The 72,089-nt window shown below is 40.6% G+C and overlaps 1 protein-coding gene and 1 pseudogene across 1 annotated transcript; one reads left to right on the forward strand and one right to left on the reverse strand.

The window, feature by feature from the left end:
* The first annotated feature begins 25,189 nt into the window (after positions 1-25,189).
* Positions 25,190-25,893, forward strand: LOC149255097 (signaling peptide TAXIMIN 2 pseudogene; annotated as a pseudogene).
* A 13,545-nt stretch (positions 25,894-39,438) lies between these two features.
* LOC149255098 (putative FBD-associated F-box protein At5g56410) lies at positions 39,439-40,775 on the reverse strand. Its single transcript, XM_089457170.1, has 2 exons — positions 39,879-40,775; positions 39,439-39,780 (listed from the first exon to the last, which is right to left on the reverse strand). The coding sequence occupies exons 1-2, from the start codon at positions 40,659-40,661 to the stop codon at positions 39,490-39,492; spliced, it is 1,074 nt and encodes a 357-aa protein (XP_089313296.1). The 5' UTR covers positions 40,662-40,775; the 3' UTR covers positions 39,439-39,489.
* Positions 40,776-72,089: the final 31,314 nt, after the last annotated feature.

The following is a 72,089-nucleotide window of genomic DNA, read 5'->3' on the forward strand; positions in this document are numbered from 1 at the left end:
TCGTCGACAGGTTCTCAAAGATGGCCATTATGATGGCCTGCAAGAAGAATATCACAGCAGAAGCCACTGCTAAACTCTTCTTTGAACGAGTGTGGGTGCACTTTGGGATCCCACAGTCTATCATCTCAATCGGGACACGGTAGTCGGTTTCTCAGCACATTTTGGTCCAGTCTCTGGTCAATGCTGGACACCAAACTCACGAAGTCCACAGCCTTCCACCCTCAAACTGATGGCCAGAGAGGTTGTCAACAGGATGATTGTGCACATTCTGCGCATGTATAACTCAAAAGATCCACGCACATGGGACGAGAGCCTCCCCTATGTTCAGCACAGCTACAACCGAGCTCTTCACAGCTCCACTGGCCATAGCCCTTTCAGGTGGGTTTAGGATTCCAGCCACTATGCCCCATCGATGTGGCCATGCCACTTGCAGCTACTCACATGAATTCAGCCATGTCCAGTCCGAAACAGATAAGGCCACCAGCTTCATTGAGCGCATCCAACATATTCGCCAGCAGGTCCATGACATTCTTGAGAAATCAAATGCCAAGTACAAGCAGCGACATGATCAACACCGGGTGCCACACAAGTTTCAGGTGGCGACAAAGTCTGGTTGCATTTGCAAAAGGAACGCCTTACTGGAGCCTATCGGAAATTGAGACACTTCGATATGGTCCTTACACCATTACTAAGGCTATGGGAGACAATGCATTTGAGCTCAGCATTCCCCCATTCCTTGGCCTGCACCCAGTGTTCAATGTGGACCGCCTTCGGCCATACTTTCCACCATTGCTAGACACATCCGACATTGCAGAACAGCTCAAACCCACAGAATTAAATCCCGATTGCATGGAACAAGCTGCAACTGATCGGATCATGGACACACAGATCAAGAACACTCGCCAACAGCATATCCAACTGTATCGAGTTGTCAAAGCAGGCCAACTCCTTCAGCAGGGCAAGTGGCTCACCAGGGAACAAGTTCAGCAGAGGTTTCCTCATCTCATGGAGGAGCTCAACGCAATGGGGACCATTGCTTCCTAAGGGGGGAGGAATGATCCAGGTGGATATTGGTGGCCACCTGCCAGGTCCACCTGGACCCCCACCATTGTCTTTCTCAGCATTTTCAGTTTCCTTAATTGTAGCACAGTTTACTATTTTTAGCAGTTTTTCGGGTCCTGAACTTCCGGAGCCGTTTTGAGGCCCTAAACGACGTTTTTTTGGAATTCTGGGGCGACCGAGCTCTATTGTTGCCTCCCAAAGTGGTAGTACTCGGATAGATCTTTCTAACGAGCTATCGTACGCGTCAAACGGAGATCGTATGCCAAAGTTACGACCCCGGGAAATTGATGTACCAATTTACCCAAACGGGGCCCACAATTTGGCGTTTCATCTTCTAGGGTTAGGTTTCGGTATGTGAAGGGTTTTCCATTGTTTCTCAACAATAAATAGGCCTTCGAGCCTCATTGTAATACAGTTCAGAACAGTTCAGAGGCATGTAGCCATCACATCTCTTCTCAGAGATAAGCTACCATCGCCCTAGCTAGTTTATTGCCATTTCTGTTTGTAAGCATATGTCAGTATTTTCCATTAATGAAATGAAGTATTATTTCCGCTGCATCTTTGTGTATATGGTTATCTCTGTAATTTGTTGCGTTCCTGTTAAATCTGGATCAGTGGTATCAGAGCGGTCTGCTTTTTCTCTGTTTTTCTTTGCATGTCCCCAACAAGGTCGGGATATAAGGAGTTAGGGCTTGAACTGGTTGAACCTTTGCAAGACCAGCCTCGCAAATCCCGACGGCCTCCCATGGCGGACGAGAAGAAAGACGAGGGGGCAGGAGATCCCATCAAAATCTTGCTCGAAGAAGCGCTCGAGCGACAACGGAACGCGATGATGGACAGCTTTGCGCAGATCCTTCAGCGGCTACCCAGAAGCGGCGCATCGGCTTCCAGCAGCTCCTCTGGAAACGCCACACCCTTTAAGGTACAAGTTAATTTTGAAATCCCCATATTCGAGGGTCAGATAGACGCCGATGCCGTAGATAAATGGTTAAATCTGCTAGAGGGTTATTTTTCTGTTCATGAATTTTCGAGTCGGAAAAGATTGTTTTTGCTCTTCTCAAAGCAGCCCCCCACGTCAAGGACTGGTGGGAAACCTACTGCGAGCAGAAGGATGAAAGTACTGGCTCACTATTTTCAGCCGCACCCACCTGGGATTCGTTCCGGGATGCCATCAAGGAGCAGTACTACCCTGTCGGAAGCTATGAGGATGAATACATAAAGTGGACCACGCTGCGGCAGGGAAGGGACCAAGATGTGCCGGAGTTCACCAATCTTTTCCATACCCTTCGCACAAAGTTGGGTATCAAGGATTCGGAGCAACATTTGATACTCAAATACCGTGGCTGCCTGCACAAGTACATCCAGGAAGAAATACAGTTCCTAAACATCCCCTCGCTCGGCGCAGCATACCGGTATGCCGTCAAAGTCGAGCAGAAGTTTAAACAAAAGAAGCGAGACTTTGGATCTGCGAATCCAAAGCAGGGGAAAGGTGCCCCTAAACCACAGAACAAAGGACAAAGCCAAGGCGGGACAGCCCAAGACAACCAGCTGAAGCTGCAAGCAAAGAGCAACGCCGCGAAGCCGAGAAAGGACACTGGAAAATGGTGCGAGTTCCATAAGAGCTCCACTCACAACACAAGTGAGTGTCGGGCCAAACAGTCACTGGTGGCTGAGCTAAAGGTTTCAGAATCAGATGCATGTTCCGACTCTGAGTCAGAACCCGATAAGGGGTATGAAAAAGGGAAGCAGATCATTGATGCGGATCCCAGCGCCACTGTTGCTACCGCAAAGATCCAGAAAAATGAACCCGAAGATCCAGAGGAGGAGGAGCGTCTCTTCCACTCCCAGATGTGGGTCAAGGGCTCCCCGATACAGTTCATTGTTGATAGCGGGAGTCAAAAGAACCTCATTTCGGCAGAGGTCGTGAAGCGGTTGGGCTTACCGACCACAGCACATCCACAACCATACACCATTGGGTGGCTTTACCAAGGGCGAGATCTTCGCGTGAGCCAGCAGTGTCGCCTTCCATACAACATCAAGCCCTTCACGGATGAGGTATTGTGTGACATTGCTCCCCTTGAAGTTTGTGATGTATTACTAGGACAACCATACTTGTGGAAGCGACATGCTGTGTATGAATCAAGGCCCCGTGCTGTTATTATTACATTGGGAAATAAGTTGTTCAGGATACCAGAGGTACCACCACCTGCCGCCATCTCTTTGATTACTGCAAAACAATGCAGTAAGATCATTTCCAAAACCAGGAAATTTGTTTTCCTGATGATACGCCCTCAAGGGAAGAAGAAGACAGTGGCCGCGGCCTCCAAACGAGGTCCCTCTGCACGGCAGCTACAAATGGACAAGATTGTGGAGGAGTACAAAGACATCTTCACCTCCCCGGCAGGGGTTCCTCTGCACTGTCAAGTCAAGCACTCCATTGATCTGACCCCAGGTGCGCCGCTACCCAATGGACCAATTTATCGGCGCTCCGTTCTGGAGAACAATGAAATCAAGAGGCAGATTCAGGAGCTCCTACAGAAAGGTCACATCCGTCCGAGTTCTTCGCCCTGTGGGAGCCCGATAGTGTTGGTACAGAAGAAGGATGGGACGTGGAGACTCTGTATTGACTATCGGGCGCTGAACAAGATCACTGTCCGTAATAGGTACCCGATCCCGCGGATTGATGACCTCCTAGACCAACTAAAGGGGGCGAAATATTTCAGCAAGATCGATCTGAAGTCAGGATATCACCAGGTACCAATTGAACCCTCAGATGTGTGGAAGACTGCCTTCAAATCCAAGGAGGGCCTCTTCGAATGGTTGGTCATGCCTTTCGGATTGACGAATGCTCCTGCAACCTTTATGAGGCTAATGGATGACATCTTGCGGCCATTCACCAACTCCTTTGTAGTAGTATACTTGGATGACATTCTGATCTTCAGCCAGAGTTGGGAAGAGCACCTCCACCACATCCGACAGGTTCTCCAAACACTGCGGCAACACAAGCTATGTGCCAATTTGGAGAAATGCACTTTTGGCATGACCGAGGTCCAGTATCTGGGATACATCATTGATGAACAGGGGGTGCATGTCGATCCAGCCAAGGTCCAAGTCATTCGGGATTGGCCCTCTCCAACCACTCTAACAGAGCTCCGCAGCTTTCTAGGTCTTGCCAACTTCTACCGCAGGTTTGTGTTGGGATTTTCTCATATTTCTTGGCCCTTGAGTCAAGTCACCAAGGGCGGGGCGAAAGCAAAATTCTTTTGGTCTGAATCTCAACAGAAGGCATTCAGGGAGTTGAAGGATCGCCTCTGCACGGCACCAGTGCTCGCGTTACCAGATTTACAACAACCATTTGAGGTCGAGACAGATGCCTCTGACTATGCTATTGGGGCAGTCCTTACTCAACATGGACATCCAGTGGCATATCACAGTGAAACACTTTCAGACACAGTCCGGAAGTACCCCACTTATGATAAAGAGATGTATTCCATTGTACAGGCCTGCCGACAATGGAAGCATTACATTTTGGGGAAGGAAACGGTCATCCACACAGACCACCGACCTCTGCAATTCATACAGACCCAAGGGAAATTGCAGAATGATCGCCATCAGAAGTGGTCTACATACCTGCAACAGTTTCACTTGAATATCAAGTATAAAAAGGGCAGCACCAATAATGTTGCAGATTGCCTCAGTCGACCACCGATCATGGCGCTAACCACCGTGCTCAACTCTTGCGGGCACGAGACTTCTGATTGGCCACTTCTCTACAAAAGCGACCCAGAATTCGGCCACACATACCAGACACTCTTGGAGGGTCGGCAGGTTGCAGATTTTCACCTCCAGGATGCCCTATTATGCCACCTCGGTCACCTTTGTGTTCCTTCAAGCGAGCGTGCCAAGATGATTTGGGAAGCACACTACAGTCGGGCTGCTGGGCATTTCGGGGTCGAGAAAACAGTGGCAGTACTGCAAAACTATTTCTATTGGCCGAATCTTCGACAGGATGTTGGGAAGTACATCCGATCATGTACTGCCTGTGCCATTGCCAAACCGACCATTAAGAAGCAAGGCCTCTATACCCCGTTGCCTACCCCTAGTCGACCTTGGGAATCCATCTCCATGGATTACATGTCAGGCCTTCCTTCCACTAAGCATGGAAATGACTGTGTTTTTGTGGTCGTCGACAGGTTCTCAAAGATGGCCATTATGATGGCCTGCAAGAAGAATATCACAGCAGAAGCCACTGCTAAACTCTTCTTTGAACGAGTGTGGGTGCACTTTGGGATCCCACAGTCTATCATCTCAGATCGGGACAGTCGGTTTCTCAGCACATTTTGGTCCAGTCTCTGGTCAATGCTGGACACCAAACTCACGAAGTCCACAGCCTTCCATCCTCAAACTGATGGCCAGACAGAGGTTGTCAACAGGATGATTGTGCACATTCTGCGCATGTATAACTCAAAGCATCCACGCACATGGGACGAGAGCCTCCCCTATGTTCAGCACAGCTACAACCGAGCTCTTCACAGCTCCACTGGCCATAGCCCTTTTCAGGTGGGTTTAGGATTCCAGCCACTATGCCCCATTGATGTGGCCATGCCACTTGCAGCTACTCACATGAATTCAGCTCATGTCCAGTCCGAAACAGATAAGGCCACCAGCTTCATTGAGCGCATCCAACATATTCGCCAGCAGGTCCATGACATTCTTGAGAAATCAAATGCCAAGTACAAGCAGCGACATGATCAACACGGGTGCCACACAAGTTTCAGGTGGGCGACAAAGTCTGGTTGCATTTGCAAAAGGAACGCCTTACTGGAGCCTATCGGAAATTGAGACCACTTCGATATGGTCCTTACACCATTACTAAGGCTATGGGAGACAATGCATTTGAGCTCAGCATTCCCCCATTCCTTGGCCTGCACCCAGTGTTCAATGTGGACCGCCTTCGGCCATACTTTCCACCATTGCTAGACACATCCGACATTGCAGAACAGCTCAAACCCACAGAATTAAATCCAGATTGCATGGAACAAGCTGCAACTGATCGGATCATGGACACACAGATCAAGAACACTCGCCAACAGCATATCCAACTGTATCGAGTTGTCAAAGCAGGCCAACTCCTTCAGCAGGGCAAGTGGCTCACCAGGGAACAAGTTCAGCAGAGGTTTCCTCATCTCATGGAGGAGCTCAACGCAATGGGGACCATTGCTTCCTAAGGGGGGAGGAATGATCCAGGTGGATATTGGTGGCCACCTGCCAGGTCCACCTGGACCCCCACCATTGTCTTTCTCAGCATTTTCAGTTTCCTTAATTGTAGCACAGTTTACTATTTTTAGCAGTTTTTCGGGTCCTGAACTTCCGGAGCCGTTTTGAGGCCCTAAACGACGTTTTTTTGGAATTCTGGGGCGACCGAGCTCTATTGTTGCCTCCCAAAGTGGTAGTACTCGGATAGATCTTTCTAACGAGCTATCGTACGCGTCAAACGGAGATCGTATGCCAAAGTTACGACCCCGGGAAATTGATGTACCAATTTACCCAAACGGGGCCCACAATTTGGCGTTTCATCTTCTAGGGTTAGGTTTCGGTATGTGAAGGGTTTTCCATTGTTTCTCAACAATAAATAGGCCTTCGAGCCTCATTGTAATACAGTTCAGAACAGTTCAGAGGCATGTAGCCATCACATCTCTTCTCAGAGATAAGCTACCATCGCCCTAGCTAGTTTATTGCCATTTCTGTTTGTAAGCATATGTCAGTATTTTCCATTAATGAAATGAAGTATTATTTCCGCTGCATCTTTGTGTATATGGTTATCTCTGTAATTTGTTGCGTTCCTGTTTAAATCTGGATCAGTGGTATCAGAGCGGTCTGCTTTTTCTCTGTTTTTCTTTGCATGTCCCCAACAAGGTCGGGATATAAGGAGTTAGGGCTTGAACTGGTTGAACCTTTGCAAGACCAGCCTCGCAAATCCCGACGGCCTCCCATGGCGGACGAGAAGAAAGACGAGGGGGCAGGAGATCCCATCAAAATCTTGCTCGAAGAAGCGCTCGAGCGACAACGGAACGCGATGATGGACAGCTTTGCGCAGATCCTTCAGCGGCTACCCAGAAGCGGCGCATCGGCTTCCAGCAGCTCCTCTGGAAACGCCACACCCTTTAAGGTACAAGTTAATTTTGAAATCCCCATATTCGAGGGTCAGATAGACGCCGATGCCGTAGATAAATGGTTAAATCTGCTAGAGGGTTATTTTTCTGTTCATGAATTTTCGAGTCGGGAAAAGATTGTTTTTGCTCTTCTCAAAGCAGCCCCCCACGTCAAGGACTGGTGGGAAACCTACTGCGAGCAGAAGGATGAAAGTACTGGCTCACTATTTTCAGCCGCACCCACCTGGGATTCGTTCCGGGATGCCATCAAGGAGCAGTACTACCCTGTCGGAAGCTATGAGGATGAATACATAAAGTGGACCACGCTGCGGCAGGGAAGGGACCAAGATGTGCCGGAGTTCACCAATCTTTTCCATACCCTTCGCACAAAGTTGGGTATCAAGGATTCGGAGCAACATTTGATACTCAAATACCGTGGCTGCCTGCACAAGTACATCCAGGAAGAAATACAGTTCCTAAACATCCCCTCGCTCGGCGCAGCATACCGGTATGCCGTCAAAGTCGAGCAGAAGTTTAAACAAAAGAAGCGAGACTTTGGATCTGCGAATCCAAAGCAGGGGAAAGGTGCCCCTAAACCACAGAACAAAGGACAAAGCCAAGGCGGGACAGCCCAAGACAACCAGCTGAAGCTGCAAGCAAAGAGCAACGCCGCGAAGCCGAGAAAGGACACTGGAAAATGGTGCGAGTTCCATAAGAGCTCCACTCACAACACAAGTGAGTGTCGGGCCAAACAGTCACTGGTGGCTGAGCTAAAGGTTTCAGAATCAGATGCATGTTCCGACTCTGAGTCAGAACCCGATAAGGGGTATGAAAAAGGGAAGCAGATCATTGATGCGGATCCCAGCGCCACTGTTGCTACCGCAAAGATCCAGAAAAATGAACCCGAAGATCCAGAGGAGGAGGAGCGTCTCTTCCACTCCCAGATGTGGGTCAAGGGCTCCCCGATACAGTTCATTGTTGATAGCGGGAGTCAAAAGAACCTCATTTCGGCAGAGGTCGTGAAGCGGTTGGGCTTACCGACCACAGCACATCCACAACCATACACCATTGGGTGGCTTTACCAAGGGCGAGATCTTCGCGTGAGCCAGCAGTGTCGCCTTCCATACAACATCAAGCCCTTCACGGATGAGGTATTGTGTGACATTGCTCCCCTTGAAGTTTGTGATGTATTACTAGGACAACCATACTTGTGGAAGCGACATGCTGTGTATGAATCAAGGCCCCGTGCTGTTATTATTACATTGGGAAATAAGTTGTTCAGGATACCAGAGGTAGCACCACCTGCCGCCATCTCTTTGATTACTGCAAAACAATGCAGTAAGATCATTTCCAAAACCAGGAAATTTGTTTTCCTGATGATACGCCCTCAAGGGAAGAAGAAGACAGTGGCCGCGGCCTCCAAACGAGGTCCCTCTGCACGGCAGCTACAAATGGACAAGATTGTGGAGGAGTACAAAGACATCTTCACCTCCCCGGCAGGGGTTCCTCTGCACTGTCAAGTCAAGCACTCCATTGATCTGACCCCAGGTGCGCCGCTACCCAATGGACCAATTTATCGGCGCTCCGTTCTGGAGAACAATGAAATCAAGAGGCAGATTCAGGAGCTCCTACAGAAAGGTCACATCCGTCCGAGTTCTTCGCCCTGTGGGAGCCCGATAGTGTTGGTACAGAAGAAGGATGGGACGTGGAGACTCTGTATTGACTATCGGGCGCTGAACAAGATCACTGTCCGTAATAGGTACCCGATCCCGCGGATTGATGACCTCCTAGACCAACTAAAGGGGGCGAAATATTTCAGCAAGATCGATCTGAAGTCAGGATATCACCAGGTACCAATTGAACCCTCAGATGTGTGGAAGACTGCCTTCAAATCCAAGGAGGGCCTCTTCGAATGGTTGGTCATGCCTTTCGGATTGACGAATGCTCCTGCAACCTTTATGAGGCTAATGGATGACATCTTGCGGCCATTCACCAACTCCTTTGTAGTAGTATACTTGGATGACATTCTGATCTTCAGCCAGAGTTGGGAAGAGCACCTCCACCACATCCGACAGGTTCTCCAAACACTGCGGCAACACAAGCTATGTGCCAATTTGGAGAAATGCACTTTTGGCATGACCGAGGTCCAGTATCTGGGATACATCATTGATGAACAGGGGGTGCATGTCGATCCAGCCAAGGTCCAAGTCATTCGGGATTGGCCCTCTCCAACCACTCTAACAGAGCTCCGCAGCTTTCTAGGTCTTGCCAACTTCTACCGCAGGTTTGTGTTGGGATTTTCTCATATTTCTTGGCCCTTGAGTCAAGTCACCAAGGGCGGGGCGAAAGCAAAATTCTTTTGGTCTGAATCTCAACAGAAGGCATTCAGGGAGTTGAAGGATCGCCTCTGCACGGCACCAGTGCTCGCGTTACCAGATTTACAACAACCATTTGAGGTCGAGACAGATGCCTCTGACTATGCTATTGGGGCAGTCCTTACTCAACATGGACATCCAGTGGCATATCACAGTGAAACACTTTCAGACACAGTCCGGAAGTACCCCACTTATGATAAAGAGATGTATTCCATTGTACAGGCCTGCCGACAATGGAAGCATTACATTTTGGGGAAGGAAACGGTCATCCACACAGACCACCGACCTCTGCAATTCATACAGACCCAAGGGAAATTGCAGAATGATCGCCATCAGAAGTGGTCTACATACCTGCAACAGTTTCACTTGAATATCAAGTATAAAAAGGGCAGCACCAATAATGTTGCAGATTGCCTCAGTCGACCACCGATCATGGCGCTAACCACCGTGCTCAACTCTTGCGGGCACGAGACTTCTGATTGGCCACTTCTCTACAAAAGCGACCCAGAATTCGGCCACACATACCAGACACTCTTGGAGGGTCGGCAGGTTGCAGATTTTCACCTCCAGGATGCCCTATTATGCCACCTCGGTCACCTTTGTGTTCCTTCAAGCGAGCGTGCCAAGATGATTTGGGAAGCACACTACAGTCGGGCTGCTGGGCATTTCGGGGTCGAGAAAACAGTGGCAGTACTGCAAAACTATTTCTATTGGCCGAATCTTCGACAGGATGTTGGGAAGTACATCCGATCATGTACTGCCTGTGCCATTGCCAAACCGACCATTAAGAAGCAAGGCCTCTATACCCCGTTGCCTACCCCTAGTCGACCTTGGGAATCCATCTCCATGGATTACATGTCAGGCCTTCCTTCCACTAAGCATGGAAATGACTGTGTTTTTGTGGTCGTCGACAGGTTCTCAAAGATGGCCATTATGATGGCCTGCAAGAAGAATATCACAGCAGAAGCCACTGCTAAACTCTTCTTTGAACGAGTGTGGGTGCACTTTGGGATCCCACAGTCTATCATCTCAGATCGGGACAGTCGGTTTCTCAGCACATTTTGGTCCAGTCTCTGGTCAATGCTGGACACCAAACTCACGAAGTCCACAGCCTTCCATCCTCAAACTGATGGCCAGACAGAGGTTGTCAACAGGATGATTGTGCACATTCTGCGCATGTATAACTCAAAGCATCCACGCACATGGGACGAGAGCCTCCCCTATGTTCAGCACAGCTACAACCGAGCTCTTCACAGCTCCACTGGCCATAGCCCTTTTCAGGTGGGTTTAGGATTCCAGCCACTATGCCCCATTGATGTGGCCATGCCACTTGCAGCTACTCACATGAATTCAGCTCATGTCCAGTCCGAAACAGATAAGGCCACCAGCTTCATTGAGCGCATCCAACATATTCGCCAGCAGGTCCATGACATTCTTGAGAAATCAAATGCCAAGTACAAGCAGCGACATGATCAACACCGGGTGCCACACAAGTTTCAGGTGGGCGACAAAGTCTGGTTGCATTTGCAAAAGGAACGCCTTACTGGAGCCTATCGGAAATTGAGACCACTTCGATATGGTCCTTACACCATTACTAAGGCTATGGGAGACAATGCATTTGAGCTCAGCATTCCCCCATTCCTTGGCCTGCACCCAGTGTTCAATGTGGACCGCCTTCGGCCATACTTTCCACCATTGCTAGACACATCCGACATTGCAGAACAGCTCAAACCCACAGAATTAAATCCAGATTGCATGGAACAAGCTGCAACTGATCGGATCATGGACACACAGATCAAGAACACTCGCCAACAGCATATCCAACTGTATCGAGTTGTCAAAGCAGGCCAACTCCTTCAGCAGGGCAAGTGGCTCACCAGGGAACAAGTTCAGCAGAGGTTTCCTCATCTCATGGAGGAGCTCAACGCAATGGGGACCATTGCTTCCTAAGGGGGGAGGAATGATCCAGGTGGATATTGGTGGCCACCTGCCAGGTCCACCTGGACCCCCACCATTGTCTTTCTCAGCATTTTCAGTTTCCTTAATTGTAGCACAGTTTACTATTTTTAGCAGTTTTTCGGGTCCTGAACTTCCGGAGCCGTTTTGAGGCCCTAAACGACGTTTTTTTGGAATTCTGGGGCGACCGAGCCCTATTGTTGCCTCCCAAAGTGGTAGTACTCGGATAGATCTTTCTAACGAGCTATCGTACGCGTCAAACGGAGATCGTATGCCAAAGTTACGACCCCGGGAAATTGATGTACCAATTTACCCAAACGGGGCCCACAATTTGGCGTTTCATCTTCTAGGGTTAGGTTTCGGTATGTGAAGGGTTTTCCATTGTTTCTCAACAATAAATAGGCCTTCGAGCCTCATTGTAATACAGTTCAGAGGCATGTAGCCATCACATCTCTTCTCAGAGATAAGCTACCATCGCCCTAGCTAGTTTATTGCCATTTCTGTTTGTAAGCATATGTCAGTATTTTCCATTAATGAAATGAAGTATTATTTCCGCTGCATCTTTGTGTATATGGTTATCTCTGTAATTTGTTGCGTTCCTGTTTAAATCTGGATCAGTGGTATCAGAGCGGTCTGCTTTTTCTCTGTTTTTCTTTGCATGTCCCCAACAAGGTCGGGATATAAGGAGTTAGGGCTTGAACTGGTTGAACCTTTGCAAGACCAGCCTCGCAAATCCCGACGGCCTCCCATGGCGGACGAGAAGAAAGACGAGGGGGCAGGAGATCCCATCAAAATCTTGCTCGAAGAAGCGCTCGAGCGACAACGGAACGCGATGATGGACAGCTTTGCGCAGATCCTTCAGCGGCTACCCAGAAGCGGCGCATCGGCTTCCAGCAGCTCCTCTGGAAACGCCACACCCTTTAAGGTACAAGTTAATTTTGAAATCCCCATATTCGAGGGTCAGATAGACGCCGATGCCGTAGATAAATGGTTAAATCTGCTAGAGGGTTATTTTTCTGTTCATGAATTTTCGAGTCGGGAAAAGATTGTTTTTGCTCTTCTCAAAGCAGCCCCCCACGTCAAGGACTGGTGGGAAACCTACTGCGAGCAGAAGGATGAAAGTACTGGCTCACTATTTTCAGCCGCACCCACCTGGGATTCGTTCCGGGATGCCATCAAGGAGCAGTACTACCCTGTCGGAAGCTATGAGGATGAATACATAAAGTGGACCACGCTGCGGCAGGGAAGGGACCAAGATGTGCCGGAGTTCACCAATCTTTTCCATACCCTTCGCACAAAGTTGGGTATCAAGGATTCGGAGCAACATTTGATACTCAAATACCGTGGCTGCCTGCACAAGTACATCCAGGAAGAAATACAGTTCCTAAACATCCCCTCGCTCGGCGCAGCATACCGGTATGCCGTCAAAGTCGAGCAGAAGTTTAAACAAAAGAAGCGAGACTTTGGATCTGCGAATCCAAAGCAGGGGAAAGGTGCCCCTAAACCACAGAACAAAGGACAAAGCCAAGGCGGGACAGCCCAAGACAACCAGCTGAAGCTGCAAGCAAAGAGCAACGCCGCGAAGCCGAGAAAGGACACTGGAAAATGGTGCGAGTTCCATAAGAGCTCCACTCACAACACAAGTGAGTGTCGGGCCAAACAGTCACTGGTGGCTGAGCTAAAGGTTTCAGAATCAGATGCATGTTCCGACTCTGAGTCAGAACCCGATAAGGGGTATGAAAAAGGGAAGCAGATCATTGATGCGGATCCCAGCGCCACTGTTGCTACCGCAAAGATCCAGAAAAATGAACCCGAAGATCCAGAGGAGGAGGAGCGTCTCTTCCACTCCCAGATGTGGGTCAAGGGCTCCCCGATACAGTTCATTGTTGATAGCGGGAGTCAAAAGAACCTCATTTCGGCAGAGGTCGTGAAGCGGTTGGGCTTACCGACCACAGCACATCCACAACCATACACCATTGGGTGGCTTTACCAAGGGCGAGATCTTCGCGTGAGCCAGCAGTGTCGCCTTCCATACAACATCAAGCCCTTCACGGATGAGGTATTGTGTGACATTGCTCCCCTTGAAGTTTGTGATGTATTACTAGGACAACCATACTTGTGGAAGCGACATGCTGTGTATGAATCAAGGCCCCGTGCTGTTATTATTACATTGGGAAATAAGTTGTTCAGGATACCAGAGGTACCACCACCTGCCGCCATCTCTTTGATTACTGCAAAACAATGCAGTAAGATCATTTCCAAAACCAGGAAATTTGTTTTCCTGATGATACGCCCTCAAGGGAAGAAGAAGACAGTGGCCGCGGCCTCCAAACGAGGTCCCTCTGCACGGCAGCTACAAATGGACAAGATTGTGGAGGAGTACAAAGACATCTTCACCTCCCCGGCAGGGGTTCCTCTGCACTGTCAAGTCAAGCACTCCATTGATCTGACCCCAGGTGCGCCGCTACCCAATGGACCAATTTATCGGCGCTCCGTTCTGGAGAACAATGAAATCAAGAGGCAGATTCAGGAGCTCCTACAGAAAGGTCACATCCGTCCGAGTTCTTCGCCCTGTGGGAGCCCGATAGTGTTGGTACAGAAGAAGGATGGGACGTGGAGACTCTGTATTGACTATCGGGCGCTGAACAAGATCACTGTCCGTAATAGGTACCCGATCCCGCGGATTGATGACCTCCTAGACCAACTAAAGGGGGCGAAATATTTCAGCAAGATCGATCTGAAGTCAGGATATCACCAGGTACCAATTGAACCCTCAGATGTGTGGAAGACTGCCTTCAAATCCAAGGAGGGCCTCTTCGAATGGTTGGTCATGCCTTTCGGATTGACGAATGCTCCTGCAACCTTTATGAGGCTAATGGATGACATCTTGCGGCCATTCACCAACTCCTTTGTAGTAGTATACTTGGATGACATTCTGATCTTCAGCCAGAGTTGGGAAGAGCACCTCCACCACATCCGACAGGTTCTCCAAACACTGCGGCAACACAAGCTATGTGCCAATTTGGAGAAATGCACTTTTGGCATGACCGAGGTCCAGTATCTGGGATACATCATTGATGAACAGGGGGTGCATGTCGATCCAGCCAAGGTCCAAGTCATTCGGGATTGGCCCTCTCCAACCACTCTAACAGAGCTCCGCAGCTTTCTAGGTCTTGCCAACTTCTACCGCAGGTTTGTGTTGGGATTTTCTCATATTTCTTGGCCCTTGAGTCAAGTCACCAAGGGCGGGGCGAAAGCAAAATTCTTTTGGTCTGAATCTCAACAGAAGGCATTCAGGGAGTTGAAGGATCGCCTCTGCACGGCACCAGTGCTCGCGTTACCAGATTTACAACAACCATTTGAGGTCGAGACAGATGCCTCTGACTATGCTATTGGGGCAGTCCTTACTCAACATGGACATCCAGTGGCATATCACAGTGAAACACTTTCAGACACAGTCCGGAAGTACCCCACTTATGATAAAGAGATGTATTCCATTGTACAGGCCTGCCGACAATGGAAGCATTACATTTTGGGGAAGGAAACGGTCATCCACACAGACCACCGACCTCTGCAATTCATACAGACCCAAGGGAAATTGCAGAATGATCGCCATCAGAAGTGGTCTACATACCTGCAACAGTTTCACTTGAATATCAAGTATAAAAAGGGCAGCACCAATAATGTTGCAGATTGCCTCAGTCGACCACCGATCATGGCGCTAACCACCGTGCTCAACTCTTGCGGGCACGAGACTTCTGATTGGCCACTTCTCTACAAAAGCGACCCAGAATTCGGCCACACATACCAGACACTCTTGGAGGGTCGGCAGGTTGCAGATTTTCACCTCCAGGATGCCCTATTATGCCACCTCGGTCACCTTTGTGTTCCTTCAAGCGAGCGTGCCAAGATGATTTGGGAAGCACACTACAGTCGGGCTGCTGGGCATTTCGGGGTCGAGAAAACAGTGGCAGTACTGCAAAACTATTTCTATTGGCCGAATCTTCGACAGGATGTTGGGAAGTACATCCGATCATGTACTGCCTGTGCCATTGCCAAACCGACCATTAAGAAGCAAGGCCTCTATACCCCGTTGCCTACCCCTAGTCGACCTTGGGAATCCATCTCCATGGATTACATGTCAGGCCTTCCTTCCACTAAGCATGGAAATGACTGTGTTTTTGTGGTCGTCGACAGGTTCTCAAAGATGGCCATTATGATGGCCTGCAAGAAGAATATCACAGCAAAAGCCACTGCTAAACTCTTCTTTGAACGAGTGTGGGTGCACTTTGGGATCCCACAGTCTATCATCTCAGATCGGGACAGTCGGTTTCTCAGCACATTTTGGTCCAGTCTCTGGTCAATGCTGGACACCAAACTCACGAAGTCCACAGCCTTCCACCCTCAAACTGATGGCCAGACAGAGGTTGTCAACAGGATGATTGTGCACATTCTGCGCATGTATAACTCAAAGCATCCACGCACATGGGACGAGAGCCTCCCCTATGTTCAGCACAGCTACAACCGAGCTCTTCACAGCTCCACTGGCCATAGCCCTTTTCAGGTGGGTTTAGGATTCCAGCCACTATGCCCCATCGATGTGGCCATGCCACTTGCAGCTACTCACATGAATTCAGCTCATGTCCAGTCCGAAACAGATAAGGCCACCAGCTTCATTGAGCGCATCCAACATATTCGCCAGCAGGTCCATGACATTCTTGAGAAATCAAATGCCAAGTACAAGCAGCGACATGATCAACACCGGGTGCCACACAAGTTTCAGGTGGGCGACAAAGTCTGGTTGCATTTGCAAAAGGAACGCCTTACTGGAGCCTATCGGAAATTGAGACCACTTCGATATGGTCCTTACACCATTACTAAGGCTATGGGAGACAATGCATTTGAGCTCAGCATTCCCCCATTCCTTGGCCTGCACCCAGTGTTCAATGTGGACCGCCTTCGGCCATACTTTCCACCATTGCTAGACACATCCGACATTGCAGAACAGCTCAAACCCACAGAATTAAATCCCGATTGCATGGAACAAGCTGCAACTGATCGGATCATGGACACACAGATCAAGAACACTCGCCAACAGCATATCCAACTGTATCGAGTTGTCAAAGCAGGCCAACTCCTTCAGCAGGGCAAGTGGCTCACCAGGGAACAAGTTCAGCAGAGGTTTCCTCATCTCATGGAGGAGCTCAACGCAATGGGGACCATTGCTTCCTAAGGGGGGAGGAATGATCCAGGTGGATATTGGTGGCCACCTGCCAGGTCCACCTGGACCCCCACCATTGTCTTTCTCAGCATTTTCAGTTTCCTTAATTGTAGCACAGTTTACTATTTTTAGCAGTTTTTCGGGTCCTGAACTTCCGGAGCCGTTTTGAGGCCCTAAACGACGTTTTTTTTGGAATTCTGGGGCAACCGAGCCCTATTGTTGCCTCCCAAAGTGGTAGTACTCGGATAGATCTTTCTAACGAGCTATCGTACGCGTCAAACGGAGATCGTATGCCAAAGTTACGACCCCGGGAAATTGATGTACCAATTTACCCAAACGGGGCCCACAATTTGGCGTTTCATCTTCTAGGGTTAGGTTTCGGTATGTGAAGGGTTTTCCATTGTTTCTCAACAATAAATAGGCCTTCGAGCCTCATTGTAATACAGTTCAGAACAGTTCAGAGGCATGTAGCCATCACATCTCTTCTCAGAGATAAGCTACCATCGCCCTAGCTAGTTTATTGCCATTTCTGTTTGTAAGCATATGTCAGTATTTTCCATTAATGAAATGAAGTATTATTTCCGCTGCATCTTTGTGTATATGGTTATCTCTGTAATTTGTTGCGTTCCTAGTTAAATCTGGATCAATGGGCTTAAGTACTTATGCATTATAAATTATTGGGCCGAGGGTCCAGTCCCTCCAAAAGTTAGAGAAATGCTCTGAGCCCCTCTAATTTGATAGATACCTTGGCACTTATTATTTTGATAGATAAATTATTTTGACTTTGCTTGCTTGATGCGCCTTCCATGTGATACATGCCTTTGCCTTGTGATGAAAGTAAAAGATTTACACATTTAGACATATCATTCACCACATATTATTCTGCAACCATCATTTACCTACCCTACCTACTTTACCCTATCATTTTCACTTCTTTATTAGGGTGCACTTACACTGGCAAACCCTTATCAAACCTTTTTTTCTTTTACATGGTAATACCTATCTAAGTGTACAATTATTACATCTAAAGGCTCAGATTAAACTGTTGAGCTCCTTTTTTTACTCTACCTACCTACTTATCTGCCAAGATTACATTGTTTGGTCAGATCTTTATTCTCTATTTTTACAACATGAAATTGAAAAATGAAATAGCCAAGCTTAAATTGTTTGAATAATCATGAATTGTGGCATAGGTGACAAGCTGCACACAATTGTTTATTATACAAAAGTGAAAGAGTAGTGACATTTAGACTTGCACACTTTCCTGGTCTTTTATTTTTTATGGGGTTCATTTTCTTTTGTTTTTTTACCATCTTTTTATTTCTTTTCACCTTTTGATTTTTCTTTTAGGTTATACCCTCTTTACATTTTTAAAATGTTTTGATTTTCTACAAATATGGAAAACCTTTGCAACAAGTAAAGGTATGAACATATTACATAGCTCATCAAGTCAATAATGATATATGACACCTATTGGTATTGGGGCATAACAAATTCCATGGAAATGACCTCACATTTCATTCTAGAATTGGAATAGATTGCAACAAACTAGCTAGGTGCTTACACTCAACTTTCATTTGCTGATAGTCCAAACATTTCACAACAAACTCAGCCACCTATTTCTTCAAGTTCGGCCAATGATAGGAAACTTCTTAACAACTGTAAAAGTCTTCTGATATCCCAGGTGGCCTGAATATGGCTTGAGATGAAACTCCCTCAAGATAAGATTCTTGAGATCACTGCTATCTGGCACATAAATCTTGTTCCTAAATCTCACTAAGCCATCTTCCATGAGATGATACTCCTCATCCCTATCACCTTCACCATGTTGCTGCAATCTCTACTTTAGCTATTGATACCTCTAATCATGTTTCCCTCCTACAAATCTATCCCATAAGAGCTCACAGATGGAATATGATTCACCTACACTCTCCTACTAAGAGCATATGCAACTCCATTCTCCTTACCCTTGATTTACCTAATCTCATATTCAAACTCATTGAGGGTTGCCAAACATTTAGCTTGCTTGAAATTCATATTGGGTTGGTCAAACAAGTACCTCAACCCACTATGATCACTCATCAAGACAAACCTCCTACCAAGAAAATAATGTCTCCACATCTTCAATGCATGAATTATAACTTCCAACTCAATATCATGAGTCACATAGTTCTGCTTGTGGTCATTCAACTTCTTTAACTCATAGCAAACTCGTGTCCTTCTTGCATCAGGAATCCACCAAGTCCATCCTTGCAAGAATTTGTACAAACCACAAACTCCTTATCAAAATCTTCAATCTTCAAGATTGGAGCATTTGTAAGCAAATGCTTCAACTACTTAGAACTAGTTGCACACTCTTCAGTCCATTAAAACTTATTCCCTTTCCTATCCAAAGATGTAATAGGATAGCCATTCCATGAGAAGTTCTTGATAAAATGCCTATAATAACCTGCTAATCTCATGAATGATCTGACCTCATCCACATTCCTAGGAGTTGGCCACTCCATGATAGCTTTGATCTTTTATGGGTCCATTCATATCCCTTCCTTGAAAACAACATGTCCCAAGTAGAGAATCTAAGACTGAGGGAAACTACACTTGTTGAGCTTGGCATACAACTCATGCTCTCTCAACAATATCAACACTGTTGGTAGGTGCTCTATATGTTATTCCTCGTTCTTGGAATATATCAATATATCATCAATAAACACTATCACAAACTTGTCCAGGTAAGGACGCAACACATTGTCCATCAAACATATGAAAGTGGTTGGAGCATTAGTAAGACCAAACAAAACCACCACAAACTCATAATTCCCATAAGGAATGCAGTGTTGTAGATTCCTTATTATTTTACATGCACCTGACGATATCTTGACCTCAAATCAATCTTTGAAAATATTGTTGCTCCCTTACAATGAACAAAAAATTCATCAATCTACAACAATGGATACATGTTCTTGATGGTCACCTTATTTAGTTTCTTATAATCTCTGCACAATCTGAGAGTACCATCCTTCTTCACAAACAACATTGGTGCACCCGAAGGCGACACACTTTTCCTTATGTATAATTTATCAAACATTTCCTTAAGCTACAACTTCAATTCCACCAACTCTGGATGAGTGCTCCCCTTGTAAATTAGAATATATAACAATTCAACATTCCAGGCGATCTGGTAAAACACTGCAAATTTTTTGGCCAATTTGGGTTGTAGAACACAAAATTTTATTTTGGATGAGGTATGGCCTTTGTCTGTCCAGGTTGACAACATGGAACAACTACAAGATTTGTTAGATTCTGGTTAGTTAGTCCCTGATGGGGGTGCGTACACTGTAGGAAACAGAACTCTATTGGAAATTATGTCCCCACTACACCTGTCATCTTCTTAGCGTGGTGTGGCATCAAACCGATGTTAAATCTTGGAGTGGGTAGCTGTTATCGCATCGTTATAAATGCAGAGGTAATGCACTAGGGTGGAAAAGGAATTTGCATAATGGGAATGGAGGTGAGGGTAATTTATCATCCTCATTCACATGTGTTCATTTGATACCAACTCCTTCGGTTTTATGCTGGCATGTAGTGGAGATCTGTCCTGTTTGTGTGAGTATAGTATTTTGGTAACTCTCATCCAGACTAAAGGATTTGTTGAGTCAATGCTTTTTATTGTATATTTGTACGTGACAAAGGTTGGGCTCGTCTTTGAGTTGGTGGCCATCCGTTCAAATTCACCCTTTCTGGATAACAATCCTCAAGGTATTTCTTACCTTGGCACAATTCTTGCTTTTAAGTGTTGGTATCCTAGTTACATCTCTTTGTGGTTTTGAAATTAAGGGAAATATAATTCTGGTTATGGAGTCGTGGTGCATATTTAAGGTTTTACACAAACTTCTCTTGATTTCGTTACTGGTAATTATAGGCTTGTGACTGGGGATATCAATTTGTTAATTATGGTCACAAGAGTTTGGTATAGTCCGATTTTTACCCTATTCTTGGTGTCATTTCCTTTGAGCGCAAGTAATCAAAGTGTTGTCAAGGGTAGTATGATTATCTGGAATGATCGAAAATTATTTTTTGTGTGGATCTGGTCTGTTAATTGTCTTATGTCATTAAAGTGAAATGCCTTCCAAAGCTTGCTTGACCTTTCTCCTCTAGTTTGGAACTTAAGGGATGACTTGGTAATTTTTTGGTTTGGGATTAAAGGGTCGACAGTTTGTCTATTTGAATTTTACTTTGTTCGTGGTTCCATTAGTGCATGTATACATGGTTCCTTTTCTTATACAATTATGCCCCCTCGACAGAGAATGGAGGTCATAAGAGGAGTAGGCAATGTTGGGTTCAAACGAACTCAAACTTTTTCCTATGACTCCATGGCACTGTTTTTATCTAGTCCCCCTTGAAGTGTGGAGAGATATTATGTTGTTGGAATCAGATGAATAAGGGGATCACCCCTATTATTCCGATTCAGAGATTGTTGAAGATGGTTTCAAATGAGTTCCAAATCTGGGATGTTTTCGGAAGAAGAGACTTCATTTCTTGCACTCCTTGTCCCTGTATCAACAAATGGACACATTGCTACACTTAATCTTTAGGGACAAACAAGTAGAAAACTACAATGTTTTCTATGGTTTAGAGGATATTAAACACATGTTAAGGCATAATAAATCTTGTCTTGAATATATTGACTCTCGTCTGAGTAGGGTTGAAGTTTTTTTGGTCTCAAACTCTGCTTCAAGTGACCTCATAGATCATTCTAACCCTACGAATCCACCTATGGACAATGCTCCAGATCTTACAATTATTTCTTCAGACCAAGACTCATCGCTGGTATCAAAGTTTCTGTTTTCTTTTCATCGAAATTGTTTCAAGGATATTGTCAATATTCTTCATCTTTAGTACAGAAACATGTGGAATCCTAAGGTGTTTTTTTTATCATTTCATAGATGTGCAAATGATTGGGTATGAATAGGATATTAAAGATTATTTTACATACCAACTTTCATGCTCCCATATTGTGGTTTCCTTTTCTTTTTGTAACCACTTTGCTTCTAGCAGGGGTATGCGGTCAATTTTCCATAGATGATCTCAACATGTTTGTGGAAAGGCTTGTTGATTATGCTAGACACCTGTTGGACATTTCTTTAAAAACATCAACACAAGGTTTTTTGTGGGTTGTTGGTTTTTGGAATTGGATATTGTGATGCTCATGGGTGTTGGAATGTTCGACTTTTTTCTTATGTTTTATGTCAACGATGTCACAAGGTTGACTCTATGGATGCCTTACACTTTTGGATGCATGACACTTGGTCTAATTGATGTTGTTACTCAAAACTGTGGATGGTCTGGGATTATGAACTCTCATATATTTTCATTTGGCTACAATATGTTTGTTATCTTGAGAATGTTGTTTTAAGTTTAGTCAAATATAGCTCTCTAGGTGCTAGATAAAATAGTGAAGTCAAGTCTTCTTTGACTTCTTTATTGTTTAGAGGATATCTATATCTTTTTGTTTTATTTGCTACCATGAAAAGCCAAGGGATATGATGTAATCTGGGTTTACTATTTTTTTGATGAAATATAAAATTTGCCAACTAACAAAAAAAAAGTCACAAAATATAAAAAAATAAATTATCAAACCAACGCATATCACACTAGCATTATAAAATTAATTATATTATAAATAACATTATAGTAATTTTTATTTTTTTAATAAAAAACATTGATATCGTAAATTATGTCTAAGCCACATTAAAATAAAACAAATTTCAAATTCCGTCAGAGATCAGAGATCCTCATTGAAACAAAACAAATTCCATCAGATCAGAGATCCGTTGAAAAGAGTAGGTTATCTTAAGAAGTAATTAGCTTATCTTATTTTATTTTGAATGCATTGTTTATGCTTACAAATTCCATCAAATCAAAGATATGTTGAAAAGAATAGGTTATCTTAAAAAAGTAGCCAACTTATCTTATTTTATTAGCATCTTATCTTATTAGTCCATGCCGCATGCAAGGCAGGGACTATAGTAATCGAAATGATGGCCTTTAACATTAATTTAAGGTGGTTAGTCCCTACCGCTGTGCACTGAGCATAACTGAGCATATATTTGATCATAGCTTTGCACTTCATAGTCTCATTTGGCCTCTTCCCGAGGCATAGCATATATTATGTGTATTTTTTCATTCGTTTATTTCACCATTGTAAACTAATGCTGGCATTATTTCCCTGGCATGAAATGTTTGGTTTGTGGTTTGGATATATCTCCTATGTCTATATCTCGTGTGACATATGTCTTATATGTCTATAAGAGACATATCTTGTAAGTTACGCGGCACGCCACAAACATGCCACCAGACCACACAAAGACCAAACCACATGGCCCTATGCATGTATTGGCTCATATTGCAGCGTTGGTGCAGATCCCAGACTTGACTCGTGGGGAAGCAAGAAATCACACTGGTACATTCACTAGTGATTCAAATATCTATAACTATGCCTTGGCTTATGCACCTTAAACCAGATCTTTTGTTGGTTCTGGGTCAAATGCTATCGAAATTGGATGCTATGGAGGCAAACGAAGAGGTTGTGGTTCACCCAGTTTACTTGGTTGAAGCAACATAATCATAAGCAGTTGAATCAAAAACAGTTCAGGCAGAGGCTATGATAGATTTAGGACTAGGTTGAGTAGATCCACCCAACATCTCGCAAATTATATATATATATATATATATATATATATATATATATATATATAGAAGAGCAGGAAGGGCAGGTCCGTGATCAAGGGAAGCCAGCTCCTGCTAATCTCCATCCATTTCTGCCAATACCTTCCAACCAACAACTATGTCATTTGAATTGATGCCTCTTCAACATCAGTTTGATATAGCATTTAAAGTCACGCCAAGGGCCGTGTCACAGGATCGCGGGTACATATTACAACTCCCCTTTTGCAGTGTCAAACTCTGCTAGTCTATCAACTTCATAGTTGTACTTTGGCAAGCAAGGGATTTTAAGAGTACCAGCCACAAAGTATCGAAAAGGGCCCAAGCGTTTATGGCACTTCTCTGATAATTATCAAATGTGCCTTACAAAAATGTTGTCACAGAGATTGTTACCACAGGGATTTGTCAAAACACTACCCCAACAAAGTTCTATACTGGTTATGAAGTTGCTACAGAGGAATCCGAGTTTGTTGGTCTCCACATTGTGCCTAGTGGAGGACACGAGCTCTACTCTCTGTAAAATTTCATCTTTTGTGCCTTGACACCGATCTAGTTGTCACATTAGTCACCCTCAATGTGTAGGAGTTCACTCATCTTGGCGATCTAAACCCTTACCACACAGAAAATAAAAAAAATAAAAAAACCTTGACATACCAACTAAACCTGATAGAGAAACCTCCCAGATCCAGAACAAAAAAACCTTGACATACCAGCTAAACCTGATAGAGAAGCCTCCTAGATCAAGAACAAGGCATTTTGTATACATGCATGTTGGCGCTCATTGCATAAGAGATGCCTGGTTGTAATGTAGGCCACCCTGTAGATTGTACTTAGTGTTTAATTATATAAATAATTCTTTTAATTGTTTTGTAATTGCGACAGCCATGCACCCTGTAATTGGTGTTTAATTATATAAATAATTCTTGTTTAATTACGTCGTAAGGCATTTCCCTTTGGGATTGACTTCCCTGTATGCCACTGTGTAATGTCTTCAGCCATTGATATGTTGTGTTAGATGATTAAAACAATCACTTCCGTCGGATCATTATAGGCTGTTGCGCATTGTAGGTTGGATCATTATACACTGGAAGTTAGTTATCCCTGTATGCCACTATGTAATGTCTTGAGCTGTTGATCCATTGTGTTACAGGATTAAAAAAACTCTCCTCCGTTGGATCATTATAGGCTGTTGTGCAATGTAGGTTGGATCATTATACATTGGAAATTAGTTAAATAACGTCTACGCTGGAAGTTAGTAGGATCATTATATAATGGAAGTTAGTTAAAGAACAACTCATACCACTCTGTATCCTACAGACGGTAAAAAGGCGAGAAAGCAAGCATGAGAAAGGCGAGAAGGCAAGCATGAGAATTTTTTTCATTTGTGTAAGTATTTCAATTTGTGAAGTATATTGCTGCTTCCAGACGAAAGTCGAGTAAGTGAACCTTGCAACACTAGGTATTAACAAGACCAGGTCCACATCAGAGACATGTTCTTCTAAGATGGAAGGAGCTTGCAATCTTCTAGAATGGAAGGAGCAAGCTGACCTCGTTGACGAACATCATCTGATAATGTAAATTATGTATAAACAACCCTCCATTGATCCGATCTATATTTGCATTGGAGAATTACTACATTCGCAGTCTCAGATCATACATAGATCTCAGTCAATAACATCATGCAGCAAAATTTATGAGATTCAGGTACTCAGACAAATGGGCCATTGCATAGGTTTTCATTGGGTCTTCCCTTTTCATTGTTGTCCCTCATCTTTGCAGTTTTGGGTGCATTCATCTAGATCTTGGGGTAAGTTTCCTTTTGCAAATCTCTCAACATATCCACTAATTTCTGGGTTCTTAAGAATTCAATTGTATGGCCAGTTGATTACAAGTCAATAACATCGTGCAGTAAAATTTCTGAGATTCAGGTACTCAGAGAAATGGGCGATTGCAGAGGTTTTCATTGGGTCTTCCCTTTGCATTGTTGTCCCTCATCTTTGCAGTTTTGGGTGCAATCATCTGGATCTTGGGGTAAGTTTCCTTTTGAAAATCTCTCAACATATCCACTAATTTTTGGGTTCTTAAGATTTAAATTGTATGGCCAGTTGATTACAAATTTCTGGAATATGAGTTTTTGTTGCCATATCTTGTATCAGTTTTGAATATTTCGATATTGACTTGCCTATGCCCATGTTGTATATGCATTTCAGGGCTGGTAAACATGGCAGTTGGTCTGTTAAAGCTTCCTCTTAAAGTGATGAGATGGTTCACTCACCAGATATCTTGCTATCCTGCTGAACATCACAATGTTTTCATTCTTTTCATCTGTCTCGATACTCTTATTCATGTTTGTAAATCAGAGTATTGTGTATTGTCTGTTCAAAATAATTTTAAGGTGGATTAGGTCAACAATATTGATCTTGAACGGTGTTCCATCCATTAGGGAGGATGTATTTTTAAGCGGAGGCAGAGCTTTATCTGTAAAAAGCAAAGTACAATAAGTTATTATCTGCAAAAATAGTAAGGAAAAAGAAGCTTCACAACCGTGAACTTCTTGTTTTTCATTAATAATGTAAAATTTTTAATGATTGGGATTTATAATTTTCTTTGTATTCAAATTGAATAATCGTAACCATTAATTTGTACATTTTTAACAGGTATTAAATTTTTAAAAGACGGCACTTCTTCAATTTAGTTAAATTTTGCATTAAGCTAAAAGAAATTGTATAAAAAAATGCAATCTTGGTTTCTGCAAGAGAATTGGTTATTGATACTCTTTCAACAACTTGGAGTTTATAGAAAATTGCAGTAATGTTGGTCTTGAGTTTTATACATTGTAATTTGTGCTAACACCTCTATCGAAGAGGTCCCATTAGCGATTCTGATATAAAGAGGAATCCCATTTGCTTCTGGGCCAGGAATTGTTGCTGCCTTCACCATCCCTGTCTTGCTGCCTTCACCATCCCTATCTCCAGGGTTGCTGAGGCAACCAGGGCTACACCAAAATACTACTATTTTAGTCATTTCTGAGTGTAGCTTCAACCTTAATGCAAGAATCATTCATTGTCTTTTTTGCTTCAACCTTGATGCAAGAATCATTTACGTCTTTTTTGCCCATGAATATGAATATACATATAAATCACTCACTTACCTCATAATAACCATTAACTCTATCACTTCGTAACTGATGTGTACTCTTCTCATCTTACATCTTCCGGGTAGCTTTACCACAGTATACTCATTTTGATACGGAAAAAAAAAAAAAAAAAAACAAAACAAAACAAAGCAAAAAAAAAAAAAAACAAAAAACAAAAAAAAACCAAAAAAAACAAAAACAAAAACAAAACAAACAAAACAAAACAGAAAAACAAAACAAAACAAAACCCAAAAAAAAAAACAAACAAAAAACAAAAAAACAAAAACAAAAAAATGTAACAATCCGCTCATTTTGATAAATAAAAAAAATAAATATGTAACAATCTTACATCTTCCCGGTAGCTTTACCATAGTAGGCTCATTTTGATACGAAATAAAAAAATAAATACGTAACAAACCAATATAATCATAATGCAAAACGCGTTGCTTCATTATTTCATATTTTATCATATATATGCATATATTATTTTCCTAAAGATAGATTTGTTTTGTACACATACGGATCTAAATATTTTCACGGCTTATTTCTATTATTTATATAAAAACAATGTGGATACTATTTTTTTTAGTGCTTATTTGTATCATTTATATAAAAACAATTATGTACATGCTATTTTTACCTTTTTAACAATTTTTTACAATTATGTTTTAATAGTAGAGTGAAATTATAAATAGCATATTTATATAAATTAAATAGCTCATAAATATTAATAGTTAGCAATTTATGTAGGCATCAAAAGATGTGTTTTATAATACATTGTATAAATTGTAATTTGATCATATAAATTAAAATAATGATTAATATTTATAAACATTATATTTAGAAGATGGGTCTATAGTAATTATAAAAAAAATTAATATATGAGCTAAACATATGTGTATTTACAAGAAAATGTAGCAAGATTTACTGAGCTTGTTTTACCATGGTACCCTGGCTTGATACTATAAATCATATATACCACATGCCCAAAACTAGTAAGGCAAATAGTTAGTTAATTAAATTTTGGGGGTTAGTATGCTATATTTATTACCCTAAAAAGTAAAAGTTTGAATTTAATTAACAAAAAACATAATTTATTCCTAGATCCATTGAATATTATTAAAACTATCTAAATGGATAAAACATTAAATTTATATGAAATAAGAAAAAATTGATAACCTATTAAAATAGTCAGATAATGACCTCATACTAACTATAAGGAATCCAACATCATGGTAATTAAATTAGAAAGAATATAGGATAACTAGGCTGGACCAACGACCTCATACTAACTATAAGGAATCCAACATCATGGTAATTAAATTAGAAAGAATATAGGATAACTAGGCACCTCATACTAACTATAAGGAATCCAACATCATGGTAATTAAATTAGAAAGAATATAGGATAACTAGGCTGGACCAACGACTAAGTTTGACTGGTCACCAAGACCAAGGAATAGGGAGAGGAAAAATTAATTATTTGATGAATTTCTAAGTTTGCTTAGTTATATTTATTACCATATGCTAGAGTATTAATAATCTATTACTAAGCCTTTTTATTAAAATTAAAAAGATAAATAGGTGGTTAGTTAACTTAAGGGATATTATGTTATATTTAATTTAATTCCAAGAACCATAACCTATTAACTCATTAAACATGTTACTTTATGAAATAATAAGAATTTTTTTTAAATAGAAAACATTTTAAATTACTTAAATAATGACCCCATACTAATTAAAAGGAATCCAACAATATTTGGGCAATTATCAATTCTTAACCACTTATATATATAAGTCCAATAAGTAATAAGGTTAAAATTACTCACAAAATAATTAAAATTGTAAGTGAGTTTGTTATAATTATTACCCTAAGGTTGAGCAATAATCTATTAATAGGCTTTTTTGTCAAAACTAGGAAGGCAAATAGTTAGTTAATTAAATTTATTTATTACCCTAAAAAGCAAAAGTTTGAATTTAATTAACAAGAACTGTAACTTATTCCTAGATCCATTTAATATTATTAAAACTATATTTAATATTATTAAAACTATCTAAATGGATAAAACATTAAATTTATATGAAATAAGAAAAAATAGATAACCTATTAAAATAGTTACTAACTATAAGGAATCCAACATAATTTCATTTTAATTGATTTTACCCTAATTAACATGGTAATTAAATTAGAAAGAATATAGTGTTTCCAATAGGTTAGTTAATTCAATATTAATTTCATTTAATTATATCTAAAGGGATGGAAAGAAAAATCATACTTTTGGAATTCTTTCATCAATGTGTAGGAATAAAAAAAATAGATAACCTGTTAAAATCGTTAGATAATGACCTCATACTAACTATAAGGAATCCCATGTAATTTCATTTTAATTGATTTTACCCTAATTAACATGGTAATTAAATTAGAAAGAATACACTATTTCCAATAGGTTAGTTAATTCAATATTAATTTCATTCAATTATATCTAAAGGGATAGAAAGAAAAATCATACTTTTGGAATTCTTTCATCAATGTGTAGGAACAGACAATACTTGTTTCAATTGTTTACTAAGTCAATTAGAAGGATTTCATTACCTAGTCAAACAGAAGGTGTGGAAGATGAGGGGGAGAAACAAAGAAGACCGTATAAAAGAACAACCCAAGGGGCAGGGGCGAGGGCGGGAGAGGGAAGGGGGCAACTAGGAAGAAAGGGCAGGGATCCAACAACTGCTAATTTTCTAACCATCATCCCTAATGGCCTCCCAAAATTTTTGGTGATGAAAGGGAGCAATCTTGGTAATGGCCTCGACCTCCTCAATGCATATGTGATGCTTTGATTCTTCCGCGTTATCTGCCAAGGCGGAAGACCGGGTCCTCCCATGCTTAATCTCAGCTGAGTGTTTGTGAATCCTTTGATTAATAGAACACCCCGTCTCACCAACATTGGGGGTCCCACAGGAGAAAGGAATAACATAGACACCTTTCATGTCTTTGGGGTCAATAGGGTCTTTTACAGATCTAAGGGACCTACGGATGGTGTTAAGGGGTCTAAAGGTAGAGGGAACATTATGCTTTCTAAGGATCCTTGCAATCTTATCCATGGTCCCTTGGATGAAAGGGAGATGAACCCCCGAGACACGATCCTTAGGGTCTCCCTTTACCTTGGGACCTTTGTTGGCTTTAAGGAAAGCTTTCAGACCCTGGTGCCTACTATAACCATTATTAACAAACACATTAAGGAGATAGGCTTTCTCTCTATCGAGGTTCTTTTCATCGGAGATTCTCAAGTCACAAGCATGTTGAGGACACCCAACTTCTGAGCAGGGAAATGATGGGAGCTGGCATGAAGATAATGCTCAGTATGAGTTTTCTTCCTAAACACTTGGTGGGAGAAAGAACTGTCATCATTCTCAAAGATGAGAACATCCAGGAAAGGTAAACACCCATCAACTTCTTGCTCCATAGTGAACTTTATGGATGAGGATTGATTGTTGAGATGCTGGAAAAGGAGTTCGATTCCTCGACCTTTTTTCAATTTCGATGGCCTCCCTAAATTTCCGGTGATGAAAGGGAGCAATCTTGGCAATGACCTGGGCCTCCTCAATGCATATGTGATGCTTTGTTGTGATGATTTTTTTTTCTACATGCTTTGCCAAGGTGGAAGACCGAGTCCTCCCATGCTTAATGTCAATTGAATGTTCGTAAATTATTTAATTTATAGAGCGTCCCGTCTCACCAACATAGGGGGTCCCACAGGAGAAAGGAATAACATAGACACCTTTTATATCCTTTGTGTCAATAGGGGCTTTTACAGATCTAAGGGACCTGCGTATGGTGTTAAGGGATCTAAAAGTAGAGGGAACATTATGCTTTCTAAGGATCCTTGCAATCTTATCCGTGGTCCCTTGGATGAAAGGGAGATGAACCCTTGAGACATGATCCTTAGGGTCTCCCTTAACCTTGGGACCTTTGCTGGCTTTAAGGAAAGCTTTCAGACCCTGGTGCTTACTATAACCATTATTAACAAACACGTTAAGGAGATGGGCTTTCTCTCTATCGAGGTTCTTTTCATCAGAGATTCTCAGCGCTCGAGTCGCAAGCGTGTTGAGGACACCCAACTTCTGAGCAGGGAAATGATGGGAGCTGGCATGAAGATACTGCTCAGTATGAGTTTTCTTCTTAAACACTTGGTGGGAGAAAGAACTGTCATCATTCTCAGAGATGAGAACATCCAGGAAAGGTAAACACCCATCAACTTCTTGCTCCATAGTGAACTTTATGGATGAGGATTGATTGTTGATATGCTGGAAAAATAGTTCCAATTCTTCCTGGCCATGAGACCAGATGACACCAGTGTCGTCAACAAATCTATTCCAGATCTTGGGCAAGAGACGAGCTAAGGAAAAAGCTTTGGACTCAAAGTCTTCCATAAAGAGATTAGCAACAACCGGGATAGGGGAGAGCCCATGGCAACCCCACAGGTCTGTTCACAGAATTCCCCTTCAAAGTTGAAAAAAGTGGATGTGAGACAAATTGCAACTAAATGAGCGGTGTCAGGATTAGTAAGGTGGTTGATGACCTCAATGGCCTCCCTTATAGGAATGCAAGTATAAAGGGAAACCACATCGAAACTCACAAGAATGTCCTCAGGGTCGAATTTGATGACTTTAAGCTCATTGACAAAGGACGAAAAGTCTTTAACAAATGACTCTGTGAGGCCAACAAGGGGTCTAAGCTTCAAGGCTAGGAATTTAGCAAGGAGTTAGGTTGGACCACCTATGGTATTGACAATTAGCCTGAGGTCGCCCCCTCTTTTTGAATCTTTGGAAGACCATAGATCCGAGGAGTGATGGGGCTACTCTCAATAAGCTTATTGCAAAAGGAACCCACAGTGTTGTTAGATTTAATAACTAGAGAAGCAGTTCTCGAGATCAGGGGATTTTTGTTAAGATTTTTATAGTTGCTGCCACTGTTACAAAGATGGTCCAACATCTTCTGTCGGTAATCATCCTTATTAAGGACGACAACAACCCCTCCTTTATCGGCTTTGAGAACCACAATATCCTTGTTATGGTTCAGGGATTTGAGGGCCTTAAACTCAGCCTTGCTAATATTGCTCCTAGGGGGCTTTGCCTTCCTAAGGACAACAATGCAATCTTTCCTAATCGTGTCCTTAATATTATCGGGCAAGCTCCTAATCCCAAACTCCACGTCACACATAATGTCTTGGATTGATAATTGTCGAAATATTGTTGGATTCCCTTTAGTTAGTATGGGGTCATTATTTAACTAATTTAAAATGTTATCTATTTAAAGAAATTTCTTATTATTTCATAAATTAACATGTTTTATGAGTTATTAGGTTATGGTTCTTGGAATTAAATTAAATATAACATGGTATCCCTTAAGTTAACTAACTAACTATTTATCTATTTCATTTTAATAAAAAGGCCTAGTAATAGATTATTAATACTCTATCATATGGTAATAAATATAACTAAACAAACTTAAAAATTAATCAAATAATTATTTTTTCCTCTCCCTATTCCATGGTCTAGTTGTTGCTTAGTAGTCATTGGTCCAGCCTAGTTGTCCTGTCAGATTTAGTTGTTTCCCAGTCAAATATAACCGTTTGAGGACCTGCTGTATCTATTTAACATGCATCCATGATTTGGTTCTTCAACTCGTTGTGACGATGAACCACACTCGTTGGTTCGAAACGCGTTGACAAATGAATTATGATGTGATTTTCACTGAAGTCTCTTCTCATAAACTTGATATGGATCAATTATGATGTGATTTTCGCTAAAGTCTCTTCTCATAAACTTGATATGGATCACAGAAGCCTCAATTCAACCACACAATTAATTATTTTATCATACATGTCACGTTGTTAAAATTGAAAATATCATAAAAACTAACTAAATCATAGCTTTATTTTAAATTATTATTATTATTAATTGTAAAAAGAATTAATATATAATTTAACCATATATACATATAACAAGATTCTTAACCATTAAGACTTATCCCCAATTTACCATGGGCATTCTTCATTTATAAATAGACTTTGTTACAATACCATGGGCCAATATCAAAATTTATCAATATTGCATGCCCAAGAAATCATAACTTCATATGACACTTGTTCATGGGACATATCTTTTATATTAATCAACCTAATTAAAAGGGAGACAATGACATACCTACTTTGGAGATAAAGAAGCACTATCACAAAATAGACACAATTAATTTTTTAATGATAATTATAATTATATAAAATAAACTTATAATTAAGCCATGACTGTGTCTATTGAATTAAATTGATTAATTAAAAAAAGTCATATGGACAAGTGCCATATGAAATGATGATTTTTTTTTGTCCATGTGAACGTCATAAGGTGTTTCCCTCTCGAAAGAACTTCCCTCTCACCTACTTGTCATTACTATGGATCATTGGATCACGTGTTAGAGGATTGGAGAATGTCGAATCGTTCGATCATCATAGCAAAGTTTGTTGGAAAGAAAAATTAATTCCCTCTCACCTACTTGTCATTACTCTTGATCATTGGATCATGTGTTAGAGAATGTCCAATCGTTCGATCATCATAGAAAAGTTTGTTGGAAAGAAAAATTAAACCCTAAAAATTTTCGTTCGATCATCAAAAAAAGGTTCATGAAAGGAAAATATAAACCCTAACAATTTTCTTGTAATTTTTTGCATATATGCGCCAAAGCTTCCATGGTCACTCATCCATTGTGTCCATAGCTCCGTTCCATTGATGTCCCAGCAAGATGCACTTATGCACTTCTGTTACAACTCCAATTTTCTCATTTTCTGCCAATTGGTGGCTTTTGCCTGAAAACTTTCGGGATTGTACTTCTATGGTTGCTTGAAAACTTTCGGGTTAGTACATCTGTGGTTGCTTGAAAACTTTCGGGTTAGTACATCTGTGGTTGCTAGGAGTAATGGTTGGACGTTGTTTCACCTACTATTTCCACCCTAATACTGGTAGTAGGTGACAAGATTGGCAGAGGAACAACAAATACTACTTCTTGCCTACCCGTTGGAGAGAAAAGTTTACTGCATCGGCTTAGGCCATTTCGTTTTTTGGTGCCTTGCTGGAAGGAGTGAATGGGGCTTTGATGTTGCTGGAAGGAGGGAATGGCGCTTTGTTGTATTGGAATGCTTATATAGCTATAGCGATGACATTGGCACCTTTGATTGACCACTCGCTTGGATTTCACAAACCTTTGATTGACCGCTAGCTTGGATTTCGAAAATGGGTTGACAAAGTCTTAGTTGTTCTGGTGACTGCTTACACATGTGTATTGGTTATCACAACTCCAGTGGCCACAGCTTGTCAATTAGCCCATGCTACTAAAACAGGCCTCCTCATCAAAGCTCAGGTATCTGGAAGCCCTCGGGAATGGATATCTTGGTAAGTCATTATTTCAGGGGAATTTGATTAAGAAAACTAACCATGGAATTTTCTTTCTCTGCAATTGTTTTTGTAATAATTTTTTAATAATTGTATATATATATATATATATATATATATATATATTGGTTTGGATGTTCATATAATTAATATAAATTTTGTATAATATAAGTGATTTATTTTTATTTTCTAGATTTGAATGAGATTTTGTTTACTAATTTTTATATTCAATGATCTTCTATATGTTGCTATTCTTTAGAATTTATTTAATAATCATATATATATATATATATTAATTGGTTTGGATGTTCATATAATTGATATAAATTTTGTATAATATAAGTGATTTATTTTTATTTTCTAGCTTTGAATGACATTTTGTTTACCAATTTTTATATTCAATGATCTTCTATATGTCGCTATTCTTTCAAATTTATAACCTTACGGCGTTTCTTTTGCACATCTGGTGCAATTGCTAATTATTTTCTAGTTGCTAAGACCATGCACCTATGCTTCTCATTTACTCTCCTCTCCCTTTTCAAAGAATGATAATGATTTATGTACTCATTTTTTAAATTAAGAAATTGAAGATTCTCCTGAAGTGACAAGATACTGACCGCTAGTGTCATACCATGTCATTTTCCGTGGCAAACAGAATGGGAGACAAATTCTACCTCCCCTGGCACATCAATTTACATTAAAATATAAATATTTATGAGAGACGTTAAGAATACAGTGTTTGCTGGTGATCATCATACTGTGGGAATACGGTGTCTACAGCTCTGCAATAATTTCATGGCTTGAATTGAAGAAGGGACGAGCAGAAATTATATCTGGATCACCCAAAGCCAATGAAACCCATGTTCTTTGCACACACCAATGTGATCTCAACCAGTGATAGAGAGGGGCTGAGATTCCAATGAATTTATTAGCAATGCTTTCCACTTTTCTAAATTTATCTTCTTCTTCCTTTGAAGATATAGTTAGTATTATTTGTACTGGAAAATAGTATAATCAAAATAAGCAGTAAGGCCCAGAAACCTGAAGTAAAAAGCTAAGTTTAGCTTCTGACAGGTAAGATATAGCGCATCGGATCCTATTCCAAAGTGTCCCCGCCACCTTGAAAAGATAAAGAAAAGCCAATACGCCGTAGTGAGAAACCTGAAGTAAAAAGCTAAGTTTAGCTTCTGAAGGTAAGATATAGTGCATTGGATCCTATTCCAAAGTGTCCCCGCCACCTTGAAAAGATAAAGAAAAGCCAATAAGTCGTAGTCTAACTAGATTGTTTTTTAGTGGAAAGTCATGGAAATTTTGGCTATATTTTTTAAAAATTTTAAAAAATCCACAATTTGTATTGTTAAAATTATTTTCATTAAGATTCAAAACTATTTTTACCATCAAAAATAAGATTCAAATACTATTTTTATAAAAAAATTTAAAAAAAATTACCCAAATTCTAACCACTTTTATCCGTCCACACAATTTCTCAACTAGCCTGAATGACTCCTAAAAAAAACCCAACTCTACTCCGACCATTTCATTTGGACAAAGTTTTTCATCTTTGTGGGCTCTGTCCATCGCATGTTCGCTCAAATTCCGTTATTTTTTGTTTTCCTGATGTGGGTATAAGGGTTTTAAGCCAGCTGAGCAGGCATTATAGTTCTTTTCCCCTATTCTGTGCACGTGACGAGATTGATAAAGAAAATACATGGATTTTGGGTGCAGATGACAGTGATATGACTTTTCTTTCATGCATGGATCTTCTTTTCTCAGAGGAAAAGTGGGATGTTTTGTGGTCTGAGTCTGAGACATGAAGAGAAGGGTGTTGTTTTTCCTGCTTTTTCTGGTGGTTGGTTTGGCTCCATGGGGACCTATACTCTTTGCTGCCCCTCCAGGTCTGATAAGACAATGGCCATTTCGTTTTGCATTCTATTGACGACAAAACTAATGCATTTTTTTACATAAACTGATTAAGAGATGCTGGTTTTGGATCCAAAGTTTTACTGTCAATGTACCATTGGGATACTGCATTAAGGCACTGATTTGATTTGAGTTTCCTGAAACTCTAGTTTTTATATTTCCCCATTGGCTAGCCCACTCAAAACAGAGACTAGCGGCCCCGCAGCCCCCTTGTTTTATTTTGAATGCATTGTTTAACCTTACAAATTAAACAAAGACCATCGACCATCTACTTTGTAACCATCTCCAAATTAAATTATGTTTTCATTGTCTGATTGATATCATCAATCTCTACTTACCATTCATTCTTAAAATATAATTCCATATTATAGAAAAGCTTTTATATAATATTTGATGATATGCTCATGAGATAATTTTATATTATGGAAAAACTTTTATATAATATTTAATGGTATACTCATGAATATGCATTGACATTATATTAACGAAGTGCCATAATATTTAACGATCTGATCGTGAATACGTTTTGTGAGCATCTTAGGAAAGTTTCATTGTTTTGCCAGCAAAGAGAACAATTTTGGGCATAATATCTAATAACATGTTTATCAACCTATAGGGGAATCTGGGGTCTTTTTGGTAAAATAAATGTTTATGTTTTGAAAAACAACGAGGATAAGTATTTTTATAAAAAATTGAAATTTTTACAATGAATGATAAATTTTGTTATTAATAAAATCATGGTAATATTTTAATGGTAGTAAATAAATTTCTAACATTTTGTCATTCTAAAATTAGAATATATATATTTTATTTTTATTAATTATTTTTTTAGAAAATGGAAAATATTGATTTTTTTAAATTATTTTCATTTCACTTATAAGGGTAAAGTAGTAGACGGTTACTGTTAAGACATTCCATGGTTAAAAATAACTAATTTAAAATTGGAAAATAAATCCAACCATGCTAAACACTGGTATGGCCAAATCCAATCATTTCAAAACTCAAATAAACTAACAAATAAAAAAAATACTCTAATATCATCATCATCTCAATCTTCATCCATTTTCATTTCATTACCAACCAACCTTAAACCAAACTATTTGTATTTAATCTATCTATTATCCCTGAAATGTTTCAAGGCCACATTCACAATATACTAAATATCATTCAAAACATTAAACAACTATGAAAATTACATTCAAAACATTAAAAATACCATTCAAAACATTAAACAATCACTAAAATAACAATGACAATACAACAAATACTATTTAAAACATACATAATCACTAATTACTATATTTAAAACATACATAGTCACTAATTACTAAATACAGTTCAAAACATTAAATACCCAATACTATTCAAAAAAAAATAAACAACTACAACGATTGTCTCACCCTTCAAAACATTAAACAACTACAACCATTGCCTCACCATTCAAAACATTAATCAACCAAACTATTGCATTACCTTATTTTGCAATTAACGGTTTATAATGATTTATATTATAATAATTTATTTTGTAAAATTTAATCCAATGAGGGCAACTTGTGCATTATGTACCTTTATTTTGCAATTAACGGTTTATAATGATATATATTATAATAATTTATTTTGTAAAATTTTAAATAAAATATTTATTTATAATGTTTTATATTATTGTATTGCAACTTTTAGGGCAATTTGTACATTATATATCCTTAATTTGCAATTAACTGTTATAATGATTTATATTATAATGAATTTACAAATTTTAAAGCAAGTCAAAATTATAATGATTTATAAATATTATATTACAGCTTTTAAAGTAATAAAAAGCTTATAGATTATTTATATTAACATTTTACTTTTTTATTTTTTAAATTTGACATTTTTAAAGTTTGGCATCTGTATGGGGTAGCTCAAGTGGCAATGGCCGTGGAAATGATAGCTCAAGTGGCAATGGCCGTGGAAATGAAGTTTCACCGAACTGGAGATCTTGGGTTTGATTCTTGTGCTACCCTCCCTGGAAATGGGGTGAATAACGGACATGTAAAAACTCGAAAATGAGAAGGTCCCACCTAATCTTACAAAAAAAAAATTTGGCATTAGTGAGACTACATCACGGTCATGTCTTCTTTTATTTATTTGGCATTAGTGAGACTACGTCACGGTCATGTCTTCTTTTATTTATTTTTAATTTTTTAAAGTTTCACATCTCTAAGAATATATATATTTTTTTATTATTTTTTTTTCTTTTTCTTTTCCTTTTATTTTATTTTTTTATAAATTTGGCATGTCTAAAAATAAAAACAACATAAAGCCAAAATGTCTAAAAATAACAACTGAATAAAACGACAAATTAAACTAATAACTTCACATCTAAAAATGCCTTAACAACATCATCACCAACAACGACAAATTAAACTAGTAACTTCACATCTAAAAATACCTTAACAACATCATCATCGCCACTTCATTAAAAAATGCCTCAACAACATCATCATCACCACTTCATTAAAAAAAAATACCTTAACAACATGATATTATTACCAACGTGTATCTTAACCTGATATCACAGTTCATCATGACATGTATCTTAACCTTATAAAAAATCAATACTATAATTTTTTAAATATAAAAAATTTAATCATAATCCTATTCATAAAGAAAAGTTTAATTATAATCAATTTATAATTAATTATCTTTAATTCTCTAATATTTAATTAATTAAATTAAGGTGTCCAGCAACGAGATCAAACTTTGCCAAATGAGATAAAAACACACAAGCTTCTTTCCTGTAAGATCATTACATTATTGACACATATCATCCAACTTGATCATTACATTATTGACACAAATCATCCAACTTCAAAAACTAGATCAGACTTTGCCAAATGAGAAAACCAGGGGAATTTGAATCTTACACTATTTACACAAATCATCTAACTTCAAAGTGAAAATAGAATAAGGAGAATGGCTTAAAAGCTGGGAATCAGTTAAAATAGTAACAGAGCAAGAATATAAAATGCAATAAGAATATAAAATGCAATAAGGGATGCTCGGTGGAACACATTATAACAAAAAAATAAATGCTTCACTCTCATACTAATGAATATCATTAGTATATGGGTGGGACTCTTCACAGCACAATGCACACAATTATATACCGTGAAAAAGCATTAGCAATAGTGATTACATACAATTTTATACCATGAAAAAGCCTTAGCAATAGTGATTACATAACTTTGCTAATAACCTTGCTATTTACAGTTTAGAAGGATAGTGATTACATAACTTTGCTAATAACCTTGCTATTTACAGTTGAGAAGGACAAAATGCAAGAATGTATTTGCCATGAAATTTTAACAGTATCTAAACATGAAAAAACAGCATTAGCAGAACTGGTTACATAATCTCGGTATTTACAGTTGAGAGGGACACAATGCCAGAATGAATTTGCCATGAAATTCTAATACTACCAAACATTGTGACCTCAAGAATCAATTGATTTATTATGTATTACGGCATACGGCATCTCAGGCAGTAGTGCTCGCGTTTTTCTGCTATACATATGCTTGTTTCACAAGGTCTTTTCAAAGCTAGAACCTGCTTTAAGAAGCTCTGCTCATGACCATATTGGGAGCATCTCGGTAGTGTAAGTTTCATTGTTTGCAACGAAGGGGCACTTCTGAACAGGCAACCTAATAGAGCAATTTCCTCATTATCAAAATTTGAAATCTTTACTTGTGCCTTCTTCAGACTTTTGAGCGAAAAGGTCAAATTTGATGCCTCCAGTTTTGCTGCGTGGTTCTGCAATCCAAACTTTGTAGGATAAATCTCCTTATTAAATAAAATTATGGTGTTTAAACACTCTAACATAGATGCTAAAAGCAAAGACAATTACTAACCTTAAACCATTTACTTTCTATTGAGAGTTCTTCAAGAGAGACCAAATTTTCCAGAATTTCCAGAAGTGCCATAGAAGGGGCTTGTCTGCTGAGCCCATGAAGGGAAACTTTCTTCACATATTTTCCAGTAGAAAAGCCCTTAAGTAAATTAAGCTCCGTGGTAGACAAATGGAGAGACCCACAAGACTTGAGCTTCAACAGTGACATGTTGGGACAATCGTGCACAATGAAATTCACCAGTTTTGGGCAATTCACTGTCACCGAGCTTTTACCCTGAACTCCAGTAATATCAAGACACTTGAGATTGCCTGCAAAAATTTTGACATTGTTCAGCCCTTCACAGTATTGAACAGTCAAATTTTCAAGAAGAGGGCATTTTGCTACAAGATGCTCAAGTGTATCGTCATTTGTATAAATGAATGATAGAGAACAGGTTACAAGGCATCTGAAACCCCTGAAGTAAGGGGGTAGGCGTTTAAAGGAAAGCAAATGGAGCTTCAATAATGTAAGGCATTCGCAAGAAAATAGAGAAGTTGGAACATCCAAGAAACTGCGAGTCAAAACATTGCCGAGAGCGATTTGTTTCACCCTTTTTAAAGATGCGGATTGAACCCATCTCTGCAAACATTTACTAATGTTCCCTTTCTCCATATCATTCATGAAAAATGAGAGTTCGAAACTTTCAAGCTGAGCGGAATGAAAGAACAGGACACTATCAATTGCTTGTTTTGTTCTTTCTCCATCACCAGCAACACATTCGTTGGAGAATTTGAGATGGGGCATTAAAGTGCAGAGATATCGCCATCTGCTAGATAGCACAGAACAGCGCGTTGCATCTCTTAAGGGAAGTTTTGACAGAATGTAACAAGAAAGTAATTTATCTGGTAAAGCGCTCAGTCTGTCACTTGCCATGGATGCGGTTGCAAAAAACAAGTGCGCAGTGAAAATGTGGAGGGTTGTAATACTTTCTCGCGCGGGACATGTGCTGCGCGTCAAAGCCAGGCTACGCCACGTCACGGATCGATTCGCTGTGTGCGCCAATGTTATAGGGGAATGTGCGGCCAAATTTAGTTATTTCCCTTACTTGTTAATATGGGTTTATGTAATATAATATAAAACTAAGTTACAACTATAAAATCTTTGCAATATTAAAATAGATACAATTTCACTATATTACCAAAGTATGGAGTCATATCATATTAGGGTAAGAATCATGTTGTTTAAAACAATCTAAAGAAAGCTTTGCAATAATAAATGTCATACTCTAGTATGAATGAGGAAGATGCCTAATTATTTCTATGTTTAATTTAATTTATTTTTTATTTAAATAATATATATATGAAATATATGGGTAGTGATTTAATTATTAATTTTAAAAAATTATTAGTATTTTATTTCTTTAATTTTGAATTTGTGACTTTTTAAGAAAAAACACATATTTTTAACTATTAAACCCCACTTATATATATAATTTTAAGAAAAAACATATCAAAACATAAAAAATCTCATTTTATATTTGATGTACTCATTATGTTTATTGAGTTCGTTGAATAATCCAGTTACCTAACAAATATTTGAATTTGGGTAAAATTGACACACCTTTTATACAATGCCTTCTATATAGTCACGAGATTGGAGATGGTAATTTGTACAGATTAAACCATACTACTTAGCTAATCAATTAACTAGATTCATATATTTATTAAATATACTCATATTAATTTTTTGGAACTTCATTTATCCATTTCACATTCTTTTCATTTTGTGATTCATAACATAGTAAAGACTTCAAGGTTGGACATTAACATTGTGTTTTATCTTGAGGGATGAAATAGTGAAATGATAGACATAAATCACTTAGAATACATGAAAAAAACTCCATAATAAAGTGCACAAGCAAATCACTTGATATAATATAAATTCATATTGTTAGTTATGTTAATCGAGTATGAAGATCGAACTTTAAATACAATTTCATTTAGCTTTGGTCTTGCTTTTAAATTCTCACTTACACACTTTCACATAAATTATGCCATTGCATTGCACAGACTCATTTGGTGAATGTAGAGCTCAAAAAAAGAAAATAGGAAATTAAAAAAATATTAATCTGTGTAATTAATTAAAATAAATATCTTTCTGTATTTACGATAGGTTAAAAAAATGAAGTATTCAATTGTTGTGTTTTTACTCATTAGGATCCTAGGCAGTTGATTGTTATTAGAATGTTATGTGTTTTTAATTTCTTAATATATTTTTATGCAATAGAGGCTGAAAAAACAAAATTTAAAAATTAAATTATATACTCTCGCAGTAGTATAATAAGGTAAATTTTTATTCATATTCTAAGTAGATTTTCTGTAGCACACTCCCTTATCCACTCTGATAATTGGAGGCGGTTACTATGTTGATCTAATTGCCAAGTATAGTTATGAAGATGGAGTCTAAAATTTCATTTTTTTCTGTTCAAACTTTTAAAATCTAAAAACAAACAACATCATAGTGTTAAAAGTTATGATGTCTTAAAGTTTTCTTTGTTTCGCTTAGTGTTAGGCTCTTGACCTACAAGAAATTCCAGAATACCAAATATGCAAAGAAATACAACCCAGAACACAGATTACAATGAATCAAATCTAGCTGTTGTCTTTTTAGCTGTTACCTTATCGAGAAATCTGAGTCATTGGATATTCTGCCCTGTCTATTTAAAGTGCATAGCTAGATCTGCTCATTCAACTTGTCCTGACGATGAACCACACTGGTTGGTACGAAACGCATCGACAAAAATTTCTCCATGTGATTTTCGCCGAAGAATTCTTCAAAAATTGATATGGATCACAGAAGTCTCAATTCAAGTATTTTATTATTCAGAGATGGAAGCAATGCTCACTTGCCTCTTCGAGGGGGCAACCTCCAGCAGAGCAGAGCTCGATTACAAAATAAGACTCGATATTTCTCAATGGAGAGTCTCTAGACTCTATATAGGATTCATACATACAATACCAGGGGTCATTACCATGGTTCTCTCAATACCATATATCTAATACAATGGCCCGTTTGCAACTAACTGTGGTCCCTTTCTTAAATGCGGGTCAATCACCTTACAATTATTAATACAGGTTTTATTGACTCTTTAACTAACTATGACTATGACTCGACCCTATTGGGTTTATTACATAAATAAAGGGGTTAGGGTTGGACCCTAACATGCCCTCCCCCATCGAAAGTAGCCTTGTCCTCAAGGTTGAAGTTGCGGAAACTACTCAAGAATAGTGGCGGGTTCCCAGGCCGCATTTTCTAGAGACGTGTATTTCCATTTGACAAGGACTTCCTTAATCATGTGGCCGCATAGATGTCTTTCACAAATATCGAGGACCTATTCAGGTTGGAGCCAGAGTGAACCTTCCTCATCCAATTTAGGTAGACTAGTTTGAATTCTACAATTGTTCTCCACCACTTTATTAAGGCATGATACATGGAAGACTGGATGGAATTTTTGAAGTTGGTGGCAAGGTCAACTTGTAGGCTACTACTCCAATCTGTTGAATTATTTGATAAGGTCTGTAGAATTTGGGAGCTAATTTCTGGCAACCCCTTTCTTTGAGCAATATTTTCTTATATGGTTACAGCCGCAAGAATACCTGATCCCCTTCTTGAAATGTGCGCTCTGAACAATGTTGGTCTGCTTGTTGCTTCATTCGATTCTGAGCTTGATGAAGATTATCTTTGAGACAAGCTATCATGGCAGCACAATTCTGTAGGAGTTGATCAACTGCTTACACCTTAGAGCATCCAAGGATATAAGAAATAGGTGAAGGTGGGAGTTTGCCATACACTGCTTCATATGGAATCATATTGGTGGCTTCATGATAGTTAGTATTATACCACCATTCAACTAAAGGTAGCCATTGTACCCATTGATGTTGCTTTTCTGAAGTGAAGCACCTTAGGTATGTCTCCAAACATTTATTGATTGCTTCAGTTTGACCATCAGTTTGGGGATGATAGGCAGTAATTAGTTGGATTTGGGTGCCTTGTAGCTTGAAAAGTTCTTGCCAAAATTTGTTGGTGAAAGTCGGGTCACAATCAGACACAATGGAAGTTGGCATGCCATGCAGTTTGAAGATCTGGTCCATGAAAGCTTGAGCCACCAAAGTGGGGGTAAATGGGTGGTGTAGAGCACAGAAATGAGCATATTTAGAAAGTCTGTCCACAACCACCATGATGATTGATTTGTTGCTCGACTTGGGTAGACCAGTAATGAAATCCATAGAAACATTTGTCCAGACAGAGGCAGGGATTGGCAATGGTTATAAGGTTCCTGGTGACTTGACTATTTCTCCTTTGTGGCATTGACACACATCACATTCAGCTACAAAGGTAAGAATTTCATTCTTCATGCCCGTCCAAAAGAAAGAACGATGAGTGCGAGCGTAATTCTTCTGAAAGCTTGCATGCCCAATAGTGGGAGATGAGTGCAACTCTACCAAAATGAGAGTTTTGAAGGTGGATGTTGGCGATATCACTACTCGATCCTTGTAGCGAAGAATATCATCCTTCCAAGAGTAGCAAACTGAGGAATTAGGATCTTCTCTCAAGTTATTAATGAGTTGGGAGAGAGAGGGGTGTGAAAACCATTCCTTGCGGGCTTCTTCAATCCAATTTGGTATGGGAAGAGAGATTGATAGCAAGGTGCTTTCATCCTCAAATTGGTGCAATAAAGCGTCTGCTACTACATTGTCACGCCCTTTCTTGTAAATTATCTCATAATCATATCCCAACATTTTGGCCAACCATTTGTTTTGTTGTGGCGATGATAGACATTGCTCCAAAAAATATTTGAGGCTTTGATGGTCTGTGCGAATTTGGAAATGTCGTCCCAATAAGTATGGTCACCAGGTATCTACTGCATGTAAGATGGCCATCATCTCTTTCTCATAGGTAGATTGTCCCAGATGTTTCCCACTCAGTTTTTGGCTGGTGAAAGCCAAGGGTCGACCTTCCTACATTAATATAGCAAAAATACCAGTACCTGAAGCATCACATTCAATCACAAAAGATTTGGCGAAGTCGAGTAGTCCCAATACTAGAGTGGAACACATGGCCTGTTTGAGAGCCAGAAACGCCTGTTGTGCTGCATCAGTCCAGAGGAATGAATTTTTCTTGAGAAGGTTAGTGAGGGGTCTAGCAATGTGACCATAATTGCAGACAAATTTTTTATAGTAGCCAGTGAGACCCAAGAATCCCCTCAGACTCTTCAAGTTTTTTGGTTTGGACCAATCTTGCATTGCCTATATATTTTTGGGATCAACCCTGGCACCTTCACGACCCACAATGTGTCCCAAATACTCAACTTCTTCCATGCTAAAAAAGCACTTGGACAATTTGACAAATAATTTGTGATTCCAAAGCAGTTGCAAGATCAAGTCTACATGATGGAGATGTTTTTCCCAAGTTAGGTTCTATATGAGAATGTCATCAAAGAACACGAGGACAAATTTTCGGAGATATGGTTTCCGCAGGTGATTCATGAGGCTTTGAAAAGTGGATGGAGCATTACAGAGACCAAATGGCATGACCATGTATTCATAATGGCCTTCATGAGTGCAAAAAGCAGCCTTGGGAATATCTACTTCCTTCATGTAGATTTGGTGATAGCCAGAGTGAAGATCTAGCTTGGTAAAGAATTGAGCACCATGTAGTTCATCAAGAAGATCACCAACAACCAGGATAGGGAATTTTTCTTTGGTAGTGAGCTTGTTGAGGACCCGAAAGTCTAGACACATGCGCCATTACCCATCTTTTTTTAGCACCATGACCACTAGTGATGAATAAGGGTTGATGCTATGACGAATAATACCTACTTCAAGGAGTTCCTTGATGATTTTTTCAATTTCATTCTTTTGGGTGAAAGGATATCGATATGGGCACACATTAGGTGGTTGGGACCCTAGGACCAAAGTGATGCTATGATCATGTTCCCCTCTAGAGGGTGGAAGCTCTTTAGGTTTGTCAAATATCGGCTGGTGGCGGTTAAGACCTGTTGCATCTCAGGATGAATATGAAGAGTAGTGGGTTCTATTGCCTGGATGGCATTAAACTGAGCATGCATATGGCCCTTTTTCAACAACTTTTCCATTCGATGTGAGCTGATGATAGAAGGAGCACCTGCCTGGAGTCCACAGAGGGTATGCATGTGGTCGTTCTACTTAAACCTCATATATAACTCTGGGAAATCCATTGTGATTGGGCCTAGTCTACGAAGCCATTCAACACCCAAGACAATTTCACAAACACCCATGTTAATCGCAAACATGTGGGTCTTTAGGTGGTAGTCTCCCATCTGAAGTTTAATATTTTTTTAGTGGCCTTCACATTTCATTATCCCCCCATCAGCAATCAGGACCTAGAAATTAGAGACTACTCTTACAAAACAATGAACAGCTTCGACGACTTGCTGATGGATAAAGTTATGAGTGCTGCCACTATCAATAAATACTACAACAAGGCGATTTTTAATAAAGCCTTTGATTTTGAGAGTTTGGGGCGCAAAAATGCCTGCCAAAGCATGTGGCCAAATAACTAGTTCCTCTGGCGTAGCTGTGATCTCATTGTCCTGTTGGGTTTCCTCAACTTCGTCCTTTGGTCCCCCAAGGGGTGGGGCTTCCTCAAATGAGTTGTGATCAGTAATATCAATTTGAATGAATTTTGGTTCCTTCCATTTATGCCCCAGGGAGTATTTGTCATCACAGTAGTAGCACAATAATTATTTTCTTCTTTCAGCCATTTCTACTGGAGACACCTTTTGAACCTTAAGTTTTTGGGTAGTGCCTTTAGTGTGGGTGGGGCGTCCCTTGGCTATGAAATTTGGACGAGGATACTGGGCCGCTAAAGCAATTTCCACTTCGATAGCCTTTATGCAAGTGTCTATCCATGTAGGTGGGTGGTGCATCCGTACATGTGCTTGGATGGATTATTTGAGACAACTTATAAAACATTCCAAGTAGAATTCATCTCCTAAACCTTCTGTGCAGATGGCCAATGTCTCAAAGGCTGCAATGTAATCTTTTATTGTGCCTGCATGTCAAAGCCGTCACAAAGAGATTTTGAGAACACCTGCCAAGTGATGTTCCCATGATAGCATTTCTAATGCCACTGCTACCATTTCCATCTCTCTTGGTCCAAGTAAAGGGCTCCCACACGTAGTTTAGTTGCATCATCATGGATATCGTTCAGAATGAAATATTGTTCCATTTGTGCTACCCATACTGTCGGATGAGAGCCATCAAAATTGTACATGTCCAGCTTGGGTGGTCGAGGGTGGGAATGTTGGTGATTTCCATGGAAGTGAATATGATGGCTAGATTCCCCTTCAAGGTGTTCATCAATACCATGTGCCTCCAGATGCAATCCCGATGTGCTCATATTGAATTGTGCAATGAATTGTTTAATTGTCTGCATATCGTCCTGGAAAGAATCCAACTTTCTTTCAAGGTACTCGATCTTCTTGTTGGCCATGACTTAAGCTCTAGTTTCTAACATACACAGATCTTGGTCACTTGACGTCACTTTGAAAAAAAATTGGGACTGCCAAAAATTGAAGTTAACAAGTGAATGGTACCATTGTGATCATCTCGTCATCCTGAATCTTATGGGCTAAGTCTCTTGTAAGTGTCTGATCGAAGTTTTACTCCCCACTAATCTATACTATAGTGACCAAATTCCAATAAACTTGATCTTGCCCAATGTCCTGCGAAAATTGGGCGCAAACTATAGGAGCCACAAGCCTCACTACGCAGATGGTCAGATCTGCCTATGAAACCCCAACAACTGAATGTTAGCCTCACTGCACAGATGGTCAGATCTTCCTGTGAAACCTCAACGGTTAAGTGTGAGTTGGACTGCGGTGGCGACAGAACCCCAACTGCTAGATCTGAATTGTACTGCGGCAGTAGAACCCAACTGGTGGATCTGATCTGGAAAATAAGATAATGGGTGATCTTCAGAGAGTCGAGGGAACTATGGTCTCAAAGGAGTGTCAGGTGCTACATATCGCAATATACATAAGGGTCCAACAATAGTACTCGACCCAATCTTTCAGGGCACTAACTAAGGAGGATCAATCGTACCCTTAGCCATACTACCCGACTACCCTATTGTACGCGCGAGTAATCTTCCCGAGTGTTGTTCTCAGTGTACTGTAGTAGCAAGACGACCGACGACTTATCTAAGGCGAGATTTTAGGTTAGCCTAGGGGGCTTCCGATATACCCAGAGGGTATGTGGAAGGCAGTCCGTGTGTGGTTTTGTCTAATGCGCTACTACTCGAAGGAGTACCCACAAGGGTTACAAGGGAGTCCAACAAGTGTGACCACCTCTTGTATTTCTTGCATGCATGCCTCCCCAAATACGCAAGTTTATGCGCTTAATGACAGGTCCCGTGGTTTAAAGACGTTGGAACACGTCTCTAGCCTAAAAAAAATTCTGCCAAAAATGGAGGTACCACCGGCCCTGGAAAGTGCTCTGATACCACTTGTTATGCTCTTGACCTGCGAGAAATTCCAGAATACCAAATATGCGAAGAAATACAACCCAGAACACAGAATAAAATGAGAAAAACAACAAGTATTTTATTATTCAGAGATAAAGCAATGTTCACTTGCCTCTTCGAGGGGGCAACCTCCAACAGAGCAGAGCTCGATTAAAAAATAAGACTCGATATTTCTCAATGGGGAGTCTATAGCCTCTATATAGGATTCATACATACAATACCATGGGTCATTACCATGGTTCTCTCAATACCATATATCTAATACAATGGTCTGTTTGCAACTAACTGTGGTCCCTTTCTTAAATGCAGGTCAACCACTTACAATTATTAATACGGGCTTTATTGACTCTTTAACTAACTATGACTATGACTCGGCCCTATTGGGCTTATTACATAAATAAAGGGGTTAGGGTTGGACCCTAACACTTAGAAATGCCACCTTAACATGCCACGTGGCATATTGCTCTAATGCCACTTCACCACTGTGGTAACCTCAACAACGAAGCACAAGAATTCACAAAGGAGACATTGGTCAAACCATATATCTATTATTCCTAAATCTAGATTATTATGCATTTTGATGGCACCAAGAAAACAAGTCCACATAACAATGTCAGGTTTTTATTTACATCTTATTAACAAAATCTTTGGCTTCATGTAAATTCCCAATGCAACCAAGAAGATCAATCATAAAAATTTAATGTTCAATTGTAAGCCTCTCATTAAAATATTCATTGATGCAATTGAAGTAGTGATAGCTCTCACATAGTAACCTGCATGGCTACAAGCAAACAGTACACTAACTAGGGTGACATAGCTTGCATTCATGTTAGATAGTTTCATTTGCTCGAAAGTTTTAGGGCCTCCTTGGCATAACCGTGTATGACATGTCCTATGGTTATGGAATTTCATGAGATCAATTCTAGTTGAAGAATTTGAGTCTACAATAAATTTGAACATCAAAAGAGTTTTGACAATTTTTGGCTGAGCTAGATCTCTGCAAATAAGCATATGAATTTCAAGGTAATAGGCCTAGAAATCATAATAATGAGCTCAATTAGTTAAAATACTAGAAATTTCTAAACAAGAACTAATAATAGCATTTCCTATTGCCCCATGTTGTATTTGTTGAGAAAACATGTTGCTTTCATATTAGGGTGTATTTCTCTTTCATGATAAATACTTGTGAATGTTTGTTGGCCTTTTATTAAATTAATGTTATTCTTTAAGTATGGGGGTTTTACGCAGTGCATTATATTAGATATCATTTTTGGGATTCAACTGCGTTAAGTAAGATCATTCACGTATGACCATTTCCATGAGAGGTACTCGTAACTGACTAATTTCTCATGATTTTTGAATAGTTCACTTAGCACTCATTGCATCGGGTGATGCTCACAGGGGTGAAGAAGTGGGATTGAAACTAGTGAAATGTGGAGAACGAATCACATAGCATCAATCATCACTTCCGGGGCTTGCACCCGGTAACCAGGACTTCCCAGGAGGTCACCCATCCCAGAACTCCTCTGGCTCAAGCGCGCTTAACTGTGGGCTTGATTGTGGGGAAGAACTCCACAGTTAAGCGCGCTTGAGCCAGAGGAGTTCTGGGATGGGTGACCTCCTGGGAAGTCCTGGTTACAAGGTGCAAGCCCCGGAAGTGATGATTGATGCTATGTGATTCGTTCTCCACATTTCACTAGTTTCAATCCCACTTCTTCACCCCTGTGAGCATCACCCGATGCAATGAGTGCTAAGTGAACTATTCAAAAATCATGAGAAATTAGTCAGTTACGACTACCTCTCATGGAAATGGTCATACGTGAATGATCTTACTTAACGCAGTTGAATCCCAAAAATGATATCTAATATAATGCACTGCGTAAAACCCCCATACTTAAATTCAGAAAGAGTCAAGGGATCTCTACTTGAATGGTTCATGAGGCACAATACTTGCTAAGGTTTTGCAAATGGGGTAGCAAGCTAAGTGGGCTTGATTGTGGGGAAGAACTCCACAGTTAAGCGCGCTTGAGCCAGAGGAGTTCTGGGATGGGTGACCTCCTGGGAAGTCCTGGTTACCGGGTGCAAGCCCCGGAAGTGATGATTGATGCTATGTGATTCGTTCTCCACATTTCACTAGTTTCAATCCCACTTCTTCACCCTTGTGAGCATCACCCGATGCAATGAGTGCTAAGTGAGCTATTCAAAAATCATGAGAAATTAGTCAGTTACGACTACCTCTCATGGAAATGGTCATACGTGAATGATCTTACTTAACGCAGTTGAATCCCAAAAATGATATCTAATATAATGCACTGCGTAAAACCCCCATACTTAAATTCAAAAAGAGTCAAGGGATCTCTACTTGAATGGTTCATGAGGCACAATACTTGCTAAGGTTTTGCAAATGGGGTAGCAAGCTAAGTGGGCTTGATTGTGGGGAAGAACTCCACAGTTAAGCGCGCTTGAGCCAGAGGAGTTCTGGAATGGGTGACCTCCTGGGAAGTCCTGGTTGCCGGGTGCAAGCCCCGGAAGTGATGATTGATGCTATGTGATTCGTTCTCCACATTTCACTAGTTTCAATCCCACTTCTTCACCCCTGTGAGCATCACCCGATGCAATGAGTGCTAAGTGAACTATTCAAAAATCATGAGAAATTAGTCAGTTACGACTACCTCTCATGGAAATGGTCATACGTGAATGATCTTACTTAACGCAGTTGAATCCCAAAAATGATATCTAATATAATGTTATTCTTCTCAAGAAATTACCAAAATGCATAAAACATGAAGATCAAAGAGAGATAAAAGAACACAAATATGTAGGTTTTCTAAGCAAGGGCCAAAACCCCACAAGGGGGAAAACCCAAAAAATTATTTTTCTTATAGAATTAGATCAAAGTGAGATATCCAAGACCCAAGACTAGGACCAGTACCTCCATAAATTCCCCAGTCCAACCCTCCATCCTTTCTCATGTTTTATCTTCAATATCGTCAGTTATTTTATCATAGACCTGTCCATTGAATCCCTTGTCCCGCAGAGACACTTGTGCTTCATGTAGCTCGCATTTTACAGACCTTATAATCCTCTTATAGTTTACATATCACAGTCATTATAGTCCTTCCACATACAGTTCAATCCTTCTTTATCTCACATGTCATCATAGAGATAGCATCAGGAACTCACATCTTTTTAGCCTCAAGAACTCGCATCGTTTTAGGTCATATGTTACATAAGAACTCACATCCTTTTCAGATGCTATGCCACATAAAAACTCTCATATCTTGCTTCAGAAAACTCGCATATCTTTCTTCAAAACTTCAATGAATTTCTTATAGAAAATGAACGAGAACATGTGCCAATATATAGTTGTTTATCTATGTGCAGGATCATGTCCTTTGGGCAGCCCAACTTGTCCATCTAGAGGCCTGACTTGGTGTTGTAGCGGCTACAACCACCCTCCAAAATTTTGGCTCACATGCAAATTTCAGAGCCTACCTTGGATCATGTGATCGATCATCCTTGGTCACTTGTTGGTAAGCTGATGATTTCAAGCTCCCCTCCTTGATATAAAAATTGTCAGTGTTCTCATATTTATGCAATGCGTGTCATATTTGAGCATAGGGGTTGTTGTTTGTCATGCAAAGGGAATGTTATTTTGCTTCAAGGGAATTGTGTGCGTATGAGTGGTTGTCATCACATAGACATGTTTCACACTCACTTCACGCACTCTTGTCACGAAGGTTGTTTCATCAAGCACAGTATGTCTTATGCATTTTGGATGGTCTACATTGTGTCACTAAGTGTCCATGTGTGATCACAATCAAGTCCTATCACTATTTACATCTGTGCCACTGATCTCACACGTAGCCATTTCCAAAGAAACCTAGCCTCATTAAGCTTCTCAAAACTTTGCACTTTGCTTTTGCAACCATTAAGCTTCCTCCCTTTTCTACTGAAACCTCGTAGCTCGCAAAGACCCCAACCATCACTGCTCTCCAGAAGTGCGCAGAAAAGTAAGGCAACCAACACTGCTCTCCAGAAATGTGCAGAGTAGTCTATCTACCCTATATTCAGAAATTACGCAAAGGTGTCCTCCTAGGACCCCCATCCCACAGCGGTGTCCTGAGCCTCAAAACTGCACAGTGTTGTCCAAGTTGTCATGTTGGTCATACATGTAGAAACTGCGCAAATAGGCCTCCCAGGGCCTCATTCTGGCAGCAGTCACTTCTCACTGAAACCACACTGATCCATTGCCCAATGACTATAGGAAAAGGTGACATGATGAGATCACTCCCAAGGAGTTGAGGAGAAGGGCCTAGAGACTAAGTAATGGAAAAGATCAGGACCGCATGCAAACTTCGTCAGATACATGATCATCTCGGGGGTAAGTATGGTAAGTAAAGAACACCTTTCGAAGTACACCTCTTAGTTGGGTTTGAAGGACTAATTGTCATTGTCATATCATCCTGTCCTTAGTAACGTGCATGTCCACAAATGCAAAAAAAGTAATTTCACGTGTTTTTCCTACATGTATTTTTGACCAACTGTCGTCTTCAGCATGTTGATTGTTATGTCATGCTTGCGACCTTGTTCTAGTGATGTTGAAGGTTTTTGTTTGAGTCATGTTCATTATGTAAGCATCTATCGCACTCACATAGGATGTTGTAGGGACTATCGTGAAAGTGTTGTCACGGTCGTGCGAACGTCTATCCAAAGTGTTGCACTTGTTGCTTTCACCATTTGATAGTCATGCAGTCATTAACACTAAGCATATGTTGTCTTGTTGATTCGAGCAAGTCATGTTGAGTGTGTGTTCGCAAGGTCACGTATACATGAGTTCAATTACTCACACACTTAACCATTTTTGTCGAATATTTGTCGACCGGAACACCCTCCATTAGTCAGGCCTCTATTGAGCTGTACTGCGCAGTTTTAGCCCTCAGTGACCAAGTACTACCTCCCATAATTGCGCAGATCTTGAGGCTGCCTCCGAGGCAGTCTGCACTGTGCAATCCTGGAATTGACCTGACTGACTGTCACCCAGAACATCGTAGAATTTGCTTAGCAATCCATCTCAATTTGCATTGCCCGCAAGCAAATCTATCAAGCTTCTCGCTGGTCAACCCGAGAGTTTGACCGGGTAGTGACCATGGGCTTCACTCCTCCATAAAATTGCGTAGAAGCTGCCAGAATGCTCGCATCCGCTGACTGAAGAAATTGTGCAGACATGAAGGATAGGCATCCGTTTCCTGTCACTTCATTGTCCCTAAATTTTGCACATTTCTGTCAGCTAGTCCCCTTGTCATTTGGCCTGTTGCTCCTCCTGAAAACTATGCAGTCTTCTTGGATTTTCCTCCCACTGCCCGACACCCCGCTCATCCTAGAAACTGCGCAGACATGTCCTGCAAGACAACCTCCCAATTCTGCACAATTTTGGCTAGCAAGCTCCCACAACCTGCTGCCATCCTCCCCCAAGAATTTGCGCAATTTTCAATACCAATTTCCTCCATGTTGCTTGCACTGATTCCATGAAAAATTTGCGCAATTCTGCCCTCTAGCCAAGCCAAATCCTGTAGATGGTCACTGCTATTTCGGACTGCTCATCTCAGCCTCCCAATGAGCTTTGCACAATTTTCCTCGACAGTGCCCCAGAGCCCGCATCCCAACCTAAAATGTGCTCTGCACAGTTTCAGAGCCTTGTCCTCTCTTTCGGTCACCTGAACCCAAAAACAAAAGATGATGCATCATGGTAGACTATGATTTTTATGGATTTAATGTCGTCTCATCATGAGTGACTGCAAATACAAGTACATGAATGAGACATGGCACGATGATGAACATGATGAACAAGCAGTGCATGCTAGAAGACTTGCTCGTGGTTGGTTGAACACACGAAGCATTCCAAGTAGTAAGCAAAGGAGACACATGCGAATGTGTGCAACATCAAGAGAACACCAAGACCATCGAAGACTTCGCACACCTTTCCATATAAAGGTGAAGCTATGATACACCAAGAGCACACTTACCACTCAACAGCACTGCAGCTCGACAGGACACCACTACATGAACATACCAGTACTTTCGTGTTGAGTCATGGCATGAGTCATCTCAACCACATCACTATTGTGGGCCATACTATTGTAATCAATGTAATGTAACGTGGAAGTCCAAGAGACCCACATGTCAAGTTGAAGAATCATATAAGTCAAACAGTCATGAGGGAATTCGAACAGTCACAAAGGTGAGTCTCACCCTTGGCTAGATACACCCCTCATTTGTACATGTAAATGACTTTTCACCATGGCTCATCCCACATACCCTTGAGAGTCTTTAGTATTTTCTTTGAGGAGCGATCAGTGGCTCCAAGGCCCCACTATTGGGGTTAGTGATGTAATGGTGTACATATGTGTTTTGGAAATTTCTCTTAATTCAGAAGCCTGTTAATAGACCAACACGTTTTCACACATGTATTGCATCTGTTTGTAAGACTATTATTTGGACGCTTGCAATGCATGTTGCTTTAACCTGTATTAAGATAGTTGAACTATTTTGGTTGTTTTAGTGCATATGTTGTTGGAAATTTGTTGTATCAGTTGTTAACGTTGTCTCGCCCGTGTGGACTATTCTGTCGGACACTCGACATATTCATTCTTGTAAACTTGTTATAAAAACCGTTGCACTCGTGTGAACTATTTCACTGGGTGTTGTACGTACTATATGTTCACCTTGTGTTTATGATTGTTGCATCTATGTGGACTACTCCGCCGAAAGCTACGCATGTCCTGTTTTGTTATATGTCTCTAATAGAGTTGGGACTATTCCATTTTAACCTGAGACTCACTTCCATCCTCTCCCTCTACAATGAAAAAACTTTGATACAAGTGACACTAAGCACTCACAAAACACGTGAACCTTGTTGTACGAAGACAAAGCAAACCACTCTCATGTGCTGACAAGCAAGAGCTAAGGAAAACCTTTAAGATAATGGCAACTGAGCCATCATATTGAACGAGACTCCTACACCAAACGGTGTGAGATCTAGTTGGGACTTCATACCATGGAGATCCCATGAATGTTGGCGGGTCCAGCACCGTTAACATTTCTAGCGCTAGATGACAAGATTAGTCCCCACATCCTGTTTTGAATATTCACACATCTATCATGGATATTGTTGTAGTTAACCCTCCGCGATGTCTGTCCAACGCACATCCATTTGAAGTCACGAAGGATTTTTTTGATGACTTGTCCAAACTCAAGTATGATGGAGAAGGTGAAGTGGCCTGGCATGAGAACTTACATGACTTCCTTGCATTCTTGGAGAATGAGGAAGATTTTGATGAAGTAGAGGTCAGCATGTTGGTTGCATACACACTTAGAGAATCCACAGAACGATGGTGCTGCAACCTACCTCCTAATTGCGTGCACTCATTTAAGCAGTTCAATGATCTAATCGAACTTGTTTTCCATCATTTTGATCCTAAATCTCTCAACAAAAGAATTTTAAAACAATGGAAGGCCCCACATGAATCGCCTATGGGTTTTTGGAAGCGCTCCCATCTACTCATGTTTATAGCTCCGAAAAGTCATATGAAATTCCAATATCTTATGGACAAATTCAAATATTGATGTCATAAATCACTCTGTCCCAAAGTGAAGAGAAATATCAAACCCCACGCATCATACTTCGATGACAAAACCTGCGCAATCTTAGGCGGGTACAGTTGTTGTCACAAGTGACTGTCCGCCTTCCCCTCATCAAACAACTCCACCACTGTAGAGTGATGTGGGAGAGTGTGCTCCCAAGACTATTCAAATAGTACATGTTGCCACCCTCACTAATCTTAATTTCTGCACAGATTTGGTTGGGAAACCCATGGGGAAAGCCTCAGCTAAAGACCCCAATCTCTGTATTATCATACAAGTGGAAATATCTTCAGATTACACAAAGCATCAACTCACAAGCTATCCTGCTTTCAGTACAATCCAATAATACAACTCACAGACTAAATAGACACAACATATGCCTTCCATCAGCCCTCCAAGCCTCCTATTTCCTTGCGCAGTTTCTCTTGGGATCCAATGCTGCCACCTGTGTGAATTGGCCTCATCACACACTCATCAAACTCAAAAGTAACTATGCAATCTCCAAGGAATGAATTCCTTCTGCATGCAAGAGATATCCTCCATGGAATATTCCTACAACTGATAGTACATTGTCCCATCATCTGATCTCAACTGGGTCTCTGTCTGAACTGACATGCATGAGTTATTTATGAGAGAATATTCAGTTATCTGAAGTGCAACAGTTACATGCATGCATGCATTAACTAATTGAACTCACAATTAGTTCAACAAACTATTTGAACTAATTTAACTGGACTTAACTCAGTTAACTGAGCTAACTAATTACAACTCAAAGTACAACTCATCCTGATCTCCTTTAATCAAGGGATAACTTCCTCAATCAATGGAGAAATTGTTGCATGTCTTCACATAGACTTCATGTTTGATTTTCTACAACTAATTAACTCAAGAGGAATTAATTAATTATTTTACAAACAACTGCTAAGATCAAATTCGAATTTTAATTCTCAATTTTAGTTTAGGGACTAACTAAAATTGGAATGTATCCCGAAATGCTATTTTTAACACTTCTATTTTTAGCATTTCTTGTTGCTATTTTCAACACTCCCTCTCAACAAGAAAGGGATTATCAGTCACCCCAATCCTGTCTCTGTGGAACTTGAACTTGCATTTCGACAATACCTTAGTCAAAATATCTGCATCCTGTTCCTCAGTCGAAACATACAACAACAACATGATCCTCTTCACCACACAGTGTCGAAGATGATGGTATCAGATATCAATGTGCTTGGACCTGTCATGAAATCTGGATTCTCAGAGAGTTTGATACAACTTTGATTATTGCAGTAGATCACATTTGGATCCATCCTCTGACCAAACAATCCCACTAGAATCTCTCGCATCTAAATGGCCTCACATGCTACTTGACTGGAAACCATGTATCCAGCCTCTGTTGAGCTAAGTGAAACTGACCTCTGTTTCCTGTTGTACCAGGAAACTGCAGCTGAACCAAGGTTGAAGATTCCTCCAGAAGTGCTCTTCCAGTCTGATGGACTCCCTGCCCAATCTGCATCTGTGAAGCCCTAAAGCTTCACTCCCTGTCAGTTTGTACCACAATCCGTACTGAGATGTGCCTCCGAGGTATCTCAGCACATGCTTCGCTTCCTTCCAAAATAGCTTGGTAGGCTGAACCATAGCTTGACTTAGTTGGTTCACCACAAAGCATAAGTCTGGTCGTGTGTTCACTAGACACATTAGTGAACCCACAAGCTGCGATAAATAGTAACAGCGACTACCTCACCTGAAGTAGCATCCTCCTTCCTTCAATTCCTAGCTAGAGGAGTCTGCATGGGATTTCACTTCTCCATGTGGAAGCACCTGAGTATCTCATTGGCATACTTGCCTTGAGACACAAATACTTCCCCATTTTTCTGCCACACTTCCATGCCTAGAAAGTAGTGCATAAGATCCATATCTTTCATCTCAAACTCTCTTGCAAGGTCCTACTTGCAAAACTTGATCAATTGATCATCACCTGTCAAAATCAGATCATCCACATAAAGAACAATGATCAATGGCTTACCTTCTACCATGATGTGGTAAAGGTTCGCATCTGCTTCACTCTTGGTGAAGCCCAACCTGGTGAAATAGCTGTCGATCCTAGTGTACCAAGCACGAGATGCTTGCTTCAGCCCACACAAAGCCCTCTTGAGTTGGCACACATGCGACTAACGATCGAAGGTCTCAAAACCTTCCGGTTGCTCAATGTACACCTCTTCCTCAATCTTCCCATTGAGGAATGTTGTCTTCACATCCATCTAATGGATCCTCCAACCCATCTGAGCTGATAGTGCCAACATCGATCTGATAGATGAGTACCTTTTTACAGGAGCAAAGGTTTCATCGTATTCGATCCCCTTGACCTGTGAGAAACCACAGGAAACAAACCTTGCCTTATGTTTCTTGACACTGCCATCAGCTTCCTGCTTTACCTTGTAAATCCATCTAGAACTCACCATTGACATGTCCTGAGGTCTTGGGACAACATCCCACACACTGTTTCGAATGATAGAGTCGTACTCCTCTACCATTGCATCAACCCAGACTAGTTGCTGCACTGCCTCCTCAAATGAAGAAGGTTCGGTCTCTACACACTCCCCAACCAAGGCCACGTATCCAATGTACCACTTGGGTGATCTCCTGTGTCTGCACTGAAAAGATGGTTGTCCCACATTCTCTCACACATCCAGCATCAACCTGTCAGCTTCCCTTGAGCGTTTCTGCCCATCTCTGGAAGACTTAGCATGAGTGGATGTCTCCACTCCCGGATCCTCTACATGTGGCAGCTTCACATCAATCTGAGGCTCCTCCTCCTTAGGAACTGAAAGTTCCTCCTCTGCATGCAACTTGAGCTTCCTCTCAAGTGACACTAGCATAGCTTTCTGCTCGTCGAACTTCAAATCTCTGCTTACCACTGTCCTCTGACTGGTAGGCAGGAACACCTGGTAGGTGTGGGGTGTATCAGTGTACCCCACAAGTATCCCCAACTCAGCTGTTGGATCTAGCTTCCTCCGGGCATCTTTGGTCACATGGCAATAAACCAATGATCCAAAGATCCTAAAGTGACTCACATCTAGTCGCTTCCCGGAAAAGGCCTCTATAAGTGTCTTCATCCCTAGTATACGGTGCGGGCTTCTGTTCTACAAGTATACTGCTGTATTGCATGCCTCAGCCCACAAATGAAGTGGTAGGATTTGTTCATGCAACATCACTTGAGCTGCTCCCACAATCAATCTATTCTTCCTTTCGGCCACCCCATTCTGTTATGGGTTATGGGGTGTCGTCAACTTCCCTTTAATTCCTTCTGTAGCGCAGAAGTCCTTAAACTGTTGGGAGACATACTCTCCACCATTGTCGCTACGCAAGGATTTTATTTTCTTTCCAAATTCTTTCTCTGCCAAGGCTTTAAACTCACAAAAACTCAAGAAGTTCTGATCCTTCTTTTGATTAAGTAGATCCAACATCTACGAGAAAAATCATCGATAAAAATAACATAGTACCTTTGTTTAGCGGTGGAGGCTGTAGATAATGGTCCACACACATCTGTGTGAACTCGCTCCATGATTGCTCCGACTCTATTGTCTCGATCCTGGAAGGAAGATTTTGCATACTTACCCAAGGTACAACCTTTGCATGTATCTGTCTGCTCCAGTTTTCCCTTGGGAAGTTCGGTAGAAATCTGCAGCATGATCTTCAAGGCCCCATGGTGCAAGTGGCCTAATCTTCTATGCCATAGCTTGCCAACATCTTGGCTCTGCACCATCTCTACTTTGGAACTCAATGCAGCACAATCGTCTACCTCTAGCTTGTAGAGATTCTTTACTCGAATCCCAATCCTCTTGGTCTATCCAGTACCGATATGACTCAGGAATACCTTTCCTTTACTAGAGACTACATCATAGCCTTTATCTTCTAGCATAGCGACAGACACAATATTATTCTTCAGACTCGGTACATACTTTACATCAGTCAGGGTGAGAGGAGCTCCATGCTCCCTCTGAAACACAACCGTACCTTCACTTGAAACACGGTATTTTCCATCATCGCCCATCTCGATCCGCATTTAGAGATCCTTCTCCTCTAGGGTACTGAAAATATTCTTGTCGTCGGACATGTGGAAAGAGGCTCCACTATCTAGGTATCACACACATCCCACCATGGATGAAACCATGAGAGAGAAATCCAACTCGAACTGTGAGGCCAGTGCCTCACTGTCTAATCCCCTCGAGGATCCCTTCTTGGATTTCTTCTGTGGACAATTCGTAGCATAATGGCCCACCTCATGACAATGAAAGCATCACACTTTTGATTTGTCAAACTTCTTCCCACCATGGGAAGAACTAGATTTGGAATGGGACGCCTTCCCTTTCCCTTTCCTCGCCTTACTCGCTAAGGCTAGATTTTCTTCATCATCTTGCTTTGATGAAGATCCATCTCTGGTGCTTCTTCTTATCTCCTCATGCATTAGATCTGACCAAAGTCGTTCCCAATCTAGCAATTTCTCTCTTCCATTAACCGAGTCTTGGTAGTTATGCCAGCTCTTAGGAAGACCGAGGATAGCAACACTCACCATGTCATCATCAGCAGTTGTGATCCCTACACTTCCAAGCTCATCCCTGCAGGTGGTGAGCTTATTCAGATATGTAGATATCGTGTCGCCCTTTTCACACTTGATTTTCTGAAGCTTGTCTTTCAACACCAGCTTCCTCTTATTGTTGTTGTTCTGATATAGATCTTTCAATGTTTTCCACATCGACAACAGTGTCTCCTTCCCATGGAGGCTCGAGACAATGTAGTCTCGAACTCCCTCCAGGAGGATTCTCCTCGCCGTAGGCACACATTCTTCCATTTCGCTAATTTTGTAGCATTAGCCGCTGCTGAATTTGGGACTTCTTGATCAATGAAGTCCTTTAGACCGTTGTCCTCTAATACTGCTTCCATGCTATCCTTCCAAGCTATATAATTCGAGCTGCCATCAAGGGCATACTTGAGTCTTAAACTGTTGAACGCCATTGGGGAAATTTGACATGTGATAAGATCAAATTCTATAATCAGGAACTTGAAACTTCGAACTTCTCCCTTCTTTGTATATTATTCTTCACTTTGATCACCTTTGCTTCGATACCATGTAGAATTTCCCATTGTAGATCAATAGATTATGCAATATACTAAAGAAAAATACAAGATCTACTTCTACAACAAACTTGGGGAATCTTAATCGATTATGAGCAAGATAAAATAGAACACATATAATTGAGAATGAAAAATCAATTGCACATGAACACAGAAGAATACTCTAGGGAAAGCCTCAGCTAAAAACCCCGATCTCTGTATTATCATACAAGTGGAAATATGTTCAGATTACACAAAGCATCAACTCACAAGCTATCCTACTCTCAATACAATCCAACAATACAACTCACAGACTAAATAGACACAACATATGCCTTCCTTCAGCCCTCCAAGCCTCCTATTTCCTTGCGCAATTTCTCTTGGGGTCCAATGTTGCCACTAGTGTGAATTGGCCTCATCACACACTCATCAAACTCAAAAGTAACTGTGTAATCTCCAAGGAATGAATTCCTTCTGCATGCAAGAGATATCCTCCATGGAATATTCCTGCAACCGATAGTACATTGTCCCATCACCTGATATCAACTAGGTCTCTGTCTGAACTGACATGCATGAGTTATTTATGAGAAAATATTCAGTTATTTGAAGTGCAGCAGTTACATGCATGTATGCATTAACTTACTGAACTCACAATTAGTTCAACAAACTATTTGAACTAATCTAACTGGACTTAACTTAGTTAACTGAGCTAACTAATTACAAATCAAAGTACAACTCATCCTGATCTTCCTTAATCAAGGGATAACTTCCTCAATCAATGGAGAAACTGTTGCATGTCTTCACATAGACTTCATGTTTGATTTTCTACAATTAATTAACTCAAGATGAATTAATTAATTATTTTACAAACAACTTCTAAGATCAAATTCGAATTTTAATTCTCAATTTTAGTTTCGGGACTAACTAAAATTGGAATGTATCCCGAATTGCTATTTATAGCAGTGCTATTTTTAGCATTTCTTGTTGCTATTTTCAACACACAGTTATTTGAAAAAATGAAAAATCAATAAGATGAAAGAGTAAAAATGCTTCCTAAGAAGAGAGGTGATGCAAGTAACTCTGCTGGGGTACTGACTAGGCTCGCTGGCAGTGGAGCGATGGTTGTGTTTCTGCATGACTCCACTGGGGTACTACTCAAGCTTGCTAGCAGCAGAGCAACACCAGAGATGAAACTTAAACTCTGACAGTTATATTACTTGTGCATCAATATACCCCTCATCCCTAATCAAAACAACTAAGTTGACTTGGCTTGGAATGTGTGTTGACCGATCAAGAGAATGGTAGGGACTACATCTTTCACACAAGCTAGTGCAGAAGCCATCACGATCAAGGAATCAAACAATACTTCCGGAAGGGTTAGACTCGCTTTTCACGAAACAAGGTCCATACAGAGAGCTGGAGTTCTACCAGTGTGTCGCCAATGTTGTAGCGACTACAACCACCCTCCAAAATTTTGGCTCACATGAAAATTTCGGAGCCTACCTTGGATTGCGCGATCGATCTTCCTTGGTCACTTGTTGGTAAGATGATGATTTCAAGCTCCCCTCCTTGATCTTAAGAATTGTCCATGTTCTCATCTTTATGCAACATGTGTCATCTTTGGGCATAGGGGTTGTTGTTTGTCATGCAAAGGGAATGTTGTTTTGCTTCAAGGGAATTGTGTGCGTATGAGTGGTTGTCATCACATAGACATGTTTCACACTCACTTCATGCACTCTTGTCACGAAGGTTTTTGAGTCAAGCAAAGTATGTCTTATGCATTCTAGATGGTCTACGTTGTGTCACTAAGTGTCCGTGTGTGATCACAGTCGAGTCCTATCACTGTTTACATCTGTGTCACTGATCTCACACTTAGCCATTTCCCAAGCAACCTAGCCTCATTCAGCGTCTCGGAACTTTTCATTTTTCTTCTGCAACCATCAAGCTTCCTCCCTTGCCTACTGAAACCTCGCATCCCGCATAGACCCCAGCCAACATTGCTCTATAGAAGTGGGCAGATCAGTCAGGCAGGCAATACTGCTCTCCAGAAATGTGCAGAGCAGTCCAGCTGCCCTGTATTCAGAAACTGCGAAGAGGTGTCCTCCCAAGACCCCCATCCTGCAACAGTGTCTTGAGCCTCAAAACTGCGCAGTGTTGTCCAAGTTGTCCTATCAGTCTTGTATTGCAGAAACTACGCAGATGGGCCTCCCAGGGCCTCATTCTGGAGTAGTCACTTTCCACTGAAACTGTGTTGATCCATCGCCCAGTGACTGCAGGAAAAGGTGACATGCTGAGATCACCCCTAAGGAGTTGAGGAGAAGGACCAAGAGTCTGAGTAATGGAAAAGATCAGAACCGCATGCAAACTTCGTTGGATGCATAATCATCTTGAGGGTAAGTATGGAATGTAAAGAACACCTCTTGAAGTACACCTCTTAGTTGGATTTGTAGTACTGCTTGTCATTCTCATATCATCCTGTCTTCAGTAATGTGCATGTGCACAAATACAAAAAAAATAATTTCACGTGTTTCCCCTACATGTCATGCTTCCTTTTTTTTTGTTTGACCAACTATCGTCTTCAGCATGTTGATTTCTATGTCATGCTTGTGTCCTTGTTCTGGTGATGTTGAAGGTTTGTGTTTGAGTTGTGTTTGCTATCTAAGAATCTATTGCACTCACACAATGTTGCAATCATTGTCGTGAAAGTGTTGTCACGGTCGTCCGAAGGTCTATCTGAAGTGTCGCACTTGTTGCTTTCACCATTTGATAGTATTGCAGTTAGTCACACTAATCATATGTTGTCTTCTTGATTCGAGATGTCTTGTCGTCAAGTCATGTTGAGTGTGTGTTCGCAACGTCACGTATACATGATTTCACTCACTCACACACTTAACCATTTTTGCCAAATATTTGTCGATCGGAATGCCCTCCATCAGCCAGACCTCTACTGAGTTGCACTGCGTAGTCTCAGCCCTCAGTGACAAAGTACTTCCTCCCAGAATTGCAAAGAGCTTGATGCTGCCTCCTAGGCAGTGGACACTGTGTAATCTTGGAATTGACCTAGCCGATTGTCACCCAGAACAACGCAAAAGTTACTCAGCAAGCCATCTCAATCTGCGCTGACCGCAAGCAAATCTATCAAGCTTCCCGCTAGTCAACCTAAGAGTTTGATCGGGCAGTGACCCTGGGCTTCACTCTAAAAAATTGCGTAGAAGCTAGCAGCATGCTTACATCCGCTGATTGAAGAAATTGTGTAGAAATGAAGGATAGGCACCCGCTTCCTATCACTGCACTATCCCTAAAATTTTCACAGTTCTATCAGCCGGTCCCCTTGTCAGCCAACCTGTTTCTCCTCTTGAAAATTGCACAGTTTTCTTGGACTGTCCTCCTGCTGCCTGACACCCCACTTAACCCGGAAACCGTGTAGACCATTCCTGCAAGCCAGCCTCCCAGTTCTGCTCAGTTTTAGCCAGCAAGCTCAAGAAGCCCACTGCCAGCCTCCCTGAAGAATCTGCGCAGTTATATTTGCCAATGTCCTTCCTGTTTCTTGCACTGCCTTCGTGGACAATTTGCGTAGTTTTTCCCTCCATCCAAGCCAGATCTCGTAGATGGTCATTGTTGTTGTGAACTACTCATCTTAGTCTCCCAATGACCTCTGCACAATTTTCCTCGACACTGCCCTAAAGCTTGCAGCCCGACCTGAAATGTGCTCTGCACAGTTTCAGAGCCTTGTCCTCTTTCCCAGTCACCTGAAACCGAAAATGAACACTGATGCATCATGGTAGACTATGAGGTTTCTGGATTTGATGTTGTCTCTTCATGTGTGACTACAGATACAGGTATATGAAATAGACATGGCACAATGACTAACGGGATGAATAATGAGTGCATGCTAGAAGACTTTGCTCGTGGTTGGTCGAAAACACAAAGCATACCAAGTAAAAAGTTAAGGAGACACATGCACATGCATGCAACATCAAGAGGACACCAAGACCATCGATGACGTCACACACCTTGCCATACGGAGGTGAAGCTATGATACACCAAGTGCACACTCATCACTTAGCAACACTGCAGCTCGACATGGACACCACCATCAACATGAACATAACAGCATTGTCGTGTCGAGTTATGGCATGAGTCATCTCAGCCACATCACTATTGTGGGTCATATTGTTCTAATCAATGTAATGTAATGTGGAAGTCCAAGAGACCCACATGTAAAGTTGAAGAGTCATGTAAGTAAAACAGTCATGACGGAAGTTGAACAGTGACAAGGGTGAGTCTCACCCTTGGCTATATATACCCCTCATTTATACATGCAAATAAATTTTCACCATGGCTCCTCCCACATAGCCTTGAGAGTCTGTAGTCTTTTCTTTGAGGAGTGAGTAGTGGATCCAATGCCCCGGTATCAGGGTTAGTGATGTAATGGTGTACATATGTGTCTTGGAACTTTCTCTTAATTCAGAAGCCTATTAACAGGACAGAACGTTTTCACACATGTATTGTATTCGTTTGTAAGACTATTATTTGGACGCTTGTAATGCATATTGCTTTAACCGGTCTTAAGACAATTGAATTATTTTGGTTGTTTTAGTGTATATATTGTTGGAAATGTGTTGTATCAGTTATTAACATTGTCTCGCCTGTGTGGACTATTCTATCAGATACTTGACATATTAATTCTTTTAAAATTGTTATAACACCGTCACACTCTTGTGGATTATTCCGCTGGGTGTTGTACGTGCTATCTATTCACCTTGTGTTTGTGATTGCCGCATCTGTGTGGACTACTCCACAGGGAGCTGCGCATGTCCTGTTGTGTTGTGTGTATCTATGAGAGTTAAGACTATTCCCTTTCAACCTGAGATTCACTTCCACCCTCTCCCTCTGCAATTAAAGAACTTTGACACAAGCAACACTAAGCACTCACCAAGCACGCAAACCTCGCTTTTCAAAGACAACTAAAGCCACTCTTATGTGCTGACAAGAAAGAGCTAAGGAAAATATTTAAGATAATGGCAACTGGGCCGTCATACCAGATGGGACTCCTACACCAAACAGTCTGAGGTCTAGTTGGGACTTCATACCAGGGAGATCCCCTGAATGTTGGCGAGTCTAGCACCATCAACATTTCTGGTGCTAGAAGGAGGGCCAGATGGCAAGCTGAGTCCTCACATCTTGTTTTGAATCTTCACACATCTATCATGGATATTGTTATAGTTAACCCTCCATGATGTTTTTCCAACGCACATCCCTTTGAATTCATGAAGGAGTTTTTTGATGACTTGTCCGAACTCATGTATGATGGTGAAGGCGAAGTGGCCTGAACTTAGCACTTACATGAATTCCTTGCATTCTTGGAGAATGGGGAAGATTTTGATGAAGTAGAGGTCAGCATGTTGCTTGCATACACACTTCGTGAATCCCTGAAACAATGGTGCCGCAATGTGCCTCCTAATTGTGTGCACTCATTTAAGAAGTTCAATGATCTAATCCAACCTATTTTCCATCATTTTGATCTTGAAGCTCTTGACAACAAGAATTTTAAAACAACGGAAGGCCCCACATAAATCGCCTATGGATCTTTGGAAGTGCTTCTGTCTACTCATGTTTGAAGCTCTGAAAATTCAGATGAAATTCCAATATCTTATGGGCATAATTGAATATTGTTGTCATAAATCACTCTATCCCAAAGTTAAGAGAAAGCTCAAACCCCGCTCAACATACTTCGGTGATGAAGTTGTGCAATCTCAAGCAGGCACAGTTTTTATCACAAGTGACTGTTCACCTTCCCCTCATCAAACAACTCCACCCTCGCAGAGTGATGTGGAAGAGCATTGTCCCAAGACTATTAAAGTGGTACATGCTCCCACCCTCACTAATCTTAATTTATGCACAGATTTGGTTGGGAAACCCATGGGTTGTCATATGCACTTGTTACCTCAACCTCTGTCCCTGCATTCTGTTAATCCTTCGTATTGCATTGTCTTGTGTTCTTCCATTTCGAACTCTACACTTGTTGTGAACGAGGATCAAGCTATTGGCGGAGTTGATGTTGCACAACCAACTTGCACTATCATTTACAAATAGTATGACCGAGAATTTGAGCATAAACCCACGGTGAAGGCTGATCTCCTTCTGTCTACGCCTCCTTTGGTTTTTCCTGACATCTCTGGTGATTCTGTTATCTCTATTTTTCCTTGTGTAAATCCATCCACGAATGCATCTACTTTCGATCATTTGCAGAACACACCCAATGTTAGTCCATCATTTGATACCAGAGAGGACAAATCTTTCATTGAGAATCCACTTGACTTTTCATCTACTTTTTCCTGAAATGCAGAGGGTGAAAATTCTTGCTTCTCATCTACCCCTCTGTATGATTCTTCAAATCATGAGGATGTCAACAAACATCCTAAATTTTCTTATTATGGCTGTTGTGATCTCTGTACTTCTTCATCTGATCACGATGTTGATTCACTTGTTGTTAATCTTTCTAAGCCACTGGTCTGCGATGATATATCTATTGACGAAGTGGAAAACCCGCAGGCTTACGAGGCACTTCAGCCTGAGGTAATGGTTATGCCAAGCCCTCGCTATCCTGAGGTTAGTTCCACTTCCATTCAGAAATTTTGTGAAACACCCAAGGCTCTTCATCACACTTTTGTATGCACTGCAGATCAATCCAACACACAGATTTCGCTTCCTCCACTGGAATCATATGATCCCATCATTTATGCATTGGAGGAATCATACACAACAAGCACACTTGCAAAGCATAAGTTGTCTCTCTTTCTCATGTTTGCTTGTCTTTCACCGTCAAAAGAGTATGCATGATTATCATCTGCATGCAGTGTGTCACATCACCATGTTAAGTTCGCAAAATTCTTGTCTTGCGCTTTTACTCTTTTCTTTTTTGTGGACGCATTTAAACTCGGAGTGTGTTGGTCTTCATTGTTAAATCTTTCTTGTTCGTTCATTTACATGCATATCTTTCTTGTTTACCATGCCTTCGCCAACATGGGCCAACCAATGTGTCGGTGGCTGCATTAGAAATATCACTTCACGTGAGTAGGCCCATGCACTGTTTAGCGTAGGATTAGAAGTAGTCTTTGTTGTCTTGCTTTGCTTTTCCTTCTGGTTTTCATGTTTGTTTACTTAATTACTTGGTTTGGTTTGCTTGCTTTGCTTACTTGTTTTTCTTTCACTTTACTTCTACTTTTTGCTTTTTGTTTTCTTTGCTTACTTGTACCCATAGGTTAACCTCTAGTGAAATCGTGTTTGGCTCTCGAGACAAGTTGGGAAAATCTAAGAGGAATTGTACCTCTCTATTTATGAAGAGCTTGTTGTCTTTAGTCGATGATTCTTTGATGGAAAAATACATTCTGTTTAGGGTGAGTCTTGGTGAAAGCACAATGCTTGCACTGTTAACTAGTACCACCTACTCTAATCGGTTCTCTTGGGTTAACCCTTGTCAGCTCAGTCAAGTAAAGTAAGGTGAGGGGGGAAAACTTAACAAGTATGTCAGAGGTATATATAACATACTTCTCTAAATGAACAATCTCTTATGCTCTCAATAAGTCAGGATCCCTCTTCTGCCTCTGAAATAAATAAGTGCCTAAACACAATGCTTTGAAAAACTGAAAAAAAAATGAATAAGGCAAAAGAAGAAGAATGCTAACTGCATAGAGAGGTGACGCAAGTAACTTCGACGGGGTACTGACTAGGCTCATAGGAAGTGGAGCGATGCTTGTGTTCTTGCGTGACTCCGCTGGGGTACTGTTCAGGCATGTTGGCAACGGAGCAACAACAGAGATGAAACTTAAACTTTGACAGTTATATTACTTGAGCATCAATATACCCCTCATCCCTAATCGAAACTACTAAGTTGACTTGGCTTGGAATGTGTGTTGATCAATAAAGAGAATGGTAGGGACTACATCTTTCACACAAGCTAGTGCGGAAGCCATCACGATCAAGGAATCAAACATTACTTCCGGAGGAGTGAGACTCGCTTTTCACGAAACAACGTCCATAAAGAGAGTTGGAGTTCTACGAGTGTGTCGCCAACGTTGTAGCTGCTACAAACACCCTCCAAAATTTTGGCTCGCATGCAAATTTCAGAGCCTACCTTGGATCCTTCGATTGCTCTTCCTTGGTCACTTGTTGGTAAGCTGATGATTTAAACCTCCCCTCCTTGATCTTAAGAATTGTCCGTGTTCTCATCTTTATGCAACATGTGTCATCTTTGGGAATAGGTGTTATTGTTTGTCATGCAAAGGGAATGTTGTTTTTCTTCAAGGGAATTGTGTGTGTATGAGTGGATGCCATCACATAGACATGTTTCACACTCACTTCACACACTCTTTTCACGAAGGTTGTTGCATCAAGAAAAGTATGTCTTATGCATTTTGGATGGTCTACGTTTCGTGTGCGATCACAGTAGAGTCCTATCACTGTTTACATTTGTGTCACTGATCTCACACTTAGCGATTTCCCAAGAACCTAGCCTCATTCAACTTCTCGAAACTTTGCACTTTTCTCCTACAATCATCAAGCTTCTTCCCTTGCCTGCTGAAACCTCACAACCCGTAGAGACCCCAGCCAACACAACTCTCTAGAAGTACACAGAGAAGTTAGGCACCCAACACTCCTCGAGAAATGTGTAGAGAAGTCCAAGTGCCATGTATTCATATGCGAGGCTTCCTCACTTTAATTTGCAATTTACCATTATCTTTACTTGTACCATTATTTCCAGCCCATGTTCCTTTCTTCTTTTGTCCTTTATATATTTTATTGGAATGTTGTTGTATGAGTTCCCACAACTCATCAATTTCTTTGTCCACTTCACTTCTCAGATGATGAATACTATTCCCCTACTACTGGATGTGTTCTTGCATAAGAACATCATAATACATGTGCCAATACATTTCTAAAATGTACAAATTCCTTCTCCATTGATCCCCTGCAACAATTCCAATTCCTTCTTCTGGTTTCTCACTCATGGCTTCATCACTTCTTACTTCAATTCCCAGTATACCTATAATTCCACAAATTTATTGAAAACTAAGAATTCTTCCTGCTTGTTTAGGTTCTTGGAATACCTCTTCTTCTAGTAACTTAATTTCTGCACCCTTAAGGATTATGGCATCATATTTGTCTGCTTTTGAAATGTCATTTTCAGCCTCTTCTTCATCAATAACTCCCTCTAGTACAATAGTTCAACAGTTCCATAATGTATATTCAACATCATTCCATATTTCTGAGACATTCTAATCTCACCCTTCCTTACTTCGATCTGATCTTCAGAATAAATTTCTTGTTTCAAATTGACTTCACATTGCCTTGTTTATGCATATAAATCTTCACCAGAATCAATCAATTCATTGAACACAAATGCTTTACCCTGTTTCCTCATTATGCCAACATTTCTGACAACTTCTTTTCCATATTTGTCATCCACGACAACTTCTTCATTCTTATTTAGTTCTGGTTGTGTAGTATGATCACTTATTCCTTGGTTTCCTTGCCTCTTCTCCAAAAGAGTAGACTCACGCCACAAATCTATCATCTCATTTGGAATTTCTCCCAAGAGCTCTGCACGATCTTCACTAACTTCATTGTCTGCAACATCTATCTTTAGTCCTTCTTTACTCTGGCTTTCTTCAAGGTCAATAATCTTCAATAAATGTTTAATATCTAAAAAGTCTTCTATATCAACCTTTAGTGGTTGTTCCCCTTTGGCTTCATTCCTTAATAGTTGTCTAATATCTGCATAATTCACTACAGCTATGTTTAACAACTGCTCTTTCCTCTGCATCACAATATTATGTGAATTTCCTTCTTCTAACTTCTGAAAAATCATATCTTTGCTTTTCCTTTCCCTTATGACAACCTTAAACAGTTGCCTTACTTCAGTGTATCCTGCATTTACACACAAAATATTAGTTTCAAAACTATGAGACACCAAGGTCTCCTCAAATAATTTCATCATCAATCCTTCCGGTTGACTCCCACTTCCTGAACACGCCATAATATTCTCCATTTGCTTTGTATTAGCTTCATCCATTTTCCTGAGAAAACTCTTTGTTCCATATTCGTTCGAATGGATCTCTTCCTTTCCAAACACTTCTTTGATCTCAATAATTCCTTTGCCATCCTCCTTCTGACTTATCTTTTGGATGTCATCTGACTGGACATCTTCCTTCACTTGACTGTAACTTTTCTCTTTATTCTTCATATGACTGTGGGTATTCATCTTTCCACCTATTGGTTTGACAGTTTCCAATAATTGCCTGTTTCCTCAAGTTTACATGACCTGCAAACATACAATAATTATCATTTTTAAAAATACAATACCTTTCGTCCTCTTTTGATGCTTCAAGCACCAATCTTCCATCATAGATCTTCTGGATTTCAGCAGATCCTCCTTGTTGTGACTCCATTCCTTTGAGTCTCTTCTTCTCTAACAAATCAATATGAATTTGTTCAAGTTCCCTGAACTCGTTCATCAGCTTGCCATTCCACCTCTGTTGCAATAGCTTCCACTTGACCCGTTTCTTCATTCTCCATCTATATCTTTGGTCTTCATTTGTCTTTCTTTGTACTGCCAGACTAATCTCTTGTTCTTCATTCTATTTCCAGTTGTTATACTTCTGCAATCTAATGCCTTCCTCAAATTCATTCTCATGTTGCTGATCATCTCTTTTAAATTGTTGGTTCCTTCCATCTTTATCCTGTTGGATTAATACTTTTGTCTCCTTCATGTCTCTAAGGACATAACTTCCTAGTTGTTCCTAATCTTTCATCTTGTATACTTTTTCTGAACCTTCCATATGACTTTCCATAGCCATCTTCTCTTCTGTGTGAGCTCCTACAGCTGCAACTAATCAACTTCCTTCTAAG

Source organism: Pinus tabuliformis, chromosome 7, assembly GCF_031772625.1.
Source record: "Pinus tabuliformis cultivar Carrire ecotype Pingquan chromosome 7, CPIR1, whole genome shotgun sequence".
In the NCBI taxonomy this organism is placed as follows: domain Eukaryota; kingdom Viridiplantae; phylum Streptophyta; class Pinopsida; order Pinales; family Pinaceae; genus Pinus; species Pinus tabuliformis.

Bases quoted from the DNA above. Each gene is read 5' to 3' on its own strand.
- LOC149255098 (XM_089457170.1), bottom strand. From the start codon at position 40,661: ATGCCCCATCTCAAATTCTCCAACGAATGTGTTGCTGGTGATGGAGAA. The intron at 39,781-39,878 runs GTTAGTAATTGT...TTTGGATTGCAG, and splicing joins TAGAAAGTAAATGGTTTAAG to AACCACGCAGCAAAACTGGA.